General features: G+C 37.6%; 4 protein-coding genes across 4 annotated transcripts in view; 3 read left to right on the top strand and 1 right to left on the bottom strand.

Moving 5' to 3' along the window:
* Positions 1–15154: 15154 nt before the first annotated feature.
* LOC140927953 (riboflavin transporter 2-like) lies at positions 15155–20473 on the bottom strand. The gene is made up of 2 exons (XM_073377659.1): positions 19108–20473; positions 15155–16703 (listed from the first exon to the last, which is right to left on the bottom strand). The coding sequence occupies exons 1-2, from the start codon at positions 20302–20304 to the stop codon at positions 16518–16520; spliced, it is 1383 nt and encodes a 460-aa protein (XP_073233760.1). The 5' UTR covers positions 20305–20473; the 3' UTR covers positions 15155–16517.
* A 259-nt stretch (positions 20474–20732) lies between these two features.
* LOC140927952 (deoxynucleoside triphosphate triphosphohydrolase SAMHD1-like) lies at positions 20733–47612 on the top strand. The gene is made up of 18 exons (XM_073377658.1): positions 20733–20926; positions 26002–26033; positions 30647–30749; positions 31713–31770; positions 32871–32986; positions 33364–33434; positions 35385–35537; positions 35910–35957; positions 37522–37619; positions 38059–38217; positions 38774–38830; positions 38978–39086; positions 41578–41661; positions 41744–41827; positions 41994–42098; positions 43173–43264; positions 45617–45662; positions 45888–47612. Exons 1-18 carry the CDS (start codon positions 20788–20790, stop codon positions 45978–45980), a joined length of 1647 nt encoding a protein of 548 aa, XP_073233759.1. The 5' UTR covers positions 20733–20787; the 3' UTR covers positions 45981–47612.
* Positions 47613–55361: 7749 nt separating this feature from the next.
* On the top strand, positions 55362–61902 carry LOC140925757 (polycystin-1-like protein 2). The gene is made up of 4 exons (XM_073375637.1): positions 55362–55529; positions 55899–57842; positions 58989–59160; positions 60419–61902. Exons 1-4 carry the CDS (start codon positions 55362–55364, stop codon positions 61900–61902), a joined length of 3768 nt encoding a protein of 1255 aa, XP_073231738.1.
* A 9626-nt stretch (positions 61903–71528) lies between these two features.
* LOC140925756 (uncharacterized) overlaps positions 71529–72089 on the top strand; it is an 8199-nt gene continuing 7638 nt past the window's right edge. Inside the window, exon 1 of the mRNA XM_073375636.1 lies at positions 71529–71649. Within this exon, the coding sequence (XP_073231737.1) occupies positions 71597–71649 (53 nt within the window). The 5' untranslated portion in view covers positions 71529–71596. The remainder of the gene's footprint in view (positions 71650–72089) is intronic.

Below are 72089 nucleotides of genomic sequence, written 5' to 3'. Positions count from 1 at the left end.
AGAATTTATAAAAGGTTTGATAAAAATAAAAACCAGATGACGAAACAGGCATGTAGATAATTGTGGGTTTTACGAAAATGACAAATGTTGCAAAATTCGCGAATTTGGCAAGGATTCATCAAAAGTCTGGGAAAATTGCCGGTTGACAATTAGCGAGAATAGCAACTTTGGCGAAAATGGCCAATCTGGCAAGAATTTATCAAAGGTTTGGCAAAAATTATAACAAGATGACAAAAGAAGGATGTCGTTAACTGTCGGTTTTTACGAAAATGTCATTTTTTGTGAAATCAACAAATTTCTGGAAAAATCTATCAAAGGTTTGGCAAAATTTAGATGAGAGGACAAAAACGGGCATCTTGTACAAATAATGATTATAAGAAAATGGCAAATTTAGGTGATAAAGGCAAATTTCGGCAAAAATGGTGAGTATGCCAAAATTCATCAAGGGTTTGGCCAAATATTCAATTGAAATGACAAAAAGTGGCATGTTGACAGTTGGCGATTTTAACAAGAATGACAAATTTGGCGAAAATAGCGACTTTAGCAAGAAGTAATGAATGGCTTGCCAAATGACATGGCGAAAAATGGGCTGTTGGTAATTAGACATTTTTACGAGGATAGCAAATTTTGGCAAAAAGGACAAATTTGGGAAGAATACATGAAATGACAAATAAGGCTACCTTGACAATTACTGAGTTTTCGAAAAAGGCAAATTTTTAACAGAAATGGTGAATTTGACAAAGGCTGGTCAGATGTTTGGCAAAAACTCATAAATGACTTGACAAACTGAGAAAGCATGTGAAAAACTGGGTACCAGTTGAGATTGAACCTTGAGTGGTCCCTGATCTAATGGTGTAGAAATGACAGATCGAGAAATATCTGACAATGGACGTGACATTGTTATCAAGAAAAAACAAAGCATTTTTATTGTCGTTGACGAAAATATATCCTCTGACTGAAATACTTCTATCAATGCATCGAGATGGAATTGCCTAATTAAGAAAACAGTACTAAAATTAAGCTCGAACAAATGTGGCCATAGAAACGCAAGTAATTCCTTTAGTCGGAGGTGCATCAGAAGTAATCAACAAAACAACGTTTTTAGCTGTTTTTGGCAGTAACCTGTGTACAGCCACCCTCTACCCTCAACAGAAAAACTCGATGGGGGATCAGTAATTTTAGCATCATTTTTGATTACGTTTCCCGCGAATTGAAGCATCACATATATATAGTATTTTCTTGTTTTCCTTTCTTGCTGATGGGGATTTGCTGCTGGACGAGGTCGCATTTTAACGTCTAGATTAGCTATAATGAGGTTGAACATTATAATGGTGTCGCACATTTTTGAGTAGGAATTCAACAGAAGATTCGCTGTTGAAAAGTTGACTTTATAAAGGTAGATGCATAGAAATAAAGGAGTACATATATTGTGATCGCGAAAATTATATTTTAAATACACAACAACTCTCTTTGGGGTTCTCTGGGTCTTTATTAGGGACTTTAAGATCCAATGACGCGACGGCCACGAGAACGTCGCTTAAAAAAGTGTGTTTGCGTTCTTTCAGTCTTAATAGCGATTATTCGTACCCAATTACTTTGTCAAATGTAGGCGAACCCTCCTGAAGCTGAATTTCAAGGGACCATATCCAAGCTCATAAAGAGAAATAAAATTTCGTCGTTGCTTGTTTACGTCCTCCATAAAACACGAAATTAGGCATTTTCACGTCGTAGTCGTGCAAAAACGGGAAAGAAATGTACAAAAAAGGGGGATGCAAGTGCAAAGTTCTTGTTTTGCTAATAAAACCTATTGTTTTTTTGACGTTCACGTCGTCGTCCGCGTCGTTGGCTCTTAAAGTCCCTATTGCCTAGACCATCGCGCGATACCCTCAGGGAGGGAGGGATGGGACAAGAAAAGCTTACAATCGAGTTCAACGCATTAGCTGGCTAGAATCGCATAATGACTCACACGTGGCAGCAAGCTTGCATATATACATGGGCTTGGCGCTGAACTTCCGTCACATGTATTTAATCCTGATAAACAGGTTTATCACTCACGTCAAAAAGTCGATAAGATGTCTTCTATAGGGTCCGTAGAATAAACAGTATAATAATGGGGTAGGGGTTCTCAGAGGCCAGCGGCATATACCAAGCAAAAATTTCAGTTTGGCAGTCAGGATTCAGAGAATGGCACCAGCCAAAAAAGTAGAGACTTCCAAGTTATGATTGACAGGACATTCATCCACCTAGCTATTTGCTTTAGAACATCAATGGCATTTCAGTGCAAATTAAACCTTTGGTGATTTAAAACAGGGAGATTTGCTGATCAACCTCGTCTACACTCAATGAAAGTACTTCTCCCATGGTATAACCACCCTTTTCGGTTCGACCAACTGCACGGACCAATAAGAACTGTCCTTCTTTTAAAGATTAAGACACTTATTTGAAATAACACATGCGTTTCAAAAGATGGCCCTTGTTGCAGAAGTCTTAGTTAGTTTGCGACATTTCAGACTATGGTGATGTTTCGATACCACCCACCCCAATCGCGTCCACTCAATTTACCTGACCGGCGTCAGAGGTCATTCTTGACAAAAATAGGTGCACTTTTCTAGGGCCAAGGTTTGCGCTAACGCATAATGTGGTCTGACAATTGTGACTTATTTTGCGTTAACTCAATCTGTGTTCTATGTCTTAAAACCAAGGTTTGCGCCAAAAAAACATCGCAAACCATAGCGAACTTAAAGAGTCACATTTTGAGATAAGTCATTCCATGTCCCTCCAATAACCAGGGGCACCCAACGACTGTGTCCTCCTAAATACACTGAAAACACTTTTTAGGCTACCCAGGGAACTTTTAGATCTACAAGGACTTCAGTATTATTTTCCCGAAAATTTTAGATGCAATTTAACGTATTACGAAAGTGAGAATTTTTCCGCTTCCTCTCTCCATCACATTCTCGAATCCGAAAATTTAGGTTTCCTTTTTCGTAAGAAAAATAGCCTAACCTGGGCAGTAAAATGGGAAAAATTAAACTTCAGAAAATCGTAGGAAATTTGTTAGATAAGCGTCAAAAATTTTACATAAATGGAACGATCATCTAGAAATTTTTAGTCGTCCTCAAATGATAGAAAATCCTAGGCAATATCTGCTTCTCCGAACAGATATTTTACAGAATTTACGCTCGTTGGGTGCCCCTGAATAAATTCCATATTTTGCGACAGCGCGAAATGTGGCTCCCAGATCGTGGACTTCATACAGGCTTCGTCCCTCAAACCAGGATTTGAGTTATCGCAAATCTGTGGACTTTAAGAAAGGAGTCACATTTTGCGATAACTCAATCTGTGTCCAACCAATCAATCACCGAAAGTCTCAGACATCTTTCTAGAAAAACTAGTGAGTTTACAACCGTTTCACCGTCAGCCGTCATCGGTCATGTTAGCAAAAACACTAATTTTTCCTGCGCTAATGAAGAATACAACACAAACAGCGAACTTACGCGTTTTATGCTCAAAAGATCGGTCTGTGACCGCTAGATTTGCATATCAGAAACGGAAACGATCAGTCATAGGCTGCATACTTTCGTAAGCGTTCGCGTTTTATTCGAGTTCACAATATTCATAGGATGCAGATTTGATTATGATCTGTATAGGGGCGTAGATGGTGAAAATATCATAGCGATTTGCCTTGTCCTCTCCGACAAGTTTTAGCTAACTTAACTGATTATGGGCTAGAATTAAGCTGATCGATAAGTTAATGAAAGCCGGAGAAAAACTGCTTAATGCGCTGTTCATATTTTTAGAACATGTAAAAACGTGAAATTTAACTTTAACGACGCACAGCCGGTCTTGTTTTTCGAAGTTCTTATTGTACAATGCCAAAACAGAATTAAATATATTCTCCTTTGCAGTCTTTCGGTCGCCATGTTTACTTGACCTTGCAAGACAAATTTTACTACCGTCCCCGACCCGCTAGAATTGCAAATTTTGCTCGAAGACCAAACTGCGACTGAGATTCTTTTCCAGTCCTATGCCGCGCGACTACCACGATAGATCGCATGACCTGATTGGCTTACATATCACATTACGTCAGAGGACGCGATCGACATGTTCACAAGACAGGACATAACTACATACACAGTTGTACTACAACGGTCAAGCCTCCTCCTCAGGCGCTTCGTTTTTCGCAAGGTAGAGGCGAGCAACTGGTGATGAGCCGCAAGGGAACATGGGAAGGGTATAGCCTTCCCGCCTTCCTTTGCGCGCGAGAGACGTCTGGGTACGAGGCAGATATGAGATCATGTAGGGGCACTGTTTGATGCAACTTTTAATATAAAAGTCTTAATCATCTTAATATAATGTTATTTCACAACAGACTGGATGCAAAATAAAACTTACCAGTAAAAGCATCCAAGTCTTTAAGTAAAACCAGAAACTCATAAGGGGTTGAAACGTGTAACTCTCATATGTTTGCTCTGTCCGATGCTCGTGATTATTCATTTTCGAAAGTACCATATTTGGAACGAGAAGAAGAGATAACTGACCAATAAAACTTCGTAAACAATGTGACGTAATTTTCCTTCAGGTTCCCGCGCCCGCTTAAAAAAATGGCCGACAAACGGGGGAAAAACTCCCGAAAGCCGAGAAAGCTTTCAAAGGTTGAAACCAGGAATATTACCGAAACACTGAGCAGGATATTATTGCCTTACCACCCGGGCCAAACGTAACATTATGAAACCCACTGACGGCCTCGCAACTTCTTGAAGTTGTCGATCACTTCAAAAAACGATGCCTCGTTGACCTCTGCACAGTAAACTTATACTGCAAATCGGCTTTTAAAATTCTTATGTTAAAAGTCTAGAATAAACAGTGAAAAATATTTTCGAATAAAATTCATAGCTGCGTATCGAAAGTGTCGAAAACGTGAACCTGACATCTTCGCAAAAAGTTATGCTTGTAATGAATGTGAGAAGCATTTTAAAAGCTTAAATTAAACTTAGATGTTGTAGTCACGATCGTGTTTTGAGCTAATTTTATGACTAAACAAACTCAAAACAATAGACAGAGAAGCCGTTTCTTGAAAATTTTTATTCGAAGTCCAAAAAGTTAATCCTTCAAAGCAATTCGGAAAACACTATCTGGATCGTGGATCCGTTCACGCAAGTGACATTGGCTAAGCACATGGCAAAATTCAACACAAAATCCATCTCAAATCAGGGCACATTTTGTGATTTTTCTTTAGCGCCGAAGAGAAAAATTTATAAAACGTCTATGAAACATTTAAAAATACATAAATTCCCTTTTAAAAAGGTAATTGTCTTGGCCATAGAGTGCAAAATGTACCTGAAAATTCAGCAAAAACTTCGCTGCCTTGGTTGCATTTCAAAACAGACCAAGGGCTCCGCCGTGAAGAAAACAAGGTTGAATTCCTCGAAGGACGATTTCTTGATGAAAAGCTTCCCTTTCTCCACAAAAAGAAAGCTGAGCATTCTTTTGAACTTTCTCTTTCCATTTTTTAACTTTTAGCGGTGTATTTTTAACCTTGAAATGCAGAACTCTTGTCTTAAAACATCTGCATGGTGATCGCGCAGCTGCCATTTTGTTGAAAATGGATATCCGTCACTAAGATTTCCAAATATGGTCAAAATGAATATTCACAAGCACTGAACGCGAGCTACCCGTTTCAACCCCTTATGGGTTTGTATAGGTAATGGCATGATTAGTAGTGTTATTTGGCATAAATACCACGAGTGATATTTCAAAATTGTTATACGTAATTTCACGAGCCGGTAGGCGAGTGAAATTTGAGACAATTTTGAAATATCACGAGTGGTATTTATGCCAAATATCACGTACAAATTATGCTATTATTTGTTTATACTACTACCCGCAAAGGGTTTGTAATTTTCACATGTAGGTATTTCAAATTAAGCTGAAATACCACTGCTCTAAGCCAATCAAATTACAGAAATTTCTCATGTAGTAGTATAACTGGTAAAACTATGGCAAGCCAAAAGTAGCAATATTCAATTCGTTTAATTTTATATGTAGTTTTGTATTATGTGTTCAACTATGCGTTTAATATTGAACTTATATTTAACATTCAACGCGGTATTCAATATTCAACTTCGCATTCAACATTCAACTATTCATTTTATATTCAATTCCTTATTCACCCATTCAATTATCTATTCAACAATTTCAACCATCTATTCAGCATTCAACTTAAATTTTTAAAACATTCAACTATTCATTCAACATTCAACTTTAATTCAACATTCAACTATTCATTCAACATTCAACTATTCATTCAACTCTTTTGAGCCTTCACTACTTCGGGTCAGTGACACAGATCATTGCTTGTTAAAAACATGGCGGCGGCGGCTAGAAGGTCGGCATTACATTCTACCCACCAAAACCACATCGATCGAGAGGGACTGAGATTGAATTTTGAATAACTTAAAAGTCGTAACCGAAGATTCTCGGAAAATGTACGGATGATATGCACGAACAACCGAACATCAGAATACTAGATCGGACGTTCTAACCACTGAACCACCAGGACTCTAGCGTTAGTGAAGTCGGAATTCTACTATACCAGCAGAGTGTACTACACTTCTGTCCTGGGAGCTGAAAGAAAGAGAAAGGCTCGAGAAAGGCTGCGTCTATTTCACAGTTGTGGGGGTGCAGAAAATATATCAGGGGGGTACAGTTTCATGCATAATGACTGAGATGTTAGTAAGATGTTGGAAACGAGCAAAGCGGCGAGAACGAATCGCGAAGCTCGCTGGTAAGTGCTCGTTCTTTCTCACCCGGAGAAAAATCAAGAACAACCTCTGGAACCAGGGTAGCTAGGTGTAAATTACAGCGAGTTTTATTTATATCCCCCCACCCCCCCCCCCTAACTGCAAGAAGAGGATTCTTTCCGGCATGGATTTTATCGACTATATTGACTTCCAAAATTATTTATGATTGACTTCCAAAATTCTGAATTTGTAAGACTTCTGAATGTACATTCACAATTACGTTTTTCGCTGCCGTTTCATAATTACGATCACAAGCAACGAACCTTGAAACACACAAACACACAAAACGGATCGAAATCCACCAATCACAAATCACAAACCTTGACCTTTTGAACCCGTTAAAGTAAAGTTTTGTTTTCTGAGAGGTCCGTTAAGATGATTGACGGCAGCGAAAAATGCAATCGTCAGTTGGCTTTTGAACTTCAGAATTGGCATGTTTGTGAAAAGCACAGTAATGGATACACACCAAAGTTCCCAAAATCTTTGTCCACTTTGAAGCAGGAAAACTTGGTCGTCGATCTCTTTTCAAACTCTGCGATGAGTTCTCAGCAATTTTCCTATCGAACGCGGGTTCGTAACTTAAAATTCCCGCCATGATCTTCTTGTTTGTTTTCGGGGATAAAAGTAAAAAAATAAAAATTTTGTATGTGTAAACAATAACAACTTGTAAAAACCATGATTAAAATTTCCATTGTGTCAATAATTATTATGCTTTATCTTAAAAAGTCCGTCAGTACTTTGCAGAAGCGTAACTATGCGCCTAAAAAAATTAATACCTTTGCCTCTTTGGAGATTTAACAATGGTTGTAGGTAAAGGCTTATATGTGCGGTCTGGACAGGTCGAGTGGTTTTGGTGGATGTAGACTTCAACATCCACCAAAACCACCAACAACCACCATCAGTGTTCGGGGCTAGATGTGTATCACGTAGCCCCATGAAATGTCTGAAACATGTTTTAAAACTTCATGTACAATATTTGCCGAAATACAGTTATACTCGTTATATTCATCCTTTGTTGGCGAGAACGCGATCTCCCAAATATAATAAAGCTCAAAGCAAAAGAAAGGCGAATCCCCGAGAGGCGAATACATGTACATCAAAACATCGTAGGCATCTTTATTTGGTATAACATGTCACAAGGTGTCCAAAATTCAATCTCAGTCCCTCTCGATCGATGTGGTTTTGGTGGGTAGAATATAATGCCGACCCGGCTAGAATGCCAGCTACGGAAATAGAAGCTTATGAAGGTGACACAAGGCTCCACTTCGATGGGGAGTCTGACTTTCCAAGGTTTCTTGACTCGGTTCTTCAAAGAACTGACCAGATTTCCCAGACGAAAGTGGATGAGGAAATTGTGGAGGAGCATATTGTCGTTGTCGATCAAACGGTGCGTATACCCAGGTATACCCCGAGACAGCAGTGCGAATATTAACGCCTAGGACAAAGAAACCTTAGATAAACTCTCACCAGCGTTCAATGATGTCGATCAGCCCTGCAGCAATGTTTAGCCAGAGCAGCCGTCTCCCACCATAATACTATTATTGTATGGGTATGACCCAGAGGGCCCCTTTCCTTCAGAAGAAGAAGAATGTTGTCGAACCAATTTCTTTAGATAAAAGCAAGAGCCATAATAGGACTCTTGATAAAAGGCATTCTATGGTGCTATGTGTTAGATGTTGTTGACCCTCTAACACAGTCCACTCATCTGGGTATCGATCTTTATATTCACGCACTAAACCTGGTCAGGGATAGAATGTAATGATAGTTAGATCTCCCTGGAACAGACAATTACGACTAAGAATTCACAAAAATTGTGAAAACACGGGTAAAATTCTGAAAATTTCAAGCGTAAGATGTAATTTTGTGAAATTTGACATTCATTTTCTCGGACTCCCATGAGAAATGTTCTTTGGTGGGCTCGCTGGTGAAAGTGGAAACCCCAAATACTCTAAACAAGCATTATATTTAAGTCCTATTATATTATTAGTAATAATTTAAACAATTGAACATGCACCTGCCTTTTTTCAAACTTGTCTAACTTTTACTTTGTCAAAAAATGAGCATCTTCCTAGGGGTCAAATATTAAAAGCCCTAGCCCAGCCCACATTGTTTTTTTTAGGGGTGTAGTTGTCATTTCCCCCACAAGCATCCTGATCACTTTTACATTGGAGCCTGTGCTCCTCACGTCTGGGTAGTAATTTTCTGTTCCAGGGAGATCTAACTATCATTCCATTCTATCCCTGACCAGATCTAGGGCTTGAATATAAAGATCGATACCCAGTTGAGTGGACTGGGTTAGAGGGTCAACAACATCCATCACATAGCACTCTATTGAATGCCTTTTATCTAAAGAAATTGGTTCGAGAACAACGTTGTTATCTTCTTCTGAAGGAGAGGGGCCCTCTGGGTCATACACATACAATTGTGGTGGGAGACACGGCTGCTCTGGCTAAACACTGCTGCAGGGCTGATCGACATCACTGAACGCTGATGAGAGATTATCTAAGGTTTCTTTGTCATGGGCGTTAATATTCGCACTGCTGTCTCGGGGTATACCCAGGTATACGAAGCAAACGCACCGTTTGATCGATAATGACAATATGTTGCTCCACAATTTCCTCATCTACTTTCATCTGGGAAATCTGGTCAGTTCTTTGAAGAACCGAGTCAAGAAACCTTGGAAAGTCAGACTCCCCATTGAAGTGGAGCCTTGTGTCATCTTCATAAGCTTCTATTTCCGTAGCTGGCATTCTAGCCGCCGCCGCCATGTTTTTAAACATAGGCACGTTAAACGTGCATGAGCTATTTTGAATGCTTCAGTGTAACTTTAATGTTCTTCTTTAATGTTCTTCAGTGTAACTTTAATTTTGCTTCGGTCTAACCTTACCAAGAGTGATGAATCTACCTCTTTCATCCTAAATGTAGATTGGGTTTTCATGCGAAATTGCGTATGATAAATGGTACATAAATGAAAACGCGAAACGCTCAGCTGAGTCGATCCTCAAGCTATATATTCACTTTCCTCTGTCTTTCCCTGTTACATCATGCAAGTTAAACAAATCGTTAAAGTGAAATAAATTTCTACTCACCAAACGTTGATTAGAAGGAAAACTCTAAGGTTTCCTCGGAGTTTCTTAAGCCAAAATATGACTCATCGAATACTGAATAGTTACGAAATACCAGGATTTTTATCATTGTGGTAGATGGTTGCATCATCATAATTCACGAGGTTTTCACGTGCGATTCTACTCAGTGAAACAGTCTTTAACTCCGACAACTTATTTCTTCATGTTTTAAAAGCTATTGCTTCTTAAAAGACAAGAGCCTTTTTTAAGGCATTGGTTACAAAACGAAACAGGTCTTCATACGTCCAAGTTACTATTTATCATTGTGAAAAGCCAATCTGCATGAGATGTACAGTCACACAGCTGGCACGTGAAAGTGTTGGACTTTGCCCCCTTTCGTCGTTCGTACGTGAGGGAATTCGAGTTATCATTCAGTAAACTAGTAAACAGATTTATAAAAATAACTCACGCACACAATTTGCACGTGAAGATGTTGGTCTTTGGCCCTTTTACAATTCGTACGTAAAAAAGGGCAAATTGTTATACTACAAAATTTTCTCAAACGATTTTAAGAAATCACCTCGGCTTCATTATAACATCTGGAATTAAATTATGTTTCATGCAACGTCAAGGTTGATAACCTAACATTTATTAACATTTGTGAAACAGTCTTTAACTCCGACAACTTATTTCGTCATGTTTTAAAAGCCATTGCTTCTTAAAAGACAAGAGCCTTTTTTAAGGCATTGGTTACTAAACGAAACAGGTCTTCATACGTCCAAGTTACTATTATTATTGTGAAAAGCCAATCTGCATGAGATGTACAGTCACACAGCTGGCACGTGAAAGTGTTGGACTTTACCCCCTCTCGTCGTTCGTACGTGAGGGAATTCGAGTTATCACACAGTAATCTAGTAAACAGAATTATAAAAATAACTCATGCACGCAATTTGCATGTGAAGATGTTGGTCTTTGGCCCTTTCACAATTCGTACGTAAAAAAGAGGCAAATTGTTTTACTACAAAATTTTCTCAAACGATTTTAAGAAATCACCTCGGCTTTATTACAACATCTGCGATTAAATTATGTTTCATGCAACGTCAAGATTGATAGCCTAACATTTATTAACTTTCAAGAAAATTATCAAACTGCTGAAATAAATTTCTACTTATATCATGTTGCTCCACTCAATATAACAGTATCTAATTATTGTGTCAACTAGCTTCTTCCAATTTTATTCCCTAACGCTACTGTTTCTACTTAAGTTACGCATCTTTACTAAATAGAACGAAAAGATCGGTTGAACTTTGTAAGCGAGAGAATAATATTTTTAAAGCTTGTTTACAGGATTAACATCACTCGATACAGCTTTCCAAAAAATAAGCTGCCTTTTAAACTTCTAAAACCACATTTTATAGGGTGCATACTTTCGAATTAAAGTCTATATCTAAATATCAATTATTGCTTCATTGGAAGAGATTTGAAATTATATGATCTTTTATACTCTACCCAGTTGTAGCAGGTGAAACAGAACTCATACCGTCGTGCGTTGTACCGATAGCCGAATTAGGTCAGAAATGCCTGGAAGCAGCATCCACACTTAAATATGAACCCTTAAACAGCTGCATCACTGTTCACAGCGTTTGAATCATGAAGATATTTTATGTAATGCTTTCAAACACCTGTACCCGTAATAAAAGACGAAAAAATTGTGAAGGATCAAGATGGCGGTCTCAAAGTGCCCTTGTTCGACCTTTACCAATGCCATGTTTAAATAGATGCCAAGATCTCATTGGTTCCTAAGCATCAACTCATAGTACCTTCAACCTTATTGGCTCTTGCAACAAACATCCGAACATACAAAGTTACAAAGCCACAAAGATACATACGCTCACACCACTGACATATGAGCTATTTTTTCAAAATAGCTCAACAAGCAATGATCTGTGTCCCTGACCCGAAGTAGTGAAGGCTCAAAAGAGTTGAATGAATAGTTGAATGTTGAATGAATAGTTGAATGTTTTAAAAATTAAAGTTGAATGCTGAATAGATGGTTGAAATTGTTGAATAGATAATTGAATGGGTGAATAAGGAACTGAATATAAAATGAATAGTTGAATGTTGAATGCGAAGTTGAATATTGAATAACGCGTTGAATGTTGAATATAAGTTAAATATTAAACGCATAGTTGAACACATAATACAAAACTACATATAAAATTAAACGAATTGAATATTGCTACATTTGGCTTGCCATATAAAACCAGTTCTTTTGCTTTGCTTTGCTAGCCTGAATTTCATCCGATTACTTCGAGTCGTTATTACTCCCTCAATTCAGACGTTGTTGAGAGGAGAAAACGACTCGAAGCAATCGGATGAATTTCAGGCTATCGCTTTGCCTCTTTAATTTGATTTTTTTTATGGGTATATAGATTGTCATTCGCGTCTTTAATTTCGCAATTCTTTTGCAGTCGAGAAAAACGCGAAATCAAAGACCCGTGAAAGCATTTGCCAGTTTTCTCTCTCGGCCCTTTCTCGCTTGTAGGACGGGTAGGTCAGAGAACCCACTCAATAGATACGCATAGTTATGGGCTCCTGCAACAGCCTATAATTATACGGCCTTCAACATATGCCGTGAATAGCCTATTATATGGCCGTCCTACTACTCACATTAATAAACTTCAGAGTTTAAAATGCTGCTGCCAGACTTGTAACTAACACTCCTCGTACTTATCATATCACTCCCATGAGTAAAAGATCTTCACTGGGTGCCCATCAAATACCATCCTCGGAGACCCAGGGGCAGTTAGTCGGGTCGATAAAATGTTCGTGGTGAAAGTTTACTCAGTAAGTAAACGTTCACCACGAACATTTTATCGACCCGACTAACTGCCCCGGGGTCTCCGAGGATGATCAAATACAGAATTGAATTTAAAATTGTGTTATTAACATTCAAGTGCCTCTACGAACTTAGTGCTCCACAATATCTGGTCGATCTTATTGCTGTCGCTGCCCAGTCAAGATATAATCTTAGGTCAAGGAATGCAACTTTGTTTGTACCAGTGATACCAGCCAACTCTCCCAAACTGTACGTGCAACAGTCTTGCGGCGGAGATCAGAAACAATCAGAGCCTCATATCTTTTAAGCGAGCTCTCAAAACGTACTTTTTAAAGATAGCTTTTTAATTGACTTATTTATTTATTTTAAAGTTTTTAGTTTTTATCTGTATTATTTTATTATTATTATTTTTTAACAGAGTTCACTGAATCGACTTACATTTGATTCGACTTATTTATATCTTATCGTCTGTTATGCGCATATGAAAATATTTCTATTGTATATGCGCAATATAAGTTTTATATTTATTTATTCGGCTGATTAGGAAAGAGGAAGGATGGCTGGTGGTATACAGCAACCTAGAGGGTGTACTGGCGCACGTGGGTACTCGAAAAGTTCGAAAGATTCTTGGTAGAACCAAAAACAAAGAAAAGGAGCAGAAAGGAAATTTTATAAGCAATTAAAATAATTGAAAACGAACAATTATCTCAATATCTGTATCAGTCCGCATTTAGATGTTTTCAGATGTTGTAGGCTACGCCCAGCAATTGAAATGGAGAGGTTGCTTGCAGGCTTGGCAAAGCAAAGCTGTTATCCAAACGCAATTGCCTGTATATAGAGTATATAGAAAAATAAAAAACAAAAGATAGCTAGGTTTTTTGGAATTAGCCGGCGAAGATCCGTTTTCTGTTATAATCACGGCGCCTGTGTTCACACGCCCCCTCCCATCTCCCTGATTTTTTTTAGGGGAGGTGGCGTCGATAGAACTTTAATAGACCAACTTAGGGTACGAACTCGAAATCGAGAGTCGAACTCAAACTTGAAGGCTGAAACAAGGATAGGTAATTATTTGCGTGTGTTCATATTAAGTATCTTAATATTATCTATCACTCGATAGAACTTAGGGGGCGAAGTCCAAATCAGGGTGAACTCGAACGGGGCAAACTCAAAAGGGGGCGAAACCGTCTGTACACAGGCTACTTTGCTATTCACAGTTTAGTTCTTTAGTTTTTGTCTCTTTACTGATCCGCATGTTTTTTACAGATCATACCGCCGAACCAGTCATTCATGTTTAAAATGCTTTATTTTTGCTTCTTTTTTTTTTCGGACTGTTAACAAAACCGGGTCAAAAATCCAACAGAAAGAGCCCCCTTCTTTCCGATGATCCCTATAAAGAACCACTGGTTTTGAGTTTCTGCTCTATTTCAATCTATGTCGTCTATTAACCCATTCGCCCCTGAATCGCTTGTAACCAGTCAAGGCAAGAGAAGATACATCCTCGGAGACCCAGTGGCCGTCAGTCGGGCGGGAGAAAAGGCGCGACGAAAGTTTTCAAGCCCTGGGTCTCCGAGGATGGAGAAGATAAAGCCTGGAGTTCCTCTTAGTCAAGGACACTTCTGTAAATAACCTGTTCTTTCAACCATACCACAGGTGGCCCAAGCGTAATATGAGAGTTTGTATGGGAAATAAAGAGTTTGAAACTTCAACGAAATAAATGAAGTAAAGGCGATAAAAGTTATCAATAAAGTGTAGATATTGTTTCCTGGAGTCGTTGTCTTTGTTTTTACGAAATTTCAGCTCTATTTGAGTACTTTTAGATCATCTGACTTGACAGTCTCTTATTATTACAATGTCAGGTCAGATGATGTAAAACATCTATCTACATCTACATTTATTAATTGACAACGCTTTCGCATCAAGTCAATATAAAAAGTACAAAAATGGCGCCGAAAACTTCGTAAAAACAAAGACAACGACTCCAGGTAACAATAGGTACACTTTATTGATGACTTTTATCGCTTTTACTTCATTTATTTCATTTAAGTTTCAAACTCTTTACTTCCTATTCAAACTCTCATTTTATGCTTGGGCCACCTTTGACCATACAAGATTGTGAGCACCATTTCAGTCCAGGGGGCCGGAGAAAAAGGCAGAAAACGACGTAAAGTTTATCCAAATCACTTGGATTCCAGTAAAAATATTGGCCAACTACTCCCATCCCGGTTTGGGAGCACTCCCTTAGCTTATATGGCCTAATAGGGTATGTGCCGCCATGTACAATCTAAAGAGAAAACAGAGGGTCCGTGAACAGCCTAATATTAGTGATTATTTTAAAGGGGTTTTATTTGTGAAAAGTCGTATTCGTCGATTTCCCGAAAGCTGTCGTTTCCATCTAGTTTAAGGCCTTTTAGGTCCGGCTGAACAAGCTTTAAGGTCTTAACATTGGATAAGAGCCAGGATATTTTTACGAACCGCACTGGCAACAAAGTGAGTGGTGTGAATAGATACAAGTCATGTTGGACCAGCTTCTGCCGCTTTTTTCAAAAGTAAAATTTTAGGGAGTTTGTATGTCCGCCGACTCATTTTACTGCATTAATTGGAACAGCATAATAAAATTGCCAAGGGTACGAAAGTGGGAATGAAGCCTTACATTGTACATCATACATAAAAAGTAGCATTATTAATTCAAAATTTATTGCACAACAACCTTCTTGTTCACATTTCTAAAACTCAAATGCAATAACGTTAAAACAGCTTTACTCCCTTTATAAATAATCAATAGATAAATATCCCGCAATTGTAACCATTACATGTGTAAACTCCAATGAAAAATGTCAGTTATGTACATTCAACTGCAGACAACTTCATAAAACAGAGACATCAGCAGTAGGCTGCAGTGGTGTGGACGGCTTGAAAAGCTAACTGTATTTTTGGATAGGTCAAGAATGCACAAGAAACTCATCCCAGTGCTTTGTGTCTACAAAAAGCGGTTTTTATAATGTAGAAAAGTTATCAGTTATCCCAATTTAATGATAAAAACGCTTTCAGGAAATTAAAAAAATATATAATTTTTCAAATTTCAGTTGCACACTCTCTCTTCTGCAGGGGCTTCCGCTGGGTATCCCTATAAAAATAGCACTAATAAAAAAATAGAAAGCTTGCAGGAGACGATGGGATGCGCGCTCTCTTTTTCTTTCTCCCCAGTTCCCCACAACACAAAGAGGCCTATATGTGGAGGAGAGAGAGTTGTACACAAAGACGTACGTACATATGGATGCTTTATGTTCCCACTTAGCCGACTCCTAAATTTACCCATAAGTGATTTCAAAAAAACCTATTGAGAGACGTATGCAATACTGTTAAATTTGAAGGGACTGTAATTCAAATCTCAAACAGTATCAGGACTTCTACAAATTATTGTGATTGTAATTTTGCCACTCAGGTGCTCAGATATCAATTGTCTTGGACACAAAACACTCCAATCACTAAATCCACCGAAGCCATAAGAACATCTGCGTGCGAGGCTTCAATTTCATCTTGCCAGTATGTAAAAGGCACTAACTCAATGCTGGACACTGTCAGGGAAATAACTGACCTCATATCAACTATCAAGCTTCAATAAACACTTAAAATTCTTTGATTGCATCAATTTAAGTTTTTTGATCATTCAAGCAACAACATTGTTAAACAAAGAATCAAGTTATTCAGTAGTCTCAAAATCATAACTGTTCACCAAGTTTTACACCAGTCTACTGCTTTTTACACAGTAGAAAATTATTGTAAGGACTGAAACAAAACCACAATTATTTTTCATCCTTGTTTGAAATAGTGGTAGACATTTACAGGAGCAAAAATTACCAGAGCACCAATACAGGAGCCCACTTGAGTGCTTATTCCATACCACAGCAAATGCTTGTGACCTTTTTCACGCATGATTCCTCCAATGGCAACTTTGATATATGTTACCACAGCAACAGCAGCAACGCTTACCACAACCTATAAGTTAAAAAGTTAATTTAAGTTGGTGCCGGTATCACTAAGTGAATCCCATATTTTAGTGCAAAAGTTCAGCTTCCTGCTAATATTATAAGAAAAATATCTAAAAAATTTCTTTTTTAAAATTGGAAGGGATGCTAGCAACAAAAAGTTCTTTAAAGTACAGAGGTGTCAACAACTGACGTGGGGCACCACGGGCTCATAAAAAACGTAATAGAACGGTACCGAAAAAAGGGCGAGCGTTTACACGTTGAAAAGAAAACAAAAATGTGGGTACGGAACCGTTTTTTATCGGTTCCGTTCTGAAAGGGGTCCATAGCCGCCTATGGACCTTTTTAGGAACGGAACGGATACAACTGGAACGGGTCAAGTACCGTTTACACGTCGAATTTTGTCGGAGCCGTTCGTCTTTTCATCCGGGCCGTTCCAATTTTTTCGGTCGTGTAAACGGGCCTTAAATTAAAATACTATCAGCTCTAACTAATTAATATAAAAAAAAATTTTATATATATCTATTTACAAAGAATAAAATTTACAACAATATACATCCTAAAACAAAATGCGGATATTATAATATAAAATAATACTTATTGATTGAGAGGTGTCCTTTTTGTCTACAAAATCTCATTTATGTACAACATAGAAGGCAGTTTTTACAGCCCTCTGTGATTACTTGTTCAAGATCTACCTTAGAAATTTTCTTTTTAACGCCGTCAATTGATTCTGCGTTTTTCACATCCTTGCTTAGTTTAGACCATATTACTGGGCCCACGTATCTCAGGCTGTCTCACGTAATTTGTTGTGTTGTATCGAGGATTAAAAAAGTCACCACAATTTCTGAGCCCATAGCGAGGTTTATCTAGCTTAAAAATGTCCTTTATATACGGAGGGCAATATATTGTACTTTGCCTTATACATAATTACGGCTATATCCTGCAATCGGTGACAGCCTAGTGTCGTGAATTTAGCTTTTCTCAAGAGTTCATCAAGGCTTAGTTAATTCACTTAGCCATGAGGGTCTTTTAAACTTGACAGCATATTTCTTTGTTTTGTCTCCTGGTTTTATAAAATAGCATTACAAAATAACTTGGGAGAGTTTTGGAGCCACTAAATGCCAAAACAAGAATTGACAATTTTCGGTCACAACACTTTCACTCCCTTTTTTCTTGCATATTGAACACTTTCATAACAAGAGTATAGACAATGCTTGTTAGAAGCTTCTACATATGAGAAGGTGTGATGAATGTTTCAAGACGGCAGCTGTTAGGGTAATATTGAAAAGGGACTTAGCCTTGAGACAACAAAGTAAGAAAGATGTTATGATGACAAATAACACAAAAATGGTTTAACACTGTGGCACCGACGAAGACAAGCCCAAATACAACAATAAAATACCAACAGGGACATACCTTAGCTTCCTCCTCACTACTCAAAACAATGGGCTTTGAATTCTTACAGGGACATTTGTACCTGCCCTTAGAGGGACCCCACTATCATGTGTTATGCCAATGAAAGAACAAGTGTGGAAGGAGTACTGCTTACTTATAATTTTATAAATTAAGAATAATCACAGCAATGTGAGACATTTTGGAGATGCACTGCCTTTCTTAGGCCCGGTTCAGATACCGAACGTTTCATGAGCTGAACCTCATTCAAATTAAGACCGACCTTAAATTATTTATTTCCTAATTCAAATGGAGAAAAATGCTCATTTCCAAGTCAAACTGCTAGCAAAATATGCTATAATTTACACATCAGGTTTGGTACACAAAAAAATTGGTGTCTGAATCAAAGCTATTCCAAAGTCGATCCGTAATGGAAATTCCCAGCTGGGCTAGGCAGGAAGGATGGTTGAGCCCTTCCTATGAGGTGAAATTGATCAACAGTGCTTCCTTTTCTACAGATAACGACCTAACATCAAGATTAAGCATTTTAAACTGTATTTCTAACCATAATAACCTCATCCCAAAACATCTCAATTATGCTCTTACAGATTTTGCTTAAAATTCACGAATATCAAGGTGGCTGTTGGAGGAAAAAGCTCCTGTGAATGATTTTTGAAGAACAGTTACCAGTGCAGAGAAATACTCCGGCAAGTAAAATAGATAAATTATGGCGTTATTTTATTGCTATTACAACTCTGATAACAACCCTGATCATAACAAATTTTCATCTTTATCTAATACAACTGTGGTGGCAATTTTTCCAATATTTTTGTTTATGGGGAAGTAGTTTATGCTCAATCTTGGGAGGTATTGACCCTGAAAAACTGTATCGAGGCACCTTAATACAATGTATTAGGTTCGCCTAATGAAAAGCTCGGTGTCTCAAGCGGGCCTTATTGGTAAAAAGGGTTGACTGCTGAACCCTTTTTTGAGCTACATGTAGAACACAATGTACTTACAATTAAAGCTGCACCAGAATCTTCACATTGTAGAAGTACCGTGGGACTCTGCAATGCGATGATGAGAATGTATGTGCACATACCCAAGTACACAAAACTCAGGACACTTATTACTATCATTGATTTGGTGGGAATGAAGGGAAACACAAAACATGTGAGAGGATTAACAATGTTTGACAGGGTGAGTGTCAGATGATAAATATAATAGCTGTATGGAATGCAGGCATATGATTGGATAGCTGGTATAATTCCATTACTCAAGCCATTGACTACGGCTATCGTCACTAACATCAATGTGACACCACTTGTTGACAATGTTTTAACACCAAGATCATCATGGTCAACATGACCTGCTGCATATTTTCCATACTCTAGCCTTTCCTCACGGGAGACAAGTTCTAAAGCTTGATCACCGGCCTGTGCACCACCTTCATAGTTTTTAGCCACCTGTTCTCGCTTAGCAACAGGGAGGTAATTAAGCCCTATGAATGCCAAACCACAAGCCACCATCATTGCCGTTAAAAACCAGAAAAACACCTCTGCTGAGAATTTGGGTCCTGGACCCCAACGTCCTGAATCTGTATTGTTTTGTAAGGTTCCATTGGTACTGTTAACAGATGCTAATGTAGGCTTTGGACAAGGGTCATGTGACCCTCCTCCCACACCCTGCGCTAATGCAACCAGACCAGGTAAGAGACCGCTTAACCCTTGACCTGCAAAATACGGGCTCATGTATATCTCTCGGAAGGTAGCCATATACGGAAGAAACGTGACAGAAGAGGCGCAATCTACCATAGAGAACACGAAACATAGGACTAGTAGCGCTGTACTTCGTTCAGCTCCAGCGATATAACTTGTCTCTTTCCAGAAAAATGCCAGTAACGTGCACGCCGCAATTCCCACGATCACACTGATGTATATTACAGGCACCTCACGAACCACACGGGGGAAGAATTTATTTCCCACTGTAAAGGCCAGTGGGGCTACGTTTGCCAGCTGGATTATAACGGTTAGATAGGAAGGTAGTGACCAACTCTCGGGTATTTCTTGAACTATTATTGGCATCTCGACCCAGAGTCCATTGATGGCAATCCACGAACCAGTTCCAAAAATTACCACGAGTACGTAGGTAATTATTGAAATGTTTGAAAAAGCGTTTTTCATCTTGTTTCGCAAGCGTCCCGGTGCCATTGTCATTGAATTTTCCTTCCTTTACGTTTCACTGGCCGTACCAACAGCGTTACATAACGGAAAAGAACAAGGACAAACCCTGTCAACGGTGGGGTCCTAGAGAATGCTGTGGAGGTATGAACAAGAGGGGAGGGAACAGAACAGGGGCGGAAATGACAAATGCTAAAAGCTACATTCCATGAAAGAAGAAAAAAAAACAAGCAAAAAAAAAAACAAAAAAATCAAATCCATGGAGCTTCAAATGATGTTGAGCAAAGATCTAACAGCTGCATTACGGTTTAAAAACGTTGCTTGCCAATGAGTCTCCGTCCCCCTACAAGACCCCTACATGGTTGTCGCGGTTGTCACGGTTGTCACATGTTTGTCACATGGGTGGTTCCAGTCAGCGGTTGGCTCCCCACACCTTATAACACTTTATATATTCCGTCTATTCCGTCATGTATGGTGAAACATAGAAATTAAGCCAATTCTTTCTTCTCCTCGGGTAAAATGCACAGGCAGGGACGCAAGAGAAAGGTTGGAACAGTTACACCACCAGATGGACTAATAGCTAGTGCTTGTAGAACCCCGAGTCCAAAGCGGCATAAAGATCATGGTATCACGAATGAAGATTTTCACGCGTACAACGGTGGGTATGATAAAGTCTTGTCGGCTCGGAGAACTAGCGCAAAACATGCACGTGCCCGAGCAACTGAGAATAACTTAATCAATTTCTTTGCCAGACATTCCTTGGTTTGTCCGTAGAGTCATTCCAAACTGAAAAAAATTGACTAGTTTACGCCCGGGCGTTCACATTTCTGGGTTATGTGGGCAATAATTTATGGCGGGAAATGCGAAGTTTGTGACGAAATTAAAGCTTAACCCATTTGATGAACTTTGCCGGCGTAATTTTGAGGTTTGTACAGAGCTACAAGTATTCTTTCTTTCTTGAACATACATATATCCGGCTTAGTCACTAGTTTGGTCGGCTAAAACAAACATGTTGTTGGTCAACGTCAGTCAAGGAAGCATTAGTATCCCGAAAGAAAGTGGGGCATTTGCACGATGACATCCCTGTACTACTACGAGCAGAATCCTACAAGGGTTTGCTTTCTTGTGCAAATTAGGGCTTTTGTTATGCATCAGTCAATTCCAGCTGCACCCAACCCCCCCTTGTCAGTCCCGGGGTGGGGGATTTGCAAATTTTGCACTGCCCGGGCATTTGCCAACCTCCGGGCCAAACCCAAGCTTTTGACACGCACGCAGTTTCCTATCACAATATAACTACACAGAGGATTTTACTGGGAAAACATGCAGATTGGCTCATCTGTCATGGATAGGAAAAAATTGAAGAGGTTTGTAAAGGCATGTTCTCAATGTTATGCATGCATTTCTTCATATGTAACAAAATCGGGAGCTATCGATGTGAATCAACGTTTTTTGGATTATTGAATCAAATTTCTGTGGATGTTATTTGTAGAACATCCTTTCATAATTAGAAAACTATTCATAACAGTTAACTTTACAGTGCACTATTGATTTTAATGTCAATAATTTTATAACAATACTAAAACCATAAACTGGTGTAGCCTCAGTGTGAAGTCTTAATTAGAATAGCACTATTGCAAAGGAAGACGTTAATTGAAACAAAAAAATCACGCATTAAAATGCTTAAAATGGCACTACTTGACTGTGCGATCAATGAAAAATGTTGCAGTGTTGACAGAGGATGGGGCATTTGCCCTCTTTTTTTGTCCCCTTCCCGGGGATGCATTATTTAAACCTGTTAGGATTACCAAAAAAGAAAAATGAATTGACCAACTACAGAAAATGCCATAACATACCATAATACTTGAATAAGCATAAGCATTGTTTTCAGTTTCTTTTGGAGCCATTTTAACTCCCAAGAGAAACTGAAGACAATGCTTATGCAAATTTTGGAGGGACCAACAAAGAGTATTATGGTATGTTATGGTATTTTCTGTAGTGGTCAATTGGATTTTGCCAGAAACCCATAAGGGGTTGAAACGTGTAACTCGCGTTCAATGCTTGTGAATATTCATTTTGACCATATTTGGAAATCTTAGTGACGGATATCCATTTTCAACAAAATGACTGCTGCGCGATCACCATGCAGATGTTTTAAGACAAGAGTTCTGCATTTCAAGGTTAAAAATACACCGTTAAAAGACAAAAAATGGAAAGAGAAAGTTCAAAAGAATGCTTAGCTTTCTTTTTGTGGAGAAAGGGAAGCTTTTCATCAAGAAATCGTCCTTCGAGGAATTCAACCTTGTTTTCTTCACGGCGGAGCCCATAGTCTGTTTTGAAATGCAACCAAGTCTGCGAAGTTTTTGCTGAATTTTCAGGTACATTTTGCACTCTATGGCCAAGACAATTACGTTTTTGAAAGGGAATTTATGTATTTTTAACTGTTTCATAGACGTTTTATAGATTTTTCTCTTCGGCGCTAAAGAAATATAACAAAATGTGCCCTGATTTGAGATGGATTTTGTGTTGAATTTTGCCATGTGCTTAGCTGATTTCACTTGCGTGAACGGATCCACGATCCAGATAGTGTTTTCCGAATTGCTTTAATGGATTAACTTTTTGGACTTTGAATAAAAATTTTCAAGAAACGGCTTCTCTGTCTATTGTTTTGAGTTTGTTTAGTCATAAAATTAGCTCAAAACACGATCGTGACTACAACATCCAAGTTTAATTTAAGCTTTTAAAATGCTTCTCACATTCATTACAAGAATCACTTTTTGCGAAGATGTCAGGTACAGGTTTTGGACACTTTTCGATACGCAGCTAATGAATTTTATTAGAAAATATTTTTCACTGTTTATTCTAGACTTTTAACATAAGAATTTTAAAAGCCTATTTGCAGTATAAGTTTACTGTGCAGAGGGTCAACGAGGCATTGTTTTTTGAAGTGACAACTTCAAGAAGTTGCGAGGCCGAAAATGGGTTTCATAATGTTACGTTTGGCCCAGGTGATAAGGCAATAATATCCTGCTCAGTGTTTCGGTAATATTCCTGGTTTCAACCTTTGAAAGCTTTCTCGGCTTTAGGGAGTTTTTCCCTCGTTTGTCGGCCATTTTTTTAAGCGGGTGCGGGAACCTGAAGGAAAATTACGTCACGTTGTTTACGAAGTTTGATTGGTCAGTTATCTCTTCTTCTCGTTCCAAATATGGTACTTTCGGAAATGAATGAGCATCACGAGCATCAGACAAAGCAAACATATGAGAGTTACACGTTTCAACCCCTTATGAGTTTCTGATTTTGCTCGTACATGTAATAGTAAAATGATGCTGTTATGCAGGGTTGTCACTTAAGGCAGGGGGCTGGGGATTTGCCCCGGCTACTCAGAGCATGGCCCCCGGCTACTTTCGTGTTAAATTAAATCAAAAGAGCACACCTTTGAAACACACAAAGACTATTCATCAAACTAAATGCGAGTTTCATCTGCAGCAGGTTTAAGTAATTTTGAAATACTCACGTACAAAAACTAAGAAATGTCGGAAAAAGACATCTGACTTAGATTTGGTACTAGTACACATGCGCGATGGTAACAAGAATGCAATAGGTTTATTGAGTAAAACAACTAGTTTGCACGTGCATCACGCTTTTTTGTACATTTCTTTGCCATTACTGCATGACTACGACGTGAAGATGCCTAGTTTCATGTTTTATGGAGGACATAAACAAGCGACGACCAACTTTTCTTTCTCTTTCTAAACCTGAGTGCGGTCCCAAAGACTCAACTCCTGGGAAATAGCCTACATAGCTATTTTCAGTGAATTGAAATAAACGCGACAAAGTTGGAGAAAACGCCAATTCATTTTAAAAGTGACGTTTTCGCTGCCGTCACCTTTGTTGATGCTAAAATTCCTTAGTTTCAACCGTTGTGTCGGCTTTGTGTTGAACATGTCGAAGAAGTGGCAAAGGAATCTGCACTCTTTGTTCACGATGAAAGACCTGAGCAGATCTCTGTTGACATCAGAGAAGAAGTTGAGGCTTCATCTGAGCATGTTGATGTTGATGATAATGAGGATTATGATGAAGGCTTTGAAGATGAAGACTATGACAACTGATTGCTATGTTTAATAAATTGACATTTAAGTGACCAGGCTTTAGATATCGAGTATATAAAATAACGCTAGGTCAACGGGCAATGTTCGATCATTGTCCGCAGGTCATGATCACATCCCCTCAGTTCTACTTCCAAGAATTTATATATAGAAGGGAAGTTAAGCATTAGCATTACTTTTGCATTCTTCTTCTTGAGTCTCATTTTGACATCTCAGCGTCGTTTATAAAGTATTAGCCCTGTCTTTTAAACGTTTTTCCGTAAGTCAGTTTCTTCGTATGTTAAGTGATGTGTCGTTCCTAAATTCGAGACCACTAATGTTACCAGTTGTGCAGTTTAGTTTTGCCATATTTTACCCCACGATTTTTCGTACGTTACGCTTGTTTTAGCCTTATCATACTTTTATTTTTCAACAAACCATAGTAACCTTATGTTTATGATGCTTTTCCGTACATTCATCGTTCGCTTGTCTTCTTTCCGCTTCTGCGTGGGTTAATTCATTTGTAATATTAGTTTTACTTTTGTTTTCCGTAAGTCGTTTCATTCTTACGTATAACTAAATGAGGATTTACAATTGATTTTACAACGCACGTTAATTCATTTGCACCATATAAGAATCGATTGTCCTTTCCACATTTTTAACATTTGTAAAGTATAGTTGTGATTTAACACTTCACTGGCCACCATGCGCCTTGTCTGCGTGAAGATAAGACTGCGCGGATAACGTGACCGGTGCCTACCTGTATTTTTTTCAGACCCGGTGCTTACATGTATATTCCCATTTGGCGGCCACTAAAAAAAAAATCCAACGAGCCTTTACTTAAAGTAAAAACTTATTATGTTAGTGCCTCAGCAGGGCTGTGCTCTAGCAGAGCCTGGTGGCCCCTGGTGCCTAACTTTTGCCCTCGGGCGACTAGAAAATCTCAAATTTTTCATGCCAATCATAAGCTGGGCACCCTAGATTCTACTGTTTCAGAGCACTGGGCTCCCTTCAATTTTCCTTAGAGCACAGTCTTGCTCAGAATGTTGTAGTTTTCTTTAATAAAGACGTGATCATCATGAAACTGCTAATGATAGCTGTACTCATGATGGAGATTGCTTTTTGGGGGGGTAATGCCTTTTGGAACAGGGTAGAAGTTGCACTTCAAAAACTTCTTTGGGGAGGGGGGGGGCGGCAACTTGAAATCTTAATGACAACCCTGCATTATGCAAATGATATATTTCACATGGTATGGTATTAATCATACAAATAGTTATAAATGTAGGTTATGAGCACTTCTACTCATAAAACAAAGTCAAAATATGTTTAGCTGGTAAAAATAGAAAGAACATCACAAGAATATTCCTTTTTCTATATTAGCACTTGTTCTATAATCTCTTGCACCAAAGTAACAATGCAGTTATACTTATACATAAAGTCTCCTTAATGAGATTCAAATTCACTAGTAAAAACTATTTTAAACATCATATCTTTTTCCCTATTTCATTTACTCTCAGATTATTTATTTCCAAAATCTGAATTTTGATAATTTTTTGCTGTTTGCAACGTTCAATGAAGATAAATATGTCATTGTGTCAAGTTCCATTCAATCTTCTATCATTAATTAACAGCGTGTTTTTTTGTTTTGAAGGTCAAGCAGTCTTGAGGGATAATTCTTACAAGGTACAAGTGAATTGTTGGCTTAATCACACTAGAGCTTTCAAGAATATTCTAAATGTTGTTGGAACCTACTTTGAGTGTTCTGGGTAAAACGTACCTACTTCAGCTTTACTTGGTGATTGTGGAAACATTTGTAGTTCAAAGGAGCCAAAGTTCACTGCCAAGTATGGTCTACACCATACTGGACACACTTGACCAATTGATAGGAAATGGAGGCCATATGTATAATGTCAAGGCTGTACTCTGATGGTGCCTGGTCACCCGAGGCAACTAACATTAGCTGCAGCCAGGTACTCTCGCTTCTAGTACAGAGTACAGTTAAGCAAGCAGAAAAATTTAACATACTGGTGTTGGCTTGTTGAGTCAGAGTTTACTAAACTTTACAGAAAATGTTTTTTGAACGAAACAAATGGGCGCTCGTGGATGTCCAAAGGTCGTTCTGCAACATATCGCATGTAACATATATGCTTTTGTACATTATGCTAGCATTTTTTCGAGCGTTTTAGTGAGGCAAAAGCATTGAGCATTATTCGAGCATTTTAGTGGCATTTTCCCCGGAAAATTAATTTTTTCCAAGAAAATAAAATAGAAATTTTAAACTTTTTCAGGAGCCCATGCCCCATGAGCTCCTTCTTTTTTAAAGAAAATGAAGACTAAAAGTCAAAATTCACAAAAAACCTAATACAGCTGTTTTTTTTGGCTGTATTTATGAACTTGTACACGTTGTCGTTGTTACTTGCAACACTTGCACGTTTTTGTAAGTGTAAACTTTGAAATTAATTTTAAAAAAACCGTTTGTATAATGAGCATTATCCGAGCATTTTAGTGACTTTTTTGGGGAGACAGAGCATTTTAGTGGGAAAAATGGAGCATTAAGGTGGAGCATTTTAGTGGGGAAGCAAAAGCATAATGTACAAAAGCCTGGTAACATAGTCCATCACTTTGAGTGTGACGAGCAGCACGGATTTAGATTTGTACTGCTTCTCAAAAAAGTTTTAAAATTTTTCCTTTCAGATAGAATGGTTTATTAGATACAGTTTTTAGGAGATACTGTTAATACTTAAATTTCTGACAGACGTAGAGCACGATTGGCTACGCGGGGTAATTTTTGTATAAGGGACCGATCGTTTATTACGTCCCAGCAGGGCGGGGGGCTTTGGAGGGGGGGGGGGTACAATTTTCCAAGAGGCTTGATTTTAGGGCGTCAATTTTGAAAATGCACAAATGCACAATGTTTTTGGGTTTAAAAGTGACACAGCAGTCTTGACTTTTACTTTTTGCTTTCTCTCCTCTCCTCTTTTTTCGCTTTTCTTACCTCATTTTTTTTTCTCTTGCTGGGCATTTAGTAGGCTTCATTTTGGTGGGAAGAGTTTTTAGGAAAGCTTTTAGGATCTTAGGATTAGGTGAAAGGAAAGGTAGGTGAGCAATGGAACAAGATTTTCGTGGAGATTTTCAGGTCAATGTCACATGGTTTTTTACTTCTTTCTCTGGTGTCCATAACTGAATTGTGCTCATTCTGGTATGGTTTGAAAGATCTCTTCACTCTGCACAAGTTAGCCAACAAAGTTGTCCTTGACTGTTAAAACCTGATGATGTCACAAAGGGTAAAAAGGACGTGGATCTGCACGGGGGGTTATAGGCGGTTCAGGGGCGAATGGGTTAAGACACAGGACTGGCCTTCTATGTAAAAGTCGTCAAACTGTATTATGATTGAAGAAAATCAAAAGAAGGCAAAAAAATTTGTGTTGGCAGGTCTTTGTCAGCAACAAAATGTTAACCGTGTAAAGCTTGGCCCAGGAACCTATTAGCTATTTCTACTACCAGGAATGTAGCATGCATGTCTGCACATACGTGTATGCCTATGAATACAGCTGAAATATGGAAAAAATATATAAATCTTTTTTAATTCCTGAAAGCATTTTTAGTCTCGCTTGGGTAAGCAGCAAGACTCATAATCTGCAACACGTTTTTGGTCGTATTTTGTACACACATAGGGGGTCATTCTGCCAGACATTCCTAGCGGAGACCGTGAAAACTGGGACTAAGAATCACAGGGTGATTGAAGCTACTCATGTTTATTAAAGATTAAATTTAGAGCTTTTCCAAAATGTGTTGCTCCACGAATTCTATCGCTTCAAAGTTTTGATTATTTTGGAACAAGTGAGCACTACTGAGTTGTTGAAAAAAAAAAAAAGAATCTTAATTAGCAAAACTGCCATGGTCGGGTGTTGTAAACTTTCATTGTATGCAAATGGATCTTGTGATGAGAATGCGGTTTATTTTTGGCGATGATTGAAATGACGTCCTATGGGAATCACTTTTTTGAACTCTGGCAATGATGTTTACTAATTTCTCTGCAATCGAGGCCCTTGAATTTTCGTGTATTTATACACTCGCATAGCCTTCAACAGCAGATGTATTTGTGGTCGTTGCTAACACAAGTACTAAATCAGTTCAGAAACAAGTTAAAGTATCCATGTCGATAAAGTAGGAAGTAAAAAACCTTTAGCAAGTAAATCCTGTTTCATGTAGAATTAATCGCCTTCTCATTTCTCGATCGAATCTCGAAGCAAGTGAGACTGAATGCCGCTGTAAGCGCATTATTGTTATCATTAAAACGGGATGAATATTTCGCATTTTATTGGTGTTTTCGTGTTAGGATTTCCAGCTTCAGACCTTGGTTGAGACTTTTGACTGAGCCAACCCCAATTCTATCCCAGAGTATATGTAGCTCTCCATGTAACTTTGTTGACTTACCGTGTGTCAACTTGCATGGCTGAGAATGCATAGCTTCAGCGGTATGAAGAGACTACAAACTTTCTTACGAAGGACCATGACAGACGAGAGATTGAGCTCTCTTGCAATTCTGCACATACATGTACACAAGCACAAGGATGTAATTGATAATGATGGAATTATAACAGAGTTTACCTGTCTGAAGGGTACACATCTCTCCCTTTGCTTGTTACCTCCTTGGTGGCGTCCCTGTTTTATGCTTTTTTGTCGTAAACACTGTACCTTAACCAATAACCCTAGAGATGGGGTAAAATAAACAACTAATCACTGCATTTTCCTTCGTCTGTATTTTCTGAAAATGTTCTGTAGAAAACGCAGGAGATGGCATTTGGAGACCCTAAATTTAAAAATTTTCTGGGGGAGCATGCCCCCAGACCCCCCCAGGTTTGACGTGACCTTCAAATTCTCCAGCTACACTGCTGACTACTGGTATCTTGTTTCTTAACAACTCAATGTCTAAGAATAGAAGATGAGATTTGGTCTAGAAGGGGTTGGAGGGGGTGGGGGGGGGGGTGCATTTTAAAAATAATTTGTTATTACCAAGGGGGTGCAAATTTCATATGTAATTATTTGGAAGCGGCTGGGAAGTTTTGATTCACCACACTTTCAGAAAAAGGGATGTAATAAACAATCGGTCCCTAAAACGGAAGTCGCTGTATCCCAGTATGCAAATTTAATATTTTTACAGTTTTTGGCTGTTGTGTCTGCTTGGCTAAAACATTACTTATGATTGTTTTATTCCCTGTCCATAAAATAATGAGATATATAATTATTATCGTTTTTATTGTTGTTTTAGAGACAAGGCAGTCCCACATTGTCTTGGCATTTTATGTATCGAAAACTAAATTTGCATGCATGCATAGGCTAAATTTAGCAGCAAAAAGAAAAACACGGAAAGAAGAGCTGGTTCACGCTTCAACCGAATCCACGAAAAGCTCAATTATCCTAAAAGATTCACTGATAATATAGAAAAGAAAATTAAAGATGACTTATTTTTAATTAAATTAATAGGTTTTAGGCTGCGGCAGTTTTACTGTTTCTCCGAAGTTTTCATGGAGCTTGAGTCCGATCTGCCGCGTGAACTCCGTCTCTGTCCCTGAAATTTCACTTAGAGCACGTGCAGCCTTGATAATGTGCCCATGCAGTGGTTCCAAGATTCTAATGAACAGACAGATAAACATCCATGTCTTAGTTAGATTTCAAGCTTAAGCCCTATGGTGATTCCTTTGCTGAAAAGCACATTTTCGAGCCATTCTATAGAAAATGAATTTAGAAGAAGACGTCGCTTTTCGTTTTTGTTTTTTTGGTGCCACTGCTAAGTTGTCATAAAAACAAAGTACAGAAGCATTTCTTTTAGGTTTAAAATGCTTTGAGTTAAAAGCAATGAAAAAATTCAATAAGAAACTACAAGAAAACTCTTCTCCAGCACAAAGACCTCAAGGTTTTACCTTTGTGGTGGGCAATCACGTCTATGATATACGCATAAAGATGTAATGCAAAAGATGATTGACAGCTTGCACTTCAAGTAATAATTTATACTTCGTCAACAGGTAAAGTGTGAAGCTGTTTTCTACAGAGCGACGTAACATTTTTAATTTCACTTGAATCAAGTGTTTACTTGAATCTTGCTTAGCTCCTAGTGTGAAGCCAACAAATGATGTCATTTTACTAACCTAAATAATAGGGATAACCATTGAGCTTAGTTAAATCCCAGTAAAAGGAAAAAACTGGATAAGGGGAATAAAAAAAGGGAAAAGAGAGAAGAGAAAACCGGAATAAGTCAAGTCTTCCATCTCTTTTAATGTCTCCTTATCCCACAGGTTTTTAATGACAGCATTCATGGGCACATAGAAGTCCACCCATTATGTGTTAAGATCATAGATACTCCACAGTTTCAGAGACTCAGGAATATCAAACAACTGGGTGAGCTTCAGCCACAACTAACTGTTATACATAGAATTAAAACAAACTTACTGTTCTTTTTAACACACTGTTTTGTGTAGCCTGCGAACGGCAGACGTTTCTTCTTGCTCATCACCGCTGAGGGACGTTTCGCGAGGAGGAACGTCTGCGACTCAGCAAACAGAAATTCCATACTGATGACGCAAAATCTGTCTGGAATTCGGTCAGAAGCGCTAATTGGTCGACAGAGTAGTTTCATTGTTTTAGCTATTGTTTACGAATAACAGACAAAAAACAAAAGGCCACAAAGGTCAAATATAAACTTGAATCTCTAACAAAACAGCCAATATTTGTGGAATATAGTCTTCTCTAGAAGAAGCATTTGAGTTTTGCTGGAGCTCATTCGCAGATGAACACAACACTTCACAAAATCTACCTGGAGAAACTGTAAAAATTGAACAAATTTCCATTTGAAACCCCATGACTACCGGATTTATTGTGTAAACATTGATTTACGTCATCAGTATGGAATTTCTGTCACTGAGTCGCAGATGTTCCTCCTCGCGAAACGTCCCTCAGCAGCGATGAGAGAGGAGAAACGTCTGCCATTCGCAGGTTATGTTTTGTGCGGCTAACATTTCGTTAACTTCATATGGTATCTACAGCTTTTGGGCACATCAATTACTATACATTAGAACATTTGAGCATTTACGCTTCTCTGTTCTAATAATTATTAATTGTAGTGGAACTCAAACATTCATCTACAGTTTGTTTTTTTGTACTAAAATAAATTCACCTTTGATGACTTTTTAAGTTTTCCAACTTTTTGCAGGAAAAGTCCCTTTTACCACTGTTTCCTTGGCTTGTGAATATTTTACATTGTAATTATTAAATAATCTTTTCATCTTTTAAAATCTGGTATACATCTTTAGTAAATGTGTCTGCAAATACAAAAAAAAAATTTTCTTTCATTTTATTACGAAGGTGCTTGTTACTATGTGTTTCCTGGAGCATCTCACAACAGATTTGAGCACTGCATTGGGTAAGATAATTTATGACTCTTGTGACAATCATGCTTTTTGCTATTTCTCTTTCAGTAGTTAAACAAAGTGGGAGGCACTGTTTTTAAAATAAATAAGAAAATGTCTTTATTTTGTCCCTTAAAATACATAACAAACATTACAGAGAGTGAAAAATATAAATCATAAAAATCGCACAGATTATAATACAATTATCACATAAAACCTGATAAAAACATTGGATTCTATATTGTTAAATTGCTAAGTTGTATTTAAACCTTATTCTATTAAAGTAACAACGTTCTGTATTAATCTGTGGTAATCTCGGATGTCTCTTTGACTTTCGGCAAAAGGGTGTATTATGGATGGTTTTTGTCATGGGCATCTTTTCATGATCTTTAATCCAAATAAATGCATTCAATATTCATTGCTATATAAATAATTTTACATTCAACAGCCATGTTCATATAACAAAAAGTTTCCAGACCTTTCAGTTCAACAGGAAAATTAATGGAACGTGACCTTTCAGTTTGTTTGCCTGAGGAAAAAATCTAAAAGAAATGATCGCCTGAAAATGTAGTCCTCAAGGTTACCAAAGTGACTTAATATAAGGCACATCAGGGATGTCACTAAAATTTTAAGTTGTCAGGTAAATACAACAAGAAGGTGGAGAATCAAACAGCAAGGGTGTTCTTTTGGTTTTATTTTTCTTTCTTTTTTCCCTGAATGGCTACTTCTTTCTTTTTTTTTTGTTCGAGTGTGAAACATGCAAGTTTTGTACAAAATCTTGTTAAATCGCTTTAGATTTTCAGGGTTTCTCAATGAAGAAAGTGAAATTTCAGTTCACAAAGTCTTTGATCACGTGCTAGCAATGTGTTCTTGGCAGATTTGTTAATTATCATTATTATTAGTGTAGCAGTTGTTGAACATGTACGAAGCAAACTTATTCATTATTGACAGCTGGGAAAAAACTAATATACCTGGATAAAGAAAACGTAGAAATTCAGGCTAAAGCTGTGATTTTATTTTGAACCCTGATGAAGGTTAACTCTCCTTTTCTAAATAATAAGTCATGTTTGCACTGTATAATATACATGTAGCTGCTTCTATTATGACATTTTAGAACTTGCCACTTGGCTGGAAAACTTGTTAGGAGTCTACAAAAGCGGCAGCCAGAACTGGGAATCACAGATGAAGATGTACTCTGCATCAAAATAGCTGGCCTATGCCATGATCTAGGTACAAGTAAAATACAAGGCAGATTAGTGACAAAAAAACAGCTTTTCATTCAAGTTGACAGTTATGCCTGGAGTGACATTAGCAAACTAGTTTTAAAAACAAATCTCATATTGGGATGTTGGAAAGTATGGGCATGGGTTGTATAAATGTGGTAAGGACATGAGTGGAGATACATGTAAAGAAACTGGAGATTGAAGATGTCATATTTTTTTTGCCTCAAAAAGAAAAAAAGGGGAGGAATTGATGTTGTTTAAAATGAACTGACCAATGTTGAAACAGATTGACCAGGTCTGGGTATGAATTGACTTTAGATTCAATCTGACCCTGAAGATTTACATCCTAGATTTTCTTTCCTTTTTCTTTTTTATTTGTTGTAGGGCATGGACCCTTTTCCCACATGTTTGATTCTTTATTCATACCATTTGCAAGGCCTGACACTGATTGGAAGGTAAACAGTCTACACTAAAAAGAAAGTTATATATTACAGAACTAGAAAATAATAATAATAATTATTATTATTTATTATTTTTATTATTATAACTTTTTATAAAATAACTGAGATAGTACGCGCGATCTGATTGGTCAAAAACCTATATGGTTTATTATACCGGTAAACCCATAGAAAAAGGCATCCGGAACATGAGCCACTATAACAAAACGGGCTATTTTGATCTGCAATCATTGATTTTAGAAAGAATAGAAAACAGAACAAGTTACTTACCCAGCCCCTCTTAATATTAAAAAGTGTTGGTTTCCACATTTTATTACAGAGCATCAGAATTTGCTACTGCCATAGCTTTAAAAGTTATAAAGTACAAAGCTGGAAAACAGTTTACATTTCAGGACGATGCCAAATCGCAGAGAAAGACAACAACTGTGTGAACTTCTGGTGTAGAAAGTCTCTAGGAAAACTTAACCATGTGCCAACCAGCAACAAAACGGATAGTTATAGCATTCTTGATTTATTTTATGTCAAAATTAAATTCCTGAGTGAAAGAAATTGTTCCGAAAAGAGATATCTGATCAAGTTATCATACAAAATTGGCCGCTGCCACTTGCACTGGTAAAGTCCAGAAAATCTTAAACGACTGCAGCTTGTAAAAAGTGAATGAAGTCCTCCATTACAACAGCTGCCAGTTTCGTCCGTAGGCACGAAATGTTTACGGATCGACTCAACAAAATACAGCTGCATACAGTTTGATGTTCAATTTTCTACTTCTGTAGTAAACAAACTTCATTGTACCTTCACATGAATATGTGTTGACTTTTCCTGAAAAACAGCTTTCATAAGTTTTCATGTAAAAAGTGCAAAAACTCGCGTTTTGAAGTGCTGCTGTTTGTTGTGTGACTGTACTGAGTTTTGAGACAGTTCGGCACTTTTAAATTGTGAGTCGTGATTGGCTTATGGTGACTTTAGAGAAAAGACATGGCTTGATCACGATACTAAAACCACATTTTTTAACTAAAAGGCCCCGTTCTACTAAAAGTTATTTTATAAAAGCAATAGACCCCACTTTCAATGGGTTTACCGGCGTGATAACCTACTTGGGATGTTGGGAGAACACTCGAAAAGCTTGTAAATCACTCGCCTTTGGCTCGTGATTTACAGGCTTTTCTTGCGTTCTCCCAACATCCCGCGTGGGTTATCACGCCGGTAAACCCATAGAAAGTGTGGTCTATTGCTTAAATAAACCTGTCTTTTGTTCTAGTTTACAAGAAACTAATTTGAGACACCTACCTAGAATAGTAAAAAATGCAAACTATTGTTGATATGACAGTCACTATCATACTCTACTAGAGTTTCTGTTCAGTATTAATAACTGAAAACCTTAAAATCACAAAGGTTGTAATAAATTCTAGAATTAATGAGAAAAAAATATTCACAAAATTTATCTAAAAAACTGTTAGTGTCCTGTCGATAGACTGTGCTTTCTTAGGCCAGCATGTGAGCTGAGGCTACAGTGTACATTTTTGTGGTGTGAACTAGCATGCGAAGGGAACATGCCAGTTCACCCCGCAAAAATGGAGCCTCTACTTGCAGGGTATTCTTAGGCAGGCTGGCTGTCATTAAGTACCCAGAAATCTTTTTTCCTTGCATAAATTGAGAGTTGTTTTGATGGTTTGACAGCTGACCTTTCCCTTGCGTGAAGCTTAGTTTTGGACAATCATAATACAATTGTCAAAGTGTAAGACTCAAGCCAGGAATGCTGGCCTAATGGGTATTAATTTTCATTGAAGAGTATTGGAAAAAATAGTTATTGTTAGTTGAAGAATAATAATATAAATTTACTTTTTTATTAATTCGTTTGTTTATTTGTTGATGAAGAGATAATTGAAATACCAAATCATTTTGGACAACTTTATGTTCAATACAATGTGGTTTTTGCTCTTCACACAGCATGAGGATGCCTCTGTCAACATGTTTGATCACATGATGAAAGTAAATAACTTGTTACCAAGTTTTAGAGAGTACAATCTGTCAGAAAAGGATCTCATATTTATAAAGGAGCTTATAGCTGGAACAGCCCTGGTGGACACAAGTAACTCCCAGGTATCTTAAAGTTTAAAGCCTTATATGATAAAAAAAACCTGCAAGTATCAAAATATGCATTTTGGTAAAAACTGCACAAGTTTTTATAGGACAAGAGGTTCACTCCTACATACAGTTTCATCACCTATGTAGTTGTAATGAACATTTACTGTTTGGTTGCCTCTAAATATGTTATAATCTGAAGTAAGGACTTCCTTATCACTCCATTTAATAAGATGAAATATAATATGATTATAACTTTTCAGCCAAATTTGCTGAATTTCCACATTGTCTTTTTTTTGCACTGTTTACACCTATCATTGTAAAAGCAAGAGAGGTTAGGCTGTATTATTATTTCCCATGTAAATAGTTGTATATTTTTTGTTTTTGTAGGAGTGGCCATTTAAAGGACGGGAGCCAGAGAAAAGATATTTGTATGAGGTGGGTTGAAAGGTGACTATGCAATATGTACATGTAAGGTTGGTAACAGCTCTTTTTGTTAAGCAGACTCCTTGCACCGGCGCCCACATTCAAACACTGCATTATTTGTTAACCTCCATTGGCCTCAGGAAGGCACTTCTGTTAAATGAACACCACTTACTGGTCCCAAGTTTGTTCACTTATGAGCAGTTTGGCTGTATATTTTGAAGTACAAATGTAATCATGATGAAAAATAAGGATGGAAAGACTGTTGTGAACTAGGCTTTCGGTGATGATAATATTACTCTTGACTCATTAATCCATTCATCCATGGATTTTTGCCAAAAAGGCCATTTAATGGAACGAAAACTTGGCACTACTGTTTTTCATAATCTGTTTGAAATAATTATGAATCGGAAGCCCATTCAACCGTTCATATCGACCCATTGCAAAATATTTGTAAGCCGACCATTCTCTGGTTTGTGTTAGCCATTCAGAATACTTAATAACCCATTCAGCCATTTTATGAACGCATTTGAATGGGTGAGTAAGACATTGACCCTTTCATCTGTTTGTGCATTTGATGGACCTGTGTGACTGATGGTAATGGAGCCTTTGTGAGAGTGGTTCTCTTTGTCTTTAAGAAAGCTTTCGACCTCATTGAACACGGGATATTGGTCAGGAAGCTAAGCACATATGACATCCATGACGCTGTAATCTCTTGGATCACCAACTTCCTCTCCTTGTGCAAACAGCGAGTTAAGCTTGGCCATGACTGCCTCTCAGAATGGGCTGGGGTCCCAGCAGGGGTTCCTCAAGACACAAAATTGGGGTAATGGCTGTTTATCGTTGTGATCGAAGAGCTCAATGTTCCTGCCACTGATCTCTGGAAATACATCAACGATACCACTATCTCAGAGACGCTAAGCAAGAACCAAGACAGTCAAATCCAAGCCGCTGTTGACACCCTGGTCAACCATGCTACTGCAGACAGGTTTCAACTGAAGGAGTCAAAGTGCAAGGAACTGTGCATAAACATTTGCACTAAGACAAATACCATGTCATTCGACTCCGTTGTGGTTAACAGCATGCCTATTGGTTACCAGTGGCAGTGCCTATTGGTTACCATTGCCAAAATACTAGGCCTCAATGTTTCAAGTAATCTGAAATGGAACTGTCACTCTGACTTCATTATCAAGAAAGCTATAAAGAAATACTTGTATAGTTTATCTCAGCTTAAATGCTCTTGCTTGGGTATGGCTGTACCCATAGGCTAGTTATGTGCAAAAAGAAGCAGCTTTAAAATTTTATCCTATTAGAAGGAAAATATGCCTCCAGTGCATGTAGCATGCTAATTGGCCAAACACTGGCCCAAAAGGAGAGTTTACATAAATGGTATATTTTTTAGTACTAGCTTCCAGTCACCAAAGATTTAATACAACCACCCCGTTAATATGACCAGATTTTGTTGGTCCAACTTTGGTCATACATGTATTCATCAGTTTCCAACTGTTATTGAATGAAGAGGTGCTAAACTTGAATGGTTAGATGGTTGTAGATGAAATTGGAATTTATTGCCTTTCAGATTGTGGCAAACAAAAGAACAGGAATTGATGTGGACAAATTTGATTATTTTTCCCGTGACTGCCATAACCTTGGCATTAGTAACAGCTTTGATCACAAGTAAGGAACATTGAATGTCTCTTTTGGCTAAACTAGATATCTTTGTCTTTTGCTGTTATTAGAATCTGATTTATTTAAAACTGATTAACTTCTTAGACATGCATGCTGTATTGATGTCAGTTCCTCATAGTACTGTCAAAGCTTTTTGAATCTGTTGATTGGATTGTGCACACATACACACATATAAAAACCTGATATAAGTAATTATTTAAAATTGCCACAGAAACTTAACTTTTTTGAAAATTTGGAAAAAAAAAGTAGGGGTTACTTTTTGGTGTTTTTTTCCAGTTGCTATACCGGAACAATGTTTCTCAAACAATTAATTTTTTTACTGGACTATTTTTGGGTCTACTTAACTGAAGTTTACCAATAAATGACAATGAAACACATTTTGATGTTAACAGAGACTTAAACATTTGATACCCTTTTAAATCTGTAGACGCTATCTCAAATTTGCTAGAATCATTGATGTCAAAGGCAATTTGCAAATTTGTGTCCGTGACAAAGAAGCTGGCAATATTTATGACATGTTTCACACAAGGAACAGTTTGTTTAGACGGGCCTATCAACACAAAACTTCAAATATCATTGAAAGAATGTAAGTGAGAGTGATTTGATTGATTTTAAATAATAATTATTATAATAATTAATAAACAGTAATTATTAATCATAATTATAAGATTGAACATGTTCAATAGAAATGTTCAGGCAGTATATGAAGAAAGTTTCTATTCTGAATTTGAACAAACATATCGAGAAAAAAACACTCTTCCTCGTGTTTGTACAGTCTCCTGCAGTCAGTCTTAATAACGTTTGCAAAAATGCAAAAGTTGCCAAAGTTGTTTACTTGTGATGGCAGAAGGTACTTTTTTATAGATTACTGAATAGTAAACTGCGAGCAGTCTCTTATTTTTCTTTGCAAAGTTACTGCAAGAGAAACCCAAGCACGCAAGCCGCCATAAACGAGGGCGTAAGCCCGAGAAGAAAAAATAAAAAATCGTTTTTTCTCGTCTGGTCCTAATCCCTTATTGTAACATAACGTCGTGGTTTGCAATCGCGCTAGCTTTGAACTAGATGGATTTCAAGAGAAAAGGCGGACTGCAAGCAGTCTATGAAGAGAAACTCGATAAGAGCATTGTCCTTTCTGGTTGTAGGATCACTGAAGCTCTGCTGAAGGCTGATAAGAAAATCCGCTTTAAAGGATCAAATGGGTGAGTATTTAAGGAGTACTTCGTATAACCAAGATTAAAGTTGAATGAATTGTCAGTCAATCATAATTGTTTGTTAAAGCCGATTGATCGCCTTGCATGTAGCTATAAAATTAGCGTTGCTTTATCCTGTGTTATGCGTTTCGACAGGAAAATGCTTTCAATCTCTGAATCAATTGATGACATGGAAGCATACACAATGCTGACAGATCAAGTATATTATCAAATACTCTGTTCTAGTGACCCTGAACTGCAAGAGGTAAGTCAACATATATGCGGCTTGTAGCACTCACTGGTATAACTGCTGTAACGTATAGTTCTCTCCGGTCTTGTGTTTTTTTTAACTTCGAAGCACTTGATTTTGTGTGCTTGCTTCAATGAAAAAAGTAAGTTGGCCTGGAAATTCTTTGTCAGGTGCCTATTTCCATACATTGTATAATAATAAACATCTTCAAAAAAGCTCCCTTCTCTCCCCGCATTTTATATAACGGATTTTTTTTTTTTCCCGCATTTTGTCCTTGGTGGTTTTAGTGACCATACTTTGAGAGTAGAACTGGGACTTCCATAGTCTTGGTTTGAGTTTCTCTTTAACAACATTGTTTCGCCATCGAAATGTATGCAGTTGAACCTCTCTACAACGGCCACCTTGGGGACGAAAGAAAACTTTTCCACAACTTTTCTTCTCGACAATTTGGACAGCCTTGCGAGTAATAACAGCTACCAGAGCCTAGAATTTAACAACTCTACAACGGGATCAGCGCCGGACCAAAGTTTCTCCTCTGCCATGGGACCACCGCTGCACAGCTCCAGCCCGATTGCTCGTTCTCCCAAACAGAAGAGGAGGAAGCTGAAGGTCATTTCACTGAATTGTAATAGCCTGCGAGCAAGCTCTCCTATTTGGGCAAGCGAAGCGAGCCTCGCGAGAACGCGCGAGCGTGGGGCTGACCTCGCGGCTTCGCCGCTCGCTCGCGCGTTCTCGCAAGACTCGTTTCACTAGCCCAAATAGGAGAGCTTGCTCGCAGGCTAGAATTGTAATGGCATAAAGAGCCCAACTAAAAAAGCTGAATTCCAGGCACTCATCGATTTGCACAAGCCTGACATCGTCCTGGGGTGCGAATCTAAACTGGATTCCACAATACCCACTTACTCGGTATTTCCAAGTACGTACGATATATTTAGGAAGGACAGAACCTTGCACGGCGGTGGAGTTTTTATTGGCGTTCGCAATGACATCATCGCTACCGAACAAGTCCGCCTCGATGTGCACAGTTGTGAAATCATAACTGTCTCTATAAAATTCGCAAAATCCTAGACTCTTCTCCTCTCCAGTTATTATCGCCCACCAGCTTTTGATACTAACGCGTTGGATTTATTGGACGATGTCTTGAGCAGGACTTATAGCCCTAACCCCCCCTTGGTCATCTTTACTGGTGACTTCAACTGTGGGGGCAAAGATTGGTCAACTCGAAACCTTACGCCTCATATTGCTCAAGCCTGCGACCAAGCTCTCTTAGATCTTTCAGACAAATACGGTTTAACAAAGCATGTGTCTTCGCCGACGCGCCCCGCTTCCGGCCGTACATAAGACCCTTCTTTTCCTCCAATCCTGGTATCAGTCACTTGCAGCATCTCTGATCATGACGCCACACTATACCAGATTGATATTTCCCCGAAGTTCACGCTGAAACCGCCCCCGGAAAATCTATCAGTTTCACAAGGGCGACTTTGTCGGTTTAAAGGCAAGCTTAACTACTCTTTCTTCCGATTATCTATCTACCCACCCAGAGTGTAACACTGTGGACGAAAACTGGTCCTACGTTCCTTAAAAGATCTTAGAAGCCACCGACAACCTCGTACCACATAAAATGTCTAAGGGAAAGCGTCACCTCCCCTGGGTCAGTTCCTCTGTGAAACGTCTAATGAACAAACGTAAACGAGCGTACAAGAAGGCTTGTCGTAGCGACAAAGCCGTTCACCTTACCAAATACAAGCGACTTCGCAATATCACAACCATGCCTGCGTATGGCCGTACAAGGGCGAGTCACTAAGATCAGGTTACCATCCTCTTCTGTCGACGCTTACAAACACTCTTTCTATGTGGGATCAATCCCTGCGTGGAACGCGTTATCAGGTGATGTTGTTAGCTCGGCACCTTACCCAGATTTTATCCAAAGAGTGTCCACTACTTTAATCACATCGTTTATTTTCATACCATGTAATTCAATACCATGTAAATGTTTCATTGTAATTTCATACCATGTATTTGAGCGACCGCTGGCTGCTCCATTGCCGGATTAGCATAAACACTATTGGCAATTACTTTGATTAAAGTCCATTGTAGAGAGGTTACCGTTGTGGAGAAATGGCCGTTTGTGGAGGTTCGACTGTAAATGGGTACGAGCGGCTAAACTGTTAAAAGTTTTTTTTCTGAGGAGAATTGCGTACATTTAATACACGACCCCACAAGCTCATGCTTTGAATTGCTATCGTGTTAAATTATAGGATTTGATGATAACAAAAAGAAAAGGTCTAAAAAAAAACAACGATTCAGCTCAGAGAACAGCAGCAGAAGTGTTTATTTGCTAGTGAATCCTGCATGTTGCTTTGTGCTGTTTTTGCACTCGTTACGTCCTTTTAGGCAGCTACTTTCCAATTATACACCAAGATGAACGAACAGACGTTTTCTTTAGTCATCATGCCAACGTCTGCACTAACGGTCATACTAACCTTTTTACAAATATATTTTGAAGGCTCGGTCCATTTTGGTGCGAATTCAGAGACGGGACTTGTACAAATGTATTGGTCAAGCCATTCTCAAAAAGCGACGTGAAAAGGTATTGTAAGACCAAACCGACTCCAAGCTGGTCCTTGATAGACATCAATAAATGCAATAATGCATGTAATTGATTTTTGTAGGAGGAGATTCCTGATATAAAACAAGACATGGCTGAATGTATCGATGGTGGACCCCATATTGAGCCAGATGATTTCATTATTGAAGTAAGAAAAATAATATAAAACATTGCTTGAGTTCTATAGATACTATGGTTTTTCTAAATCCCCTTGTTAGTATTATTATGGAGGAGACAAAAATTTGAGTTTCAAAATTACTTTGTGTAATAATTCAGCAAGGAAAATGTGTTTACTCTTTTATTATTTTCGTTAGCTTGTCACTTTTGATTATGGAATGCGGGATAGAAATCCGATTGATGAAGTACGGTTTTACGGAAAGAACAATCCAGACAAACCTATGATTGTGCGGAAGGAGGAGGTAATTACTTTAAAGTTCATGATTGAATTTTCATCGAACAGCTTTGAAAACGCGCATTCAGCAGTTAAACGGTTGACCGGTAGTTGTTAATTGACAGACCTCAATTGAGCCTGGCTGCAACGTTTATTTTGGGTCGTCACCATTTGCACGTCTGCCATAGGACAACTTGTTGTGTATTGTGGGAAGCGTGCAAGTGGTGAATTTTCGGAATTTAACGGTGTCAAAAGGTGCTCAGGTAAATGATTTAAAATAGGGAAAAACCAGAAACATGGAAATTTGGCTATTATACTATTATTTTGAAATACGTACAAAGTCTTACTTTCTTGAGGGAAGCTTTGTAAAGAGAGGCGGCCAACTTTCTTTCAAATCTTCTGCAAGCTCACTCCATAGACGTGCAGGTAAAATAGCACATTCTGTGCACTGAGTCGGTATCTAACAAGTATAGCATCATCTTTGTCTGCTACGTTACCTTAGTCACTTTACATTTGTTCTTTAGAACAGACTTAGGCTACGTCTACATTATACTGAATACCTTTTCGTGACGACATCAAAAGCTATCCTTAGCGGAATATGAACGGTAACGGCCCCACAAAACTGGAACAAGTCGTTTACACACATTCGAACATATCGAACCGGAGCAGTTTGCCGAGAAGGTTTAGCACCTTAAATCCCAATCCTCACATAGAAATATTTACTTCCGTCTCAATGTACATCTGCTGCGCTCCGAATACCTGTTCACACTGTGATGAAGAATAGGAGTAAGCTATCCAATGTGAGACGATCCACTTTCAAGATCGGCGTGCTGGAGCTTTGCTGTGTTACAGAATCACGCCAAAGTAACCGTTCTTATGTGCGTACAGAAGACCTGTCATCCAGTTTGGTTTTCGTGTCGGCGCAAGAACTATCCGTTGTAGCGTGAACATAGCTTTAAGATATACATACTTGCCTTTTTATTAAGGGGTTTAAAGGTTTTTAAACCTTTAAAAACTCCAATTTTAAAAGATTTCCCCGTGGAAGTGAATTTTTTAGGTTGTTTTTATCAATTGAGTAAATATTATCTTTGTATCTTGTCAGGTAAGCAACATGTTGCCGGAGATGTTCGCCGAGCAACACATTCGCGTTTACTTCCGCAAAAATGAACCGCAATGCTTAGAGAAATCTAAAAGGTGAATGGAGTGATATGTAATGATGTATGCATGGACATTGTTCAGACTTGTTCAAGATCGTTCCGGGCTTTTCACTCAATCTTTACCAATTTTTTTACTAAATCTTTCAACTATTTTTCAACTATGACCCGGACCGGAACTGAGAAACTAAGGAAAGAAAACCAAGCGTTTAATTCTTTCTTCTTTATCGTGTTATCCAATCCTCATCCATATGACGATTTTGTTTGTAAACTGTAAATTTTTCTTAGTTAGCCTTAAGGTGACTCGACCCATTTTTTAGGGGGGGGGGGGGACCATCCTACGTTGAAGCTCTCTGGTATCCCCATCTTTACTTTTATCGTAAGTCTAAGAAATGAATGGATAACATATAGATCAATCTACAATATAACATAAAATTTTTGGCGATCGGAGTAAATGTCACGTGGTTATAATGCCACGCCCCTTTGAGGTCTGAGGCGAAAATCTGCTGTTGCCGGCATTTTTTCGTGAAAATCTCTCGTCTACACAAAGTGCGCATTAGTGCCTTGAGCTGAACAGAGTTTCACCAAAATCGCAAAGACCCAATTCGAGAAATTCAGCGGTTTCCAAATTTAGCTCATAATTTATGCGAAAATGATAAGCAAACTTTACACGGATTATATCTAATAAACTATGAGATTCATCCCTTTATTTTGGGCATCGTTATAACAGATGGGTCCTTGCAAGTCAGCAAAACGCTTTAGGGCCTTGTAAATACGCGCGATTTCGAGCAAAGCAAACATATAGAAATTATAGTTTTCGCTATTTGTTGACGTTTGTCAGCGTTTAAGAGTCCTTCTCACGAAAAAAGCATTTTCTTAAAAATTCGTAGTTTTTTTTCCTTCAAATTTTTTCAGGGCCACAATTGATTAACTAATTACCCGGACTCTGAATTTCATGGTCATTGAAAAACTGTGACATTATCTTCTATAAGCCCAAACTTGAGTAAACATTGAAGATTTTTAGCGTTTTGGCTGCGTTTGTGCATTGGGAGTTGTCTATTGTTTCTGGTCTGTCATGATACAGCATTCTTGTTCAGCACGCGTGCAATGACCACGCTTGGCTGAATTCCGAATGCTCACCGAGATATGATAATTTAATATGAGAAAATAGAAGGGATTCCCGTCACGAGTTGGTTTAATTATTGGCTTGCATTAAACCTATGAAAAAATGATATTTTTTTAATAGTAAGTAGATTTAGTGTGAAGCACTTCTTGATTTTTTTGCAAAGGCACAAAAAGCACGAGAATTGATTAAAAATTGTGAGTTAAACCTCTATGTATCACGCGATGGCCTTTCTCACTGTACCAAAATTATCATATCTCGATGAGCATTCGGCAGTCAGCCAAGCGCGGTCATTGCACGCGTGCTGAACGAGAATGCTGTATCATGACAGGTTAGAAACAATAGACAACTCCCAAAGCACAAACGCAGCCAAAACGCTAAAAATCTTCAATGTTTACTCAAGTTTGGGCTTATAGAAGATAATGTCACAGTTTTTCAATGACCACGAAATTCAGAGTCCGGGTAGTTAGTTAATCAATTGTGGCCCTGAAAAATTTTGAAGGAAAAAAAACTACGAATTTTTAAGAAAATGCTTTTTTCGTGAGAAGGGCTCTTAAACGCTGACATACGCCAACAAATAGCGAAAACTATAATTTCTATATGTTTGCTTTGCTCGAAATCGCGCGTATTTACAAGGCCCTAAAGCGTTTTGCTGACTTGCAAGGACCCATCTGTTATAACGATGCCCAAAATAAAGGGATGAATCTCATAGTTTATTAGATATAATCCGTGTAAAGTTTGCTTATCATTTTCGCATAAATTATGAGCTAAATTTGGAAACCGCTGAATTTCTCGAATTGGGTCTTTGCGATTTTGGTGAAACTCTGTTCAGCTCAAGGCACTAATGCGCACTATGTGTAGCCGAGAGATTTTCACGAAAAAATGCCGGCAACAGCAGATTTTCGACTCAGACCTCAAAGGGGCGTGGCATTATAACCACGTGACATTTACTCCGATCGCCAAAAATTTTATGTTATATTGTAGATTGATCTATATGTTATCCATTCTATGTGTTAGACTTACGATAAAAGTAAAGATGGGGATACCAGAGAGCTTCAAAGTAGGATGGTACCCCCTAAAAAAACTGGGTCGAGTCACCTTAATCTTAATTTCATTTTGCACGCACTGTCTCGCCTCGTCGAACAGCTGCCTTCTTCTTCTTCTTCTTCTTCTTCTTCTTCTTCTTACTTTGACAAGTGGCTAGTATTGATAATTTTTATTCTTTCTTCGCTTTTGCTGACTGAGTTTTGACCTTGATAACTCTTTCAGGTGTTTTATACGATGGTGTCAGGGACAGCAATGTACAACGCCAAAGGTAACAGATATAACTGACTTACTCAGACGTTGCATGCTAGTATTTTCACGACTGAGTGTAATTCTGGACCTATAAATCCTTGTGTACATTCTTCTCTCGCTTTTAAAGTCAGCGTGATGAAATTTTTTTGTTGTAGAAAACAAAATATCCCGGTTTTCGTACCCTCCATTTTTTTGGATTTTTCTTAACACGGTACTGAGCTACTGCTAACATTGTTTATTGCAGACTGGAGATGATCTGGCTGAATTGACGCCCATGAAGTCATCACAAGAGACTGGCCATGGAAATATGGAGCGGCGTCTAAGCTTTCAAGAATGAACTCGGCCAGGAATTAAGAATTTTTTTTTTATCAATTTTGCAGTAGCGCAGCTATTTTAATGCCATTTTGTTTTCTTATCCAGCACTGTTTTAACTCTCTTAAACATTTCAACATTCCTGTCTTGAAATGCTGCCGTCCCGGCCATTGTTTTGACTGATTGCGTTTCGTGAAAAGTCACGGTTAATAGACTCGATTTAAAAATTCTTTAGTTAAGACGAAAAGTATTGTCACCTGCAATAGAGAGATCTTATAAGTTGAGAAGCGAGGGAAGGGAGAATAGCAAGCGAAATATTTTTGTATTAAGGATCGTTAACTTTCTTTTTATCAGAAGGCCCTTTCCTTGACATTTAAATTTTCCACGACAATGGCGTCAAATAAATACGCCTTATTTATTTTATCTTTACGAACAAAAGATCATTTGCTTCCAGTAATTTTCAGTTTCATTAGGAATGAGAACGTCCACGAAGACAACCGGTATTAAGCAGAATGAACTCTAAGGATCGGCTATTTAAGTGGGATTTGGTCAGTGATAAACCAGACGGCCTTCTCAGCCGTTTATAAATTTGTCAACCCTAATATTAAGATATCATATTATAAACAATATTCAGTAGGCACACACTGTTGGCTGCAATAGACCTTTCCCGCATTCCACTGTTGTGAGCAAACAACATAAAGAAGTGAGGTCGAGGCTCGGGTGGACAATTTCATACGAATCACTGTATTTTGTTAACCCAAGCCTCGAGTTGGCGCCTTTGTTTACAGGATTGCGGGAAATATCTATACGATTTGTCCACATGCAATAATCCATTTGTAAACACATCACGATGTGCAGTGCTAGAGCAATTAAGACTTCATTGAAAGAGCCGCACCTGCTATTGTTTCACTTCCTTGTTTATCTACGCGTTAGCTGCCAAATGCGATGACTTTTGTCATTACAGACTTTTAAGACGACGACAACGAGGACGAGATTTTTCCAATTCTAAATAGTCCGCGCGAGGGAACCAGCGTCATTTTGGCGGGAAAACGTGATAGCGGTAGTCATTCTACCACGAGTTTTAGCGAGAATGTCGAAGCGGCAGCGATAAGAAGTTTTATCATTTTGCGATCGGCAGAAGGCTTAACCTCTTTCATTAAAAATAAGTGCGCCAACTTTGCTGGTGAAACAAAGAACAATGAAGATTTCCTTGGGTGCATAGTTTTGGAGAATACGCGATAAAACTTTCGTCCTCGAATCTAAGGGTCTCTAGTATCGTTATTTTTTTGTACAAAATTATATTTTTAGGGCCTTTATAATTGGCGTCAGCTATATCAGAACAGGTGACATTTCAAGGACCTTACAGAATTTCGGCAGACTTCTTAAAGCCCAAACAGTTATGTAAGCGATTCGGTGCAAATTAAGCCTTTTTTAATATTGCCACTGCATAACTTGTAATTCAGGTATGACGCCGGTTTTCTTTAGTTTTACTTCTTATTTGTGACCAGGGATTTTTTTATCGAGTAAGGAAGTAAATCATTGCGATTTATAATATATAATTTACTGACTGATGGGTTTGATAATTCTCTGATTGTAAAATTTATTGTCCCTGTATGTCCCTGAGTCAATAATTTTGTAATAAAACGCTAGATATAGAGGAACCTGTCTTGGAAATTTTCGTACTGTTATTTCAGGTAAAATTTTTTCGTCTATCATCACTACTTGTTGGTCGCCTGTGGCATAGGCCAATCAAAAAATGCAGACAAAATGACCAACACGTGTCCCGTCCCCCTCCCCTGCGTTGGGCTGATCCAACTTTTGATGGTAGTGGTGTGTCATTCAGATGAAAAACAACAGTCTTGTGTAGCGTAAGAGAAATAAACAAATAAAGTACAGTATGTTTTTAACATGTCAAATACTTCAACACTACCTTAAGCAAACAACTAAGAAGAAACTTTACTTCATATAATACAAAGTGGAAACTACTTCACTGTGAAACAACAACCTTTTCGAATATATGTCGCAATAGATTCATGCAAAATTTAGACTTGACGATAAATTTACAGGAAAGAAAAAAAGGTAATTACAATAAATTTATGAAGTCACTTGAATGAGATCTGTATTAGTCTTCTCGATCCCAGTGCTAATATGGAAGACCACATTAAAAAAATATCCAGGACATGTCATTTCCATTAAAGGTGGCTCGACTGGATTTTTTTGGGGGAATACCTACCAAGTTTGAGCATTAATTGCGTCCCCATGAGTAAAGATATGGAAAAAAGGTTCCCACAACTGTATTACATAAAGATGAAAATTTCTTATGATTTGGGTTTTATTGCCATCGGAGTCACCATGGCAACGTAACGACGCCATCACGTTTTTTATTTATCTTTGTGTTTCTCTGTACCAGGAGTTTTTTTAAGAAATCGCTTGAGGGAGTTTGTACCTGCCATAATTGCCCCAATTATGGCAAAGTTTGAACAAATTCTATGAGAGCATTTGCGTAATATTTGTAGGCATGGACCAAATTAAGTGCAAAAACTGTAACAAAAGCAGCTGAATGCAAGTTACTAAAATTCTTCTTACAGGCGATCGCCCAGAGGAATTTCCCTCTTTTTTTGTACACAGTTTTCAATGGAATCAAACTACTATGAGGTGAAGCCGCGTTTCTAAAGCATATCATTTTCTTAAAAAATTAGCTAATTGTGTGGATAGCATGCTATTTCACTGTTTTTATGATGCTTAAAACTTCGCTTCAAAATATTTCGAAAATGCTCTCACAGAATTTGTTCAAACTTTGCCATAATTGAGGCAATTATGGCAGGTACAAACTCCCTTAAGCGATTTCTTAAAAAAAAACTCCTGGTACAGAGACACATAAAGATAAATAAAAAACGTGATGGTGTCGTTACGTTGCCATGGCGACTCCGATTGCAATAAAACCCAAATCATAAGAAATTTTCATCTTTATATAATACAGTTATGGTAACTTTTTTTCCACATCTTTATTCATGGCGACGTAGTTAATGCTCAAACTTGGGAGGTATCCCCCGAGAAAAATCCAGTCGAGCCACCTTAACTAATATTAGTAAGATAAGAACATAGTTGGATCGTGAATCTACTGAAGCAATTATTCATGTTTTTGTGACTACCAACTTGGATTACTGTAATGCGATTCTATATGGACTACACTGTACCTAAAGTTCTCTTAAACCGCCTACAGCTAGTTCAGAATAGAGCCGCGCGCATCGTAACATTCAAAGTGTGAACATATAGCACCCAGCTTAATAGACTTACATTGGTTGCGTGTTGAATGCCGTATTATTTATAAAATGTTATTGTTAGTATATAAGGCTATCAATGGACTTTCACCAAGTTATATATCCAGTTTGCTCAGTTTTTGTAGCAGCTCCTACTCTTTGCGTTCTTGCTCGAATAAGTTACTTCATGTCCCGAGATCTAAGCTAAAGTCTTATATTTTCTATTGCAGGACCTAAATTATGGAACAGCATACCCGCATCTTTAAGAAATGCCCATTCCTTGAATTTTTTCAAAAAACACTTAAAGACATATTTATTTCACCAAGCTTTTTCTTAATTTATAGTTAGATTTTTATTTAATTTTCATACTTATATATGTAGTTGTTAGATTTTTTAGAGTTTTAATACATGTTTTGTGATATTGTAAAGCGCCTAGAACAGTTAATGATATAGACGCTATATAAATAAAGGTTATTTATTATTAGTAGTAGTAGTTTTGACTTTTGCTACAAGCGTACGCAACGGCGTCCTGGACTTTGACAGTTTTCTACTGCGTCTCAACAACAAAATTGATATTCTTCGCACCATAGCTTTTAGATCTAACTGCCTATCGCAATTCAAAAAAACATGGGACAAACTTCTTTAGATAAGCTTAGATACGTGAATGCTAGTGTCATTTCCTTCAAGCTACACTTTACTGCTATACTGTTTCACTTATCAGGTTTGCGTCTTTTTCCTTTGAATTTAGTTTGTTTGTTTGTTTGTTTGTTTGCTTGTTTTTTTTTTCCTTTACAAATTTAGTTTGTTTTTTGCCATAGAGATATATATATATTATTTTTCATAGTTAAAATAACAAGTATTTGTAATTTCAATTTTTTTCTTGTCAATAAAAAAAAAAAATTAAAAAAAAAAAAAAAAAGTAGTAGTTTTGACAGTTTGTTTTGAACTTCTGTTTCCTTCTTACAGTGGTGTAAAAAAAGAATAAAGCAGAAGATCCAAATTGGAAACCGCATATCCTTCGCAACTGCATTCATCAACATGATCCAACTTAAAATTTCATTAAGACTCAAAGTTTACTCCATTAACTTTTAACTCCTATAAGTTTTATTTGTGATGATCTTTTTTTCTTGGAAAGAACTTTTGATTCGTTAATAGCATGTTAACTCTATCGTCCATTGATAACTTTGCTCCTAAGAATTTACGCCAAAAGCGATGGACAGAAAAGCAAAAACATTTACAAGAAAATACGCTGTTCATCTCCTCCCAGGCTCCAATTAGAAGAAGCACCCCCGCAAAAAGCCTTATGCGCAAAAATTTAGTACTAAAAAATTGTACACGGAGGAAATCATACCCGTGAGTGCAGTTCCAAACGAGGAAAGTAAAAAGGAACTCTTTGTGGATAATCTCAGGCCAAATTTATGAGCAAAATATTTTAATCTAACATTCGATCATTAAATTATTATAAAATTGAAAGCCTAAATATACAGCAGCAGTGCACATTGTAAACAGAATTTTTTTAACGAATCAAAATATTGCTGGACCTATCGGACTGTAGCTCCTAGACGGTCTAAGCGTTTTAAAAACACTCACATTTTCCCATCAGACAGGATAAAACTTAAATTGCTATGACATACACAGCTGTAGTAAGTGCAATAACAATGAAATGTGGATCGATCGATCAAAATCCCATTTCGAACTACGCGCTTTAGAAACAGTACGGTAACCGCAATCCTGCCGCTTTCGTGCCCCTCGGTACAAGACAATTTACACACCAAGACAATGGCTAAGAATATTTCTTTACCTACTTTATAATTTCTTTTTCTACCAAGTGACACGAGATTAAGTTCAATCAAGCGTATTTTTCTGCCATAAAGAGTGTAAACACGCTAAGATTTAGCATTCTAAATATTGTTTTTCAAGCAACAAAGAACAAGCTAAGTCATATTGACAAAACAAAGCCCAAGAATTTCTGTCCGTTTACTTTTTTTGTGTTGAATTGTGTGGTGAGAAACTTGAACTAACATCAGTAAAAATATATGGGATATATACTAGCGTTGTGTTACTCTCTTCGATTAACAGTCGAATGTTAGCTATGGAATCAGTCAAAGTCGAATTATGACACAAAAACGGGATACACGTTTAACAAAACTGTCGCTTCCGTGCCACTGGGTGTAATTTAATTTATTCACCAAAACGAAGGCCAACAATTTTTCTTCCACTACTTTATAATTTCTTTTTGTACCGAGTGGAACGGAACTTACAGTAAACATAGAGAGTAAAAATTAGCCCCTTTGTGGCATGTCTTCCATGTGCAAACCAGCGATCTCAACGTCGATCAATAACACCAAATCAGACCATGCCACTGCGGTTTTTTGCCAGTTCAGGACCTCTTACAGTGGCAAGAAAATCGCAGCGATGTCACCGCCAAAACAGCTGCCATCACTTCTTTCATCTCCACAACATTTCGCGGGTATTTTTGCCTCGGAGCCAATGAGACGCGCTTTACATTTTCCGGCGGTGAATGGGGCTCCGCTCGAGCGCGGTTCGCGCGAGCGTGGAGCTCCGCTATCACATTTCTACAACAAATCTTGTGAAATCTTTACACTTGTTTCATCATCTTTTCACTTTTTACGGTATATGTAGAGTGCTTTGCAGTAACGTTTACTTATTGCTTTTAATTCTACTTAATGGGTTGTACAATAAGCCAAATTCTGAATTTAAGCAGACCCTTAAGAGTTTCTGACTTAAGGTACCTAATACCACACAAGACTTGACAGGAAATTACAACAACCCTGTCATGTCTGTTTGCTACAGAGTTCTCTTTCCGGTTAACCACACTTCAAGATAAGTACTGACTTTTTGATTATACCGAAGCTCAAATGAAAGGAAATAGATATGGTTGATGCAATTTTAAATTTTAAAAGGGTATGATAATTCTAAGTATTTTATATTATCTTTGCCCATTACTTCAGGTTATATCTGAATCCGAGTCGGATATCAGATAGATGTTTCGTGCACATCAGATATTGTTAACAGGTGATCAATTGAGGCACAAAAAGAGAATTTAAGATACACTTAATTTTATAAACATTGTCAATGACAACAAAATGCCAAAAAAAAAATATATTAGGCAAGAAATAAACTATAGCAAAAGCAGAAATAAGATATGCTCCCCACTAGCGTAATTCGCGGTTTATAGAGGAAACTAGAAAGCCAGTGTTGAGGTTCTGAAGCCGGCTTGCGCTGCTAAAAGCCATAAATTGGTTAAGCCTTGCTAATTTCCTGTTTGTTTTGCTATTTGCTTTGTTTTACCTCTTTTCTTTTAAGTTTTCATTTTTATTTTAAAGTATTTTTACGGTTTGGTGTATTTCGACTTTACAACTATTCTTGTACTGTTTGATAATGCACTTGAGTACGTTTGGTAAGCAAGTTATTTTAATAAAAAAACAGAAACCGCAACACTAAACTATAAGAATGTTGCCAAGACTGCGTTTCGTATTTTAATTACGGTAAAATGTAACAGCCAAAAACGTGTTTCACCTTTCAAAATAATCTGACTCGGAAAACACACGTACACGGAGAACATCTTCCGGCGAAGTGTAAAAACATATTTTAATGCCAAGTGTGGTATAAAACCGCATGTCACTGTGACAATGGATTTTTTCGCCGCCCGTGGCGTCACTTGCTGAGTTATTGAGAGGTTTTCCCAGCCTTGGTAGTTTCCAACAGCTTGAAAATTAACGAAGAAGATATAACCAGTTGGTATAGTATATACACTAGCATTTCCGCGGCGATACTGAGGTAAGATATCATTATTCTAAACGCAATTCAAGACAATGATATCTTTTTATTTTGTTTTGAAAGGAATATTATCAAGGCAACCTTTTACAACACAAGCGTTCCCTCTCTCGCCAAGTGTTAATACAATCAGTTGAATTGCAATTTGCGAAACTGCTTCCAAACGGGCATAAATCTTCTTTAGGTCATATTTCACACATTATACTATACTTTATCGGCAGCGACTGAAATACGTTTTAAAACGTAAGCGCAAAAATGTGGCTACTGACTAAATCGATACCGTAAGGCCCACAAACCTGCGTGCAGTTTTGTCTAGTAAAATAAATTGGCGATAAAAATGACTCGAAATTTAATTTTATAATTGCTCGTAGCATGCTCTTCAAAACATTTTGCTCGCAAAACCGGCGTGCCTGCACAAACATATCTCAGTACAGGCGGTTTTGTTTTCATAAGAGGAGAGGGTGAAGAGCTTCTTCTTCGAAAGTTGAAATTTGTTCACTTATTGACTATTATGAGTCACCACAGCAAAAAAATTATTACCTGCGTTAAGCAACTCCAATTAACAAAAACTTTATCGGGTCTAAAGCTGACTCTGTAAAACCATTTGTCTCTTTATGACAACTTGGTACGGTCTAGTGTCCGCCACTAGTTTTTGTGCTGAAAACACATTTACTTAAAATATATTTAAAACTATTACCTTTGACGGTATACAAAACGCTCTACTTCCATTCTTTTTTTGTACTTTTTCAACTTGCTTAATGTAGCTGAAATTTAAGAGCAGAGAACACAAGAAAACGAAGACTGAAATCCTTTCTGCGGTTACATTGCTAAAAGGGATACTAGTGAATTCAGTCTTGGTTATGTTTTAAATAAAATTTCACTCGAATTTGTTTGACTTTTGCTTCTTATAGCTGTTTCGTTTATGGTTGTTGCATCTTAATACTAATTAAAAATACTCATGAGTAAAATACTGTAAACAAAACCAAGCAATTACAGTCTTGAAAAGCTTAGACATTCTACCAGTGCCTTCATCAGCTACCTGAATACTTAACGTTTATTTCGTTAATGCGTGCGTGCTAAAGAATGAGATATGCTCAGTCCTATTGTATAAAATCAGTACATATATTATATTTGTGACAACTTTGAAATAGTTGGCAAACAGCCACAAGATTTGCCTAAACTGTCCGAACTTTTGTTAAAAGCAATTTTTCAAAGCAAAATCTATTTATAAAGAATGTTAATCGATATGATAACCATGAACAACGGGATATCAGTAAATATGAAGAATATAGATATACTACAGTGTGCCGTCTGTCCCCTTTAAATTGATTAATTTTAAATGAGAATTAGAGCGTCAAGGCCTTTTTTTATAGATCGCTCAGAGCTTTATGCAAATTAATAAAATTATACCACCATATCCTTACAAAACCTCGCCTCATATTTAACCAATATTTATCCACGACCAGTGGTTTTTAAAGACAGCTGACTGCTACTTGCGTTCAAAACCCACTACACTACACTGTCTCCGTGACTTCAACTGTTGAACTTCAAACGGACGTATTAAATGTCGCGTGATACCTTGGACACCTCTTAACAGGTATCAGTTTTTAAACGGTTTTATAGTCATGAGCTTCTAGATAGCACAGTATTTATCATTAACGAAAATAAAGATGAAAAATCTTCTAAAATGAAATCATGAGACTACTGGTAGAAATTAAAAGTGCGTGAACTGGAAAAGATTGGGATGTATATAACTATATTTAAATATACTGTGTACACCTAATTGCCAAAACGTTGTCGGCAAAATAAAAGGGAAAAAAAAAACAAAACAAAACAAAACAAAAAAACAGAATTGAAATGAGCTAACAGGAATAACACACGCTCCCTACATTCATGGACTGATCTGGTCGGACGATAGAATGAAGCAGAAAACATCGTTATAATGGCCAATTCATCTTTTCTCAACTCACATTGAAGTATAATTATACCGTAACCTACAAAAGGGTTTTCAGTATTATGAAAATCTCGCATTGCTAATTAATTCCTATTTGGATTCAACCTCTATTTTACTAGTTTCTGCTTCTCTTTGACAACATTAGTGCAATTGAGTGTATGTATTTTTACTATGCTGAGTAGAAAATATGAAAACTTTTATTATTGTCTTTATTAGACCTGGCTGCGGTAGTTTAAACGTTGCTTAACACTATATCATCGGGTACATCACTCTCCAGCTGAGAAGTATTTGGGAAACCGGCTTTATCCACTAAATAGAGATTTATCAAATGAATAGCGATTTCCACCTTTTAAAAAACTGGGGCCTGATTTTTTCACAGGGAAACTAGATTAGCATGACAAACCCAGTAAACTTGACATCCGAGATCTTTCCAGGGGAGTCTCAAGACGGCGCAGACACTATCATGACGCTTGTTTTTCTGGGAGTTCTGGGAATCACCATGACGACGCTCCTTTCAGGAACGTTCTGGGCATGGAAAACAGAGAACAACGAGAAGAAAACGGTAAAGAAGTTAAACAAACCGATTAAAAGTCGTTTTAAAAGATATTTAGATAAGTTAAGGAACTGGACGATAAAATATCAATTATCATGAAGCTTCTTTTAAAAAATTGTTTACTTTAATAAAGGATTGCTCCAAGAGAATCAAAGATACTTTTACACATTTCTCTTGAAAGTATCTTTCCCCCTATCTGGTAGGTTCTGTTTTCAAGTTTGTGACGTCGTTGGTTGTCATCCCTCCCTATTAACTGTTTATTGGTAGTTGAAGAGCCGTGTTGTATTTCTTTTATGTGCGCGAAGGTTTTTTCTTCCTTTATTGTCTGATAATATCAATTGTTTCACAGTAGTATATTTCTTGTTTTATATCAAACAGGCTGGTGTCACAGTCATTCCACAACAATCTCTTCATCGTCGACCACAGCACTACCTACTAATGTTTTACACAGGATCTGGTCGACACAGTGCAACCACTGCAAATGTATTTTGTCAAATCTACGGAAATGTTCTCAAGTCAAAACCCATTGTGCTTCGCGACCCTGACAGACCGCTGTTTCAGACTTCTTCTGTGAGCTCTTTCCTCGTCACCTTAAGCCGTTCTCTAGACGAGATACGAGAAATCCATATCTGGCATGACATCTCTGGTCCAAATCCCCCATGGTATCTAGAGAGTGTTGTAATTTGCCATCTGAACACAGATGTCACGTGGTATTTTGAGGCAAATCGCTGGCTTGATGTTAGCACTGGCTCAAAGGAAGTTGAGTGCAAGTTGCGACCTTTACAAAGAAGGTCATTTCTTAAAAGCACGACCTTGTTTAATGCTAAAATTAATGATAACTTCAAAAACAAGCATCTTTGGTTCTCTCCATTTTTTCCAAATAATAGAAAAACGTTTGGCAAATTTGAAAAAATATCTTGTTGTTTAGCCTTGGCTTCAACGATGGCACTGATTGCAACTGCCCTGGTAGAAACAACCCAGACTATCTTCTCTGATGCTAAAGTGTCATTAGGACCATGGAATTTAAAACTTGACGATATTTACAGAGGTATTGTGTGCAGTGCAGTTGTTTTCCTTGTTCGCCTTTTGCTGGAAAGCCTCTTCTTAAATTCTCAAAGAGAAAGAACTTTAGACGCGAAAGAGAGAAATGTTGAGGAATACATTCAAGATACATTTGAAAAGCTAAATTCAATCACATTCGTGGGAGAGAGTACAGTGACCGACGAAGGTGAATGTTCTCTAACATCTCAAGGCGAGACTCTTACGTCTGACGACAAAATCAATGACAAAGAAGAACTCACAAGCTCTAAGGAAGAGCAAAATGAAAATGAATTTGTAGGTGATCCCAAAACATATAGCTTAGAAAGAAGACTGAGCCTGAACGACGTCGACGTGGAGTATTTCTCTGAGACGTTAGCAGAGAAAAGCGAAGCCGAGAACTTTTGCTCTTCAGACGAAGCCCAAGACCTTAGAGACTTATTTAAAGTTCTTGGGAATTTACCTGAAAAAGATGAACTTATGCAGATTCTTGGCAATAGGAAGAACAAATTTCCAAACGACAGTTCTTCGCAGGAACCAATAGAAGAAAAACGAACTACTCACAATAAGGAATCTTTACTCCAGAATCACAATTCTTGCCAAGAATCAGTTGTTTGGACTACAACGGTTACCAGCCCCGATGAAATTCCAGAATTGTGGAAACAACTTCCATTTCCGCGTCACGTAATCGATGATTGCAGTATTAAAAAGATAAGCGGTAGCATGCCCAAACTCCCCAAAATTGTCTTCAAGATTACTCAAGTCCAATGTTTTGCTATTCCTTTGCTTTCAACTGTTATAGTGTTGCTGATTGGCATCCAGTGGCCTGTTTCTATGGTAACCTCCTGGATAATAACATTTGCAATTGCTCTGGTATTTGAAATTTTTGGTTTGGAAGTGCTTTATATTTTCTTACACTCGCTTTATTTTACAACGTGGTACAAAAGGCCAGTTAAAGAGGAAGATTTGATTAACGAACTGGTCTTAAATAAAGTGTGGATTAATGATGAACAGACTATAAAATATTACAGTGACGAAGTCATCATGGCTGGAGAAGATAGGGAGGAAGTTCCTTGGCCCCCGACTAAAGAAGACATACAAAAAGCGCGAGAATCTGCAGGGAGGGAGCGGGAGTTGGAAGATGTTTTGAAAATGCTAGTGTTTGATGTTCTATTTTTAGTGCTCCTGTTTCTCATATCTTTCGGGAACAGGGATCCCTTATCTTATCCTTCAAGAAGTGGGATCGAGAGTTCTTTCAACATCAGCAAAAGCTTTTATAAAAAGGTAATTAGTTTCCTCTTAATTTTGTTAATATCACGTAAATACTGTGTAACTAAGGCCCTTAGGGCCTCTTCACATGAACCCGGTTGACCGGGCTGGCCCCCCGGGGCTGGCCCGGTTTCCGAGATCTCGCGTTACCTCTAAATCCTTTGTAAAATTTTCGATGTGTTCATATGAGAGGGCAGGCTGACTCGGTTCCCGAGATCTCGGTTTTTCCAACCGAGATCTCGGTAAGCGGGCTGGAAATTTTGCCATATGAACACTTCATCCCGGTTACCGGGATGAACGGCGGGGTAAATTCTCGTGGTCCAGATGGCATCGTCTTTCATTGCCTGCTGTATTTTACACATCATAAGCATCCCATTTAACTGCAGTGATACAGCTTTAAGAGTTACCGAAGCCCGAAAGTAAAAAATTTTCTCTTTCTCCAAGTTTGCTTTGTTTCCCAAATTTGGCGTCAAAACTCGTCCCCAGGATCTTTGACCTTTTTTCATCTTGGAAACCGGGCTGAAATTTCTCATATGAACCCAAGGCAAAATTCATCCCGGTAACCGAGCCAGCCCGGTCAACCGGGCTCATGTGAAGAGGCCCTTAGTCCCTTGAAATACAATTAAATTACATTTCACAATAGCCACTTATCGACATTTGAAAGATTTATGCAGGGGCATGTGAACTTCTTTGTACTCGTGGCTTGTTAATTGTACCTTGCTGTATCTTTCTTTGCCCAGAGTCTTTCATTTATGAAAGAAAATACCAAAGAACAATTGAAAAAGTTTATCGTCGTCTTCTGCATACATACCTTTTAGTCTAAAGAAACAAAAAACCAAACCAAAGAACTGATAAAGGATATTAACTGAGGTGTATTTTGGGAAGTGTGACCAGGATGAAAAGACGTGAAACTGTATCATACAGTTTTAAGTGCAATCCCTCGCGTGGAACGGCTTTTGTTTGTTCACCTTTTCTAAGAAATTCACGTTTTAGCATGTTATTTTGCTTCAAACAAAATCCTGCTTGTAGTTATTTTAGGGCGTTTTCGGTGACAAAATTCCGTCGACAGGAGCGGGGAAATTGCTATTCAAGGTATAAAATCCCTTACATCACACATCTTTCCGTACAGGAATTTTTAGAGTACTTGTTTTTATTTTACAGGTAAAAAACACCGAAACGTTTTGGAAATGGCTCATGAATGATACCATTCCAGTTCTCTTGTATGATCCTTTTGATAAAACACCCAACGAGGGTAGACGTCACTTTCTAAATGATGGCTTCTCGTACGTGCTTGGAACTGCCATTGTTCGACAACAGAGAATACACCCAGGAGGTACGTTGTCTTTTTAATGGGAAATTAAACACAAATAGCGTATTTTTACTCCTATGGCTATCATCAAATACGGCTATAAACATGATCGCATTAACCTAAACGTTTTCTTAATAGATGTCTGGAACTCTGCAACAAATCATTTTAGACAAATAACTTGCCTTGAACAATAGCGACAGTGTATGCACTGAGTCTGGGAGTTTAGTGTGCCAATTGTCTCCTTAAAAACCTGGCTCTATGTAAAAATTCGTTTAAATAAAATTTTCATCTCTATTGAATACAAAAAAGCAAAAGTATTCCTACCCTCTCAGAGTCAACAATGGAACAGCTCATCTGTCAGCAAAGTTGATCGTGTGATCTTTTGCATTTGCATTTTCATCTTATTTCTTCATTTCCCTTATTCAATACAGTGTAATTTTCTCTTTAAAAATGCTTATTATTTCTTACTAATCTGCTTTTAAAAAAAATCTTTTCCGGGCGTATTTTAATATAGCTTTCACTTGGCCTTTTCTGTTTCTCTTATTCCTGATCTGGTATATTTCACTGTCACTGATAAATTCATTCTGAATTATCAACGAGGCCAAGCAAAGCTCGAACAACAAAACCACCTGACCTCCCATGACCTGTAGCCAGTGTTTTCTGACTTCAATCGTAAATGATACGAACAGTTTGAAAACGAAATTAAATTCATAATAATAATTTTTGATGAGGCTGGGTTTGCTATGAAGGATTTTTTACATAGGAATGAAATGAAGCCGATTTAAAGGAGTAGAAAACGGAGAAATAACCTGAATGGATTTTTAACAATTATTGGATGAGGCCGAACAATTATGGAGATCTCGGGAGTGTATCCACCTAGGCCGAGTTGTATTCTTGCTGTTTTTCCTATGATTTTAGGGAGCAATTCCGCTCTTTCTTCTTCGCGAAAAGTGAGAAATGTTCCGCCATTTGTAATACTCAACTAAAAAAAAACGCAGTCTCGTCCCATAGCTTCTCGGTTTTAACGTCATTTTCCACATATCGCAAACGTCTTCCAAATTTGGTCAACGCCAGCTAATTATGACGAATTAGCCGCGGGATTTGAGCCAATCAGAAACGGAGAAATATTTTAAATAACTAATAATTCAAATAATCTTAGCTATTGTTAGTAATTAATTATCAGACGTACATAGTGCTCCCCGATGTGTGATTTTAGAAAAATATGTAAGAAAATCATTATATGTTTTAGGCAAAAATAATTGACGTTTTATTTCCTTCTCAGCGAGCTGCCAGGTTGCTGATATTGCCAAGAATACTTTTGCTGAATGTCATCCCGTGAGACTAATCAACAGCAATGAAGACAAAAGTTTGTACCGTGAAGGGTGGAAGAAAAACACAGTGTCTAAGGAAAGCGATATGTATGAGTCATCACCATGGACATATGTGGATGGACAAAAATCCAAAACTGATTATACCTCATGGGGAAGAACAAATGCCTTTTATGGTGGAGGTTATATTGCTTATTTGACAAGTGAAAGACAATCTACTCTTCAACTACTCAACTCACTAAAAGAACATCATTGGGTTGACCGGCTAACAAGAGTGGTATTTCTTGAGTTTTCAATCTATAACGCGAATGTCAACATTATATCTGCACTGATATTTTCCGTAGAATTTTCGTCTTATGGCGGAGCGTTACCACGTTTTGATATGTATTCTTTTCGTTTGTATCGCTATTATACTCCCCTGCAGTTCATGTATCTTGCTTGTGAAGTGGTATTCGTTGTCTTTGTAGCACAGCTTATCAGTCGAGTGGGACATCAAATCTATCGAGATCGGTGCAGCTACTTCATGTCATTCTGGAATTATTCTGATCTTTTGCTGATCGTTTTCTCAATTGTAACAATTGCTTTATATGCAGTTCGTTGGTTTCACCTAAGCAACGCCATTGAAGCAATTCGAGAAAACCCCGACAAGTTTTATGACTTTTTGACAGTCTCATTATACGATGAATTTATAGCTTACATGTCCTGTTTAATCTTTATCATCCCTTGCCTTCAATTTATGAAGTTTTTAAAGTTTAACAGGAACTTTATGATATTTTACGGAACTCTTGAGAGAATTCGTCAAGACGTTTGTGGCTTTGCATTTGTGTTTTTGGTCAGTATGCTATGCTATACTTTTTGGGCCTACACCATGCTTAAAACAGTAGCAGAGGTTTTTAGCACATTTGGAGGAACATTTTACAGTATGATCGCTATGTTGTTAGGAAAATTTAGCTTCAGGTTATTGTCACCTGGCCAGGCTTTCACAACATCTCAAGTTGGACCGTTCTTCACCTATGCGTTTACATGTACCAATGTATTCTTCATATTAAACATTATACTAACCATCATTGCAATAGGATTTACAGAGGCACAGAAAGACGAACGATATCAGAAAAGCGAGTATGAAATAATGAGCTTCATCTCCAATTATGTTAAAGACCGTTTAGGTCTTCTCCCCCCTTATATACCACCGCCACCGCAAATATCACCTCCGGTTAAAGAAAAACACTACACGTACTTTCAGTGGAAGTCATGTACAAGTTATGTGATCCAGAGTCAGTTTAGGCGAATAATAAAATTCACCGACGACAGCTATTTACAGGATTTTAAAGAGGAGTTAGAAATTGTTGCAGATCTGCTCAGGATACCAATGCCAAGAAAGATCCTAGAGGAAATCATTCGCAGGGAACAAAATTTGGATAGTTTTGCTCACCTGTAAAAGCAATGTTTACTCGCCATTAGAATTGCAATTTAAACGTAAATTTGGAGAAAACGTCTCGTAAAGCCTTGACTGAAAAACAGAATTTAAAATAAGGTATGGCGCTTACTACATTGAGGCGCGAGTTATGAGGTAGATTTTTTAGACTTCTTGAAAAAAGAATGTACGGGAGAGGAGACTGAATATAATTAATATTTTATTGTCTCTGTCTCATTATTAAATGAAATTGTTGTTTAGAGAACTAAACTTGACTAGTAGTTTGTCAATAACGAATCACTGTTTTTTTTTTTTGCCCGTTCCTATAGTCGTTCAGGAGCCAGTTTAACAGCTGTCTTAACCAGGGAACGTCTATAATATGCTAAAGTTAGTCAGAGAAACTTACAGTGTTAACTTTATCTTTGAGGCTTGGCCGACCTACCACAATAGAGAGCTTCAGATTCTAAGACGAGTGCGACTACGAGTACGGGATTTTTCTCAATACTATATAACAGGGCGGATAAAGGTTGGGCGGTGAAACGAGCGCTCCGCTCTTCATTTAATGTGTGATGCGGAGTAGGACTGGCACGAGCGCTCTTTCTGCGCTTCCGGTGCGCTTGAAGGCCGGCGAAATTTTCCTTTTTGCAAACCGGAAATCCTATTTTCTTTCTGTAATTTCAGGCTACAATGTTAAATAGATAAATTCGTTTCATAACAATATCAATAACCAGTTTCATATGTTTGTGTCTGTACGTCTATAAGTCAAACTTGTTGGTCGTATAATACCAAAATTTGAGTTTAATTTGAAAGTGTTGAATACCTCCTCCTTCCACAAAATATCACCTAATCGTCTTTCGCCGTTTCGTTTGCAAAAGCTTAACACTTCTTAACCTCAATTTTTACATATGTTAAAGAGGGATAAATTTTATATAACATAACGAAAAATTAGATTGATATATATTGATATAGTGGCGTTGTACTTCTTCAAACTTTGCTTCTCGGGTGCAACGCGCCATGGCGATTCGCGCAATGCGTTGCAAATCCGGCAACCGCATGTAAACAAAATTTATCGAGGTTAGTTGTAAGGTTTTTTCTCCGTTTTTCTCTCTAAAACAAAACAAGGTAAACGGTAAAAACTGAGGGGAAACTAATTTTGAAGTTTCGAAGAAACAGAAAGACGTATGAGATTTTTTTTTTCAAAATTAAAAAGAAGGATGATGGTGACTGAAATTAGCATAATTTCACCTTGCACGAGCTGCACGCATTTATAAAATACACGTCATCGAGTTATGAAACTTTTAGTTTTGCCATGGATGACATGGATGAGATTTTCCTTCGTGTTTTAGACAGTACTTAGTTGTTTTTGTTTTGGAATAACATCTACATGGGCGAGTAGCAGAACGAAAATTTAATTGCAGTGTTAGAGTCATGGAAGTAATAAAAGAAACCCTTTGAAAGAGATGTTTGTCAACTCCAACTAAACCTCCCGCAAAAAATAGCAACATTTGCCTCTCGGAGACAGCGTACCAGCACAAAGGAACGAGGAAGAAGTGCAAGAAAACAAATCAAGCCGCCATAATTCAGTGACAGCGGCAGTGTCTAATGTACAAACCACATCGCAAGCCCTGACCGAAGTTTAAGACCGAAGTCGAAAACAAGCAAAAACAAGCAATATTTCTAAGAAGACTCCCAGTCCACTGCATCACACCTTTTTGCTCGGACGCGCTCGTTTCACCGCCCAACCTTTATCCGCCCTGCTATATAAGTAGTGCTCGCGCGTGAACCAGCGTCATTTTGGCGGGAAAACGTGGAAGCAGTCGTCATTGTACTAAGAGTTTTAGCGAGAATGTCAAAGTGGCGGAAACAAGTTATCAAATGTTTGAAGTTTTATCATTTTGTGATCGGTAGAGGGTGTAACCTCCTTCAATAACGGTCACTGTGCTAACTTTTCTAGTGAAAATGGTAACTGAATGAAGCTTTCCGGGGAGCATATATATATATTTTGAGAATACGCGAAAAAACTTGAAGTCAAATCTCCTACTCGTAGTCGTCGTCGTCCTGGAATCTAAAAGTCTCTATTTATAATGTAACTTCAATACACCTGTTTCCTCTAAGATTACTTCAACAGTCCTTGGCTTTAAAAGTTCAGTTTGAACTGCTTTAGGCCCTTTCTAGCAATTAGGTTCCTTTTTCAAAAACTGCCAACATTCTTAACTTTCAGTTTCCTGAGAGAAATCTTTTAAACTTTGTATGAAGATTTGTTTTGACATTCCAATTGCAATTTTATAACTAAATCGGGATCAACCACTCGTGTTTGTATACGCGCTTAAATTTTGAATTATCGTATTATCATAGTATCACTATAGGTATTTGAAGATTGTAGCATTATAATCAATTGTAGAATCAAATAAAAAAGTTATCGTAGTGATCTGATCTATCGATGTTGAAATTCTAGATCTAATTCTGACGCCGTGGGTTCTAATTCCAAGGAGGTCAACTGAATTTTTTCTTTGCCTCGTATCTTCCTCAAATTCCTTTTACTAAGGATAACGCTAAGCTTTGTTTATGGGTTCTAACCTTTTATACCTCTCTTGGTAACGCTTAATGGTGTTTATGGGTCCGCATCTTGCTTTTAGGTCTGAAAGTCTGGGATTTTGTGATTAGCAACTTTGGCTTCATTTTATGGTTTAATACTTAGTCCAATTATCTGGGAAAAGGTAGTGGGATAATTTAACATAAGCTGTTAGCAAATATGAAAAAGTAAAAATTGTATTAAACAAATCCATTCCATCTGCATTGCTTGTGTTCAGTAATAATTTTGATGTTAAACTGTGTTAATTAAATTAAGGACCTGCAATGAAGAACAGCGTCTTTTTTGCCCTAACCATTTTTGGTAGTCATATTGAGAGAGAACATTGAATAAACACGGTAAAATATATCTGTCTGAATTTATAAATTATAAAAAGGTACCTACAGAAATTTCAAGTGCGTTTTAACAATTTGACCGTTGAGGTGGGTAAAAAGCAGTTAAAGGTCTTTAGTTGAGGCTTTAAACGGACAAATTAATCGCCGGCAACACACGAAAAGATGCTCTTGGCAAAAGCGACAGATTTGTAACGAAATGAACAACATGTAAAAGCACAGAAATTACGACTTTTCAGTCTCTCAAACTGTGAGGCTCATAGCGAGATGCCTAACTAAAACAGACCTAGAATCCAGCTTTCTTGACCCCACAATCGGTTGTGGACAAAATTACTTCATCTAAACACTCACAAAGCGTTTTCATGCTTGTACACAATATTCGTGTACCACGAGCGCCACGACACGCCTGAAATCTGTCTATCAACAACTTCAGGAAATCACACAATTAACCACGTTCGCAGCTCTGATAAGGTTACCACAACCAACCAGGTACAATGTTTCCGCGCTAAATGCGGGAGAAATATCATAAAATTACTCTCTCTCTCTCTCTCTCTCTCTCAATAACTCTCCCTTTCTCCACATAAATCATCACGTGTAACCTTTGCTGATACAGTCGATTTATTCAAGATCGCGGATGTAGACGAGCCGTTTTGAAAGGGACAAATAGAGACCGACCTTCAAAACAATTTTTAAATAAGTCTCTGGCCTGGTCAGGATTTATCAGCTTCAATTTTGCTCTCACCGAATAGATTTGACTCCCACAGACTACTTTTTGAGGCCAGAGACTCGTCACCGCCCACATCAAAGTTCGCAAAATGATGCTTTTACGTCTCAAGCCCGAGATCAGTGTTTCACCCGTTTAGCCAAAATGAGACGAAATACGGTAACAGATTTGACGATGGCAGACTTTGCCAAGCGTGAGACTTGTTCCTTCATAAGGTTTAACGATGCCTTCCGGAAAACTTTGCTGCAGGCGGCCAAAAAGAAATCTAGAAAATTATCCGACCACGGAAAACAACTTCCGCCACGCGTGCTGATTTCAAATGTCATGTGCTTTATGACAAGGAGAGAATGGGAAATGTTAGGTAGCAGGTAGGGGAGAGGTTGGGGAGGGGGAGTAGGGAAGATGTAAACAGCATATGTAACATATGTTTTTTTTTTTTATCTACTGCAGCTTGTTAGGGGATTTTTCAACTGAAAATATCACTAAAAAGAAAAAGAATGGTCTAGTACTGAAAATGTCTCAAATGAAACTGTTGCTAAAAAATCCTGGAGGTACCAGACAGATATATAGAAGCAATTTGTTTCATGGCTTCACTCACACGCTAATAGTTAATCGTCTGGGAAAAGGTAGTGGGTTAAATTTAGCATAAGTTGTATCAATTGTTAACAAATAGGAAGAAATTGTGTTTAACAAACGCTATGCCATCTGCCGTGATTCAGTTGAGTCAGGCTGTTGGGTTATTGATCAGAGGTTGAAGATGTCAAACTGTGGTAAGAACATCAGCGACCAATGAAACGTTCCTAGTTTTTTTGTTTTAGCCATTATCTTTGCATCAAAACTAAATGCAATAACAACCCTTAATGTAAGAATGACCGTAAATGTAATAAAGGTTGACACTAACTTATTCAAACCTGAAAAACAATTATTGAATGATGCTGAGTATGATGTGAGGAATTATGCAGAAAGAAAGCTCGCAAGAAGACCGTTGCAAACCCAAATGGCTGCCCTGAAAAAGTGGCTTCTGTGCTAAATACGTCAACAACAGTTTTTTCATGTTCAGCAATACATCTTGTTCAAATAATTCTGATCACAACATTAACCAATAACAAGAGGAAAGCGTCAGTTATATCTGTTATCAGTTAAAAAAAATTGTGCAAAGCAAATCAACAAACACCTTCAATATTATTTGTTTTCGCCTTGGTGTCTAACCATGATTACATGATTGTTGATTACCTGACGAAACAACAGCCATTCATTAAACGCTTTTATCATGTTTTATGGACTGAACTCTTTTAAATGTTCTGTTTTGACGTTAACATTTGTAAGAGAAAAATTAACTTTGCAGTTTGAACACTTGTGGTTAAATCGGGCTGGACATGTTATAAACAGTCAAGAAACGTGTTTAAAACATGACCGTAATATCGATGCTTTACAATTAGTGTATTGACTATAATAGACCAGGGTCGGCCAGGGTTTTTGGGTATACGGTATACAGGGGCTTTTTAAATCGGGTATACGGTATATTGGAGCTTAAATACGGGTATCCGGTATATCACTTTCTTTGAATTTCAGGAAAACCTGGTTATAATTTTGGGTATATTTGGATGAATTTTGGGTATTTTGGGGTATTTTGGCGAGTTTTTTTCGGGTATACTGGTATACCACTACCCCCCCTGGCTGACCCTGATAGATAGGGAGAAAAAAGCCTGACTCACTGCCAGGTGTCGGAACATTCATTAAAAGCCATACACCAGCCCAGCATACATGTTAAGTTTATTTTTTTTAAAAAATTAACTACTTAATATTTTTTTAGAGGGGCGTTTAAGCACTACATCAGCGTCAGTAATCAGGGGTACCCAACAACTGTTTACAGTAAAATGTCGGTTCGGATTGGAGAAGCAAATATTGCCTAGAATTTTCTATTACTTGAGGTCGGCTAAACATTTTTAGCTGACTTTCCATTCATGTAGAATTTTCGAGTATTATCTAATAGATTCCGTACTATTTTCTGAAGTTTAATTTTTAACATTTCATAGAAAAAAGGAATCCTAAAATTTTCGGATTCAAAAATGTGATGAAAAGAGGAATCAGAAAACTATCTCTTTTGTAATACGTTAAACGTTAAATTGCTTCTAAATTCCTGGGGAAAATACTACCAAAGCCCTTGAAATTTCGAGAAGACTCAAGGTTGGCCTAGAATGAGTGAACAGATACAAACTTTATAGCGCCGCTTAGAATATATTTCTAGATATCTAAAAGTACCTTGGATAGTCGAGAAAGTGTTCTAATTTCTTAAGAGGAAACCGTCGTTGGGTGCCCCTGAGTAATGAACTGGACGGGAATTTGAACAGACCTGCTTGAAAATTCAATTCAATTCCCAAGGGTTGCCCGGAGGGAGGAATGTTGAAGTTTTGAATTGATCGGCGAGTTACTGTGTTATTATATTTACTGTTGAAGTTTATTAATACATTTACATTTACGGTGGGATAAGTTATTACATTATCGTTAAAGCTTATCAAATTTACGGCAGGTTATTAGATTTGGTGTTTAAGTTTACTATAGGGTTGGTATTACAATTAAAAGAAGCTAGAAGTGATACAGTATCTTGTGAAGTGTAACTGAACAGAAGCGGTAAAATGAAACCCATTTGTTAATCAGAAGCACTGAAGATTCAGCTGATTCCTGCTCGAATAAAGTTTAACTCAGTGATGGTATCAAAGAAAACAAAGTATCGCAAATATGAACATATATCTAGCTCTTTATATGTTCTAAAGTGGATCTCTTGCGTTAAAAAGCAAAATTGAATTCAATGTCAGAAAATAATGCAATAAATTATTAATGTTCATCGATTTTAAACCCGACCTACGCCTTTTTTACAATATACTTTTAGTTTACAGACACGATTGCAGCAACTGAACTATGAAAGGTGCTTCGTGCTTCGCTATGCTGTTGATGTTTGCTTTTCTGGGAGATTGGAGGCTTAGGCTTAAATGTTTGGCAGTTGAAAATCAAGGCAATGAGATTGATACGATTTTAAAAAACATTTTCTCTTATTTTTTTGTCTGTGGGTAAGAACAAATTTCCCCGTCTACAATTTTTTGATGCGTTTACCAAAAATGGACTTTAAGGTAGGAAATTTGCAAGAAATGAGCAACTTCAGTTTTCACGTTCCCTTATTTTACAGTGGAAGTTCTCCTATGCCACAGAATCAAATTTTAGTACAGGAATATGTCACGATGAAGTGCTGACTCTCAATAACAAAAATCATTAAGTAACTCTCCAGGCGGTGCTGCCAAAAAAGAAGGCTAATTTTCTTGGATGAAGTGTTCTCACTGGAGTCCAAATCTTATGCATATTTAGCCTTATTACAAGAGCTCATTTTGAATGGAAGTGGCATAGATAAGAATGAGGAATTTTCTACTGTATAGATACTCCGTCGTTCTAGAAAACAAAATTGTACACTGAAAACAAATCATGGTTGATTAAATATATATGTCAAATGTCCGTGTACCTTTTGTTCTTTTGATAATCAGAAATTAAAAATTGCTACTCTGCATGTTTCATTTCTTTTTCAAGCCAAAAAGACAATTAAATTCGTTTCTATACTTTCGATTTTTTTAAATCTGTTTCCCACAAACTCAACTGTATTTTCGTGTAGTCATTCTATTGTTTCCAACAAACAAAACTTAAAAACATGTCATTAATGATTGATTCAAAATGAAAGTGGTTTCGAGTATTTATGAAATTCAAAAACTTCTGACCGATCACTGAAAATTTGAAGTTCTTGTCCTTTACCTCTTTAGTGTTGCTATGTAAAATGTCGGTTGAGACATTTTTTTAAAGCTTTTAAAATTGTCTTGTATTAAACAGAAAAATCAACATTTTTTCTCTTTAAGGAGGGAAGTGTACTTTGGAGTTGTTTTCATCCCGTAGATTTGTCTGCTTAGAGTAGTTTTGTGTAGTCGGGATGGTTGTTGCTGTTTCCAGTATATATGAGCCATCTGTCACTGTTAGTCAATTACTATCAATACCAACGGAGCATGTCAGTGGCAAATTAGACAGAAATTTCAGACACTTTATTTCTGCCAAAGAATACCTACAACAGCTAAAGCAAATGGAAGGCTCAATTTCCTCTTGTATTAGATGTATTTTTTGGCTTTTGAGGGTATACAATCTAAGCCCTCTTTACGGACAACTCGTTATTATTGACAGGTTTCGTTGTTCCAGCCCTTACGCTTTCTTTAACTTCAACCCGCTAGGTACGGACATCCCGTTAATACAGACTTTTTCTATGGCCCCTCAGTGTCCGGGTTAATGGGGTTTGACTGTATATAATTCGGACTTTTTTTTATCAAATTATACATGATGGTCTTAGTGTTGTGTATAAATGTAGTCATCATAAATCTCCCAAATACAGGGAAATCTAATTTAACCATAATATTTGGGGCGGGAGACGTTTCTCGAAAGTCCCGATAACTTTTCGGGCCAGCAAGGCTGTTTTATGTATGCTGTGTATGCAGTCAAGATCAAAGTTTCAATAATTTTGAAAATAATACCATGAAACTAACAGTTAACGAAGCAAAATTGACCTGTTTGTGGGCTATGAACTGTGCTACTATTTAACGGGTTTTGATTTTAAAGTTTTGGGACCGAAGAGTTACAGGGCCTTTTGAGAAATGGGCCCCTGGAGTGACCGGGGAGATTTGGGCTCGAGATCATCGCCATTGGATAAAGCATTGTGTCGTTACTGATGATGATTCCTGGGAAGCCTGATTTGGAACTTTCAAACGGAAGATAAAAGGGGAGGTAAAGTTAATTTAATTAATTCACTGGTGAATTACAACTCTGTTAAGCTACAAGAGGAAAAAGTTGAAATCAATAATCATACAGAGATAGACGTATTTTGTACACAAATGGCAATGAAATATGAAAGATTGACGTTTTTAATCAAAATTTTCTTTCTTACTGTAATTTCACCTCCGGGTAAAATGGAAGGTAGGTAAAATAGACAAAATAATCTAATTGTTGTACAAAACCCGTTACTGAGCAGGTTCACGTTTTGAAGTTTAGGCCTACACTAAACAGGTATAGCGCTTTAATTCTGAAAAACCATTAAGTACTTTTGAAATATGTTTTAAAGCGAAACCCAGAAGTATAAAGCTCAATTAGTGGGGATAACAATTTTTTGTAGCATATACATACAAGGCTGCTGCCAGTTGATGGTAAAATAATAGCACAGTAACAGCAAATTTGGCTGAAAAAAGAAAAGAAAAGAATTCCGTTCTAAATCTTGTCGCTTTTAATGGTTTTTTCTTCGATGCTCGACACCTTGAAATATCGAAAGGCTTCGCTTTCCTGCAAAAACTAAGGTTAACGGGCAAAAGAAGAGAATTAAAAATTCACGTTTCTGTTATTTTGCTGATTGTTGTGAAAATTATGCACCCCATCGGCAAAGTTACAAGTATATACTAATTTCACTCGTTTCATTAATCTTAGTTAGTTTAGCAATAAAAATAATGTATTAAGGGCCCCCACAGTAGGCTGCATACACGGAATAATATTTCTGTGAGACTTGATGACAAACACTCCACATTGTTCTGAGAACAAATTTTGCAAACTTGCATGCTGTGAAACATGCTAGCCGTGGGAAAATAACAGTTTTTAATTCTTTGTATACTCATGTACACTGTCTAATGAGTGGAATAAGTGTTAGCGGGAAATTAACCTAGTTAACAGAAGGGATGAAATTGCTTTCTTTGGCAAGAAGGTGTAGTAATATATAAATAGAATTATCTTTCCGAACTTATAGTTAATTAAAGTATACCTTTTTTGAAGTCCGGTTCCCACTAGATCTAATTGTCTAAAATCAGCTGCATCCGTGAACTGCATGTACTGTATTTTCGCTTTCACATCTAATGCACTGCTTTGGGGAACACACACGCTTCTGTTTTGATACGAAAGAAGAGAACAATGAGTAAATTATTCTTTGTTTGCGTTTAAATTTCAGAGAAATCCATTTGTCAAATCTGCGCATGTACAACTCCTTTGAAAGGTCAAGTTGTAAAATGCACCATGAAAAATCTGACTCAAGTACCTTCCAGTTTTCCGGTATCTACGAGACATCTGTGAGTATAAAACTTAGTCCAAGTAGACATAAAACTGTCAAAGAAAAAACATTTGATGCGAGTAGATGAAGTGATTGCATGTTTGGCAGCCAGTCTCTTATTGGTGAAATGTTATGACGAGCTCCTATAAAATTTGTCCCGACATTCATTTTATCTCGAAATTTTCATTCTCCATCTTTGTTGAACTCGCGCAAGCGCAGTGTAATTTACTCAGATCGTAAACACCAATATTCATTCATAACGTGTTAAAGGAATGTTGATAACCTTGTTGTCACTGATCACGGCCTAGCCTGTGTACAGTCGCCTCCCTTCCTCAGAAAAAATCCGGTTTGATGTTATGAATAGTAACTTTGATACAAAATTTTAGCGGTAGTAATACAGTTTAACATTATTATTATTTTTTTGAAACATGCATGTCTTTTTTAGTTAAGAATGAAATT

Source organism: Porites lutea, chromosome 2, assembly GCF_958299795.1.
Source record: "Porites lutea chromosome 2, jaPorLute2.1, whole genome shotgun sequence".
Taxonomy (NCBI): Eukaryota; Metazoa; Cnidaria; class Anthozoa; order Scleractinia; family Poritidae; genus Porites; species Porites lutea.
This window is presented reverse-complemented; position numbering and strand designations above follow the sequence as displayed.

Coding starts and splice junctions, on each gene's coding strand:
- LOC140927953 (XM_073377659.1), bottom strand. CDS start 20,304: ATGACAATGGCACCGGGACGCTTGCGAAACAAGATGAAAAACGCTTTT. Junction 16,704..19,107: donor ATTCTGGTGCAGCTTTAATT/GTAAGTACATTG, acceptor TTTAACTTATAG/GTTGTGGTAAGCGTTGCTGC.
- LOC140925757 (XM_073375637.1), top strand. CDS start 55,362: ATGACAAACCCAGTAAACTTGACATCCGAGATCTTTCCAGGGGAGTCT. Junction 55,530..55,898: donor AGAACAACGAGAAGAAAACG/GTAAAGAAGTTA, acceptor TATATCAAACAG/GCTGGTGTCACAGTCATTCC. Junction 59,161..60,418: donor ACAGAGAATACACCCAGGAG/GTACGTTGTCTT, acceptor TTTCCTTCTCAG/CGAGCTGCCAGGTTGCTGAT.
- LOC140927952 (XM_073377658.1), top strand. CDS start 20,788: ATGCACAGGCAGGGACGCAAGAGAAAGGTTGGAACAGTTACACCACCA. Junction 32,987..33,363: donor TGGCCTATGCCATGATCTAG/GTACAAGTAAAA, acceptor TATTTGTTGTAG/GGCATGGACCCTTTTCCCAC. Junction 37,620..38,058: donor AGTAACAGCTTTGATCACAA/GTAAGGAACATT, acceptor TTAAATCTGTAG/ACGCTATCTCAAATTTGCTA.